This window comes from Barbus barbus, assembly GCF_936440315.1.
Source record: "Barbus barbus genome assembly, chromosome: 35".
In the NCBI taxonomy this organism is placed as follows: Eukaryota; Metazoa; Chordata; class Actinopteri; order Cypriniformes; family Cyprinidae; genus Barbus; species Barbus barbus.
Window position 1 is genome coordinate 12,995,648 of NC_136763.1, and position 71,056 is coordinate 13,066,703.

Consider the following 71,056-nt stretch of genomic DNA (forward strand, 5'->3'; position numbering starts at 1 on the left):
CCCCTTTTTGTAAACTAGGCTAATTCAGTGAGGTGTTTGTGGTTGAGTGTATTTGTGTCTGCGTGTGAGAAAAACTGATGCAGAGCCAATATGAATAGGTCAACATGTCTTTCATAAAAACCAACTGAGATATAAAGAGAACAAATGTGCCATTTTTGCCCAAAGGCTGTCATCAGCTGTTGGAAACTGGAGGGAGGATATTCATGACTTCCTGATCACTTTGGACCAGTGCTTCCATTGCGGTAAACCACCATTAGTGTCCATCAAGATGAGACAGAGCCTTTGTGAGGACATTGCCTGTTCCCATGGTGACAATATGTCTCAATCCAGAATGTGTGACATCTGTGTAGACACAGACATGAAGGATATTTCTTGGAAATAGAGTGATATTCATCTTAACAATTCCCTCTCTGTCAACACGCAGCGAAGCTGTGCTACACTTTTAACTTTCAGATGGTGATATATTAAAATATGACTCAGCTATGGCTGTTAAACAGAAATCCCTTGAATATCCATCCATGTATTTAGCGCATTTTGAACAGTTACATCTGGTGGCTCGATGCGCAAGATAAATGATAAAAAGCACCGTGCAGCAAAATTGTTTCCATTTTAAGGAGTGGTTGGTCTCCCTCTCAGGCCTCTGATGGTGGAACAGCCCAGGAAACCTCTTTCCACCCACACACACACACACACACACACACACGCATGAAACCTCTGACTCAACTTGAAACCATGAGCGCTGTAGAGGCATCCTGCTGACTGCCTGGTGCACCCTGCCTCAGGTTACAGGGTTTGTCGCTGCAAAGGTCATCTGTGAGATAAACATGCAGTGTAGGCTACTAAATATTCAGTAAACCAGCAATAATACAGACTGAAATTAAATAACACACAATGCAGCTGCAAAACTTAACTTGGTATTGGGTTAAGATTAGCTCACTGAACATGGCTTCCTAGAGGAAACTTACCTCAAGGAGGTTTAAATGAGTTTCATGTCATTTAACATCTCGACTAAACAGACCTAAAATGAGACAATTGTTGACCAACGGTAGACTAAGTGGTAAAATGTATATGAACACTCATAAATATGAGAATTTAATGAAAACTGTTTGAGTTGATACTGAAATGTCTGACTTTTGGTATCTCTGCAAACCTGAACAGTTTGAGGCATTGTTGAGACCTCTAGAAGAGACCTGAGAAAAGAGAAACATGTAAACTCCCTGTAATATTATTTCTGTTTAGGAGAAAGGACACATATTGTTTTTCTATGGGATCATATTTGTATTTTGCTCTATATTTGTCATCTACCTGCATGTTGCCCTGACAGACATTTGATGTGCAACACCAACACTGGTATTGAGTCATACACAGGGGTGGGGCATTAATCTTCACAACGGCAAAAAAAAAAAAAAAAAAAAAAAACATAAAGTGTTTTATATAGCAACACATATAGCACGGTTTTCGCTCGCTTTAATGTACTTTCACACGATCTGTTACATTACTTTGTTCATTTCCTGCGTTATTTCCCTCTCCGTTGAAATTCAATAGGAGGCTATTACAGCACATTGTGCACTGCATATTCGCTGCTTCTGAAAACCGTCAAGGTGTCGTGGTCATTTTAGCGTTGTTTACTGCGTAAAATTGGCTAAATATTACAATTAAACACCACGCTTTGTGTTTGCAATCCACCCCTTGCAAACTTCAATAGTAGTGCGTACAGACCCGAGGGGCGGAGCCTAGATGTCGCAATCTTACTAAGAACAGCATCATCGAGTCAGGCTGGTGTAACACACTGAGCATATTAGACGTGCCCAGCCAAAGTGAGACTTTACAGTCGGACGCTCAGGCTGAGGGGCCACGTCTGATTTGTGATCTCATTACTAAAAGGACTTTTATTTCGGCAGCAACAAAAGACCAACCAAAGGACTGCTTTTTCATTTCGTGCTGTCACCAATTCGGACGCGTCCTCTAGTTAAACTTTCTTCGGACAATTCCTTCTGTTATTGCAAAACTTACAGTTAAGTGCGTTTAACAGCATTTTATCAAGTTTTATTTGTCCGGTACTCGCCGTGAAAGATCTAAAACTACATCCGACCACCAAATGACGTTATACCAACAGTGAAAATCAAGATCCAAGGAAATATTGTCCATGCAGGACTCGTTCATTCAGCGGGAATAAGGAACAAAGACATTCGTGCCAACAGCTGAAGATCTCTTGGTGTTGCCGCCAGACTCACAAGTATCAATTTGCTCAATCTCCAGGACAAAGATAAGGGCAGAACACGCATGGAAAAGGTCTAATTGTGCACGAATATCTGCAAAACACCTTGAAGCCGGGGTTACTTTTCAAAGCACCTAACGTTACTGTACAAGGCACAAACTGACTCATATTTATTCTGCATTCATTGGAGACGACTTTCTTATGCCGAGACTTAACTGCAGCTGACGGTTTCCCCAGTGCTCATTTCATAATATTGTATGTTTTTCTCATTTCTGTGGAAATGTTCTCTGACAAGTAGACTCAACTAAGTGCGCCTGTAGCTTTCATTGTTGTTTTGGAGAGGAGCGGGTCCTTTGTCTAAGCAGCGAGGTAAGTCCTGTAAACATTTAAGCGTCACATTAACCTCTATAATCACTGTTTAGTACATCCAACCAAAGATTAGTTCAATTACTGATCAACTTTCCCATTTAAACGATTATTGAGAAACACTTTGTGGTTAAACTTTACAAGGAAAGTGATGCAGCGCATGTTGTTTGAACCTAGTCGACTTGGATATCACATCCCATCTATTGAGCAGATTACTTCATCGTTTATTCAACTTGGCGTAGTGGCTTATGTTTATGCTAAAACCGCTCGCTCTGGGGATTTAGGTTCGAGTCCGACGTGACCTAGGTCAACACGAAAATGTTTAAAACAGAACGAAAAATACTAATTTTTAATAGAAAAAGTTTAAAATGGTGATGTGGAAGAAACTAGGCTACGTCAATCTATGACGTACGCTTGAATGTGTAATAACTTAAACACTGAATGACTCACAACAGTCAAGTGTTATGGAGCAATCCTGTTCATCACATAGTCATTCAATAGTTTTCAATTACACAACATAAACGAACCTTCCATTCTTGTTGAGTTAGTCAGTTAGTGTGAGATATTATCCCGCTGTTACTGAGTGTTGAAGTGTGGCACCATAATCAAATGCACTTCATCCAATCAGCCTTTATGCTGCCACAAGGTCACAAACTTACCCAGTCTTGTTTTTGTCACAGATGAGTATGAACCTGTCAACTCCTACACCTCCACTGCGACTGAAGCAAGTAGACTTTGAGGACTCTCACAACACCGATACCTTCAAATGCAAGCGCCGCAGACTCAGCCAGCCTCCATCCCCGGGTCTCGCACCCCGTCTTCGCCCCCTGTCCCAGACCCTTGAGCAGCCAGGGTCAGAGAAGCACCACGTCTCGCGTATTGGGCCCTACATCCTGCTGGAGGCCACAGAAGAAGCTCAGACGTTCAGAGTTGTTCATCAGGTCACGGAACAGGAGTACACATGCAAGGTGAGCATAGATGCTTCATTATAGTTTCGGTTAATATAAGTTGATGTAAAGAGGGATCAGTAATCATCTTGTTTTGGTATGTTGCCACCAGGTGTTTTCCATTAAGAAGTATCACGAGTTCATCGCACCCTACACACGTCTGCTTCCACACAGCAACATCTGCAAGATCTCAGAGGTGGTGCTTGGGGAGGCCAACGTGTACATATTCTTTGAGCGTAACTATGGAGATATGCACTCGTACGTGCGCACCTGCAAGAGGCTGCAGGAGGATGAGGCAGTGCGGCTGTTTGGCCAGATGGCAGCCGCGGTCGCACACTGTCATGAGAACGGTGTCATTTTAAGAGACCTTAAACTGCGCAAGTTCGTGTTCACCGATCCACAGAGGTCAGTAACTCTATTTTATTATTTAATTTCTAGCTAACTAAGTCACATCTGCTCTTGGTAGTATGGATGCATAATATTAAATGCCAGCAAATATTACAAAACTTTTTTGCGCACAGTATTGAATTTAATTAATCGCGCATGCTCATTTCCCCTATTTTTACTTTTCAGTTACCTTAGTTGTTGTTTAATACTAACTAAATGCAATTTTAAAAAAAAGCATGAATATTTTGATAAGATTGTTAAAGGTAAACTTTAGCAAATCTTAAAATTAATATCCATTTTTTTTTATTGTTGTAATGCTAAATTTAGTTAGTATTTAAAATTACTTTGTGTTTTTATTTAAACAGTATAGAATTTTAATATTGGTTATATACATAAGAAAAATAATTATAGGTTTATTGGTATTGGACAATTTTAATATTTTTATTGTCAATATTTAGGTATAACATGATTACTCCGTAAAGGTGTTGTTCAATTTTAAATATATAGTAAAAACCATTTATATTAACTACTATATTAAATAATGTATAAATTAATTATAGGTTAATATAAAATAAATAGCTAAATAATAAAAAAAGTTAAAATAAAGCAATTTAAAAATGTATATAAAAAATTGAATTATGCAATTTTTAAATGTATAAATATTAGCTACACACTAATTACAACCTGCAGGATTTGAATAGGTGTTACCTTGTCTTGCTCCTCCAGCAAATATTTTCCAGTATTTTTAATGCAGGAGGTAGTTATCAGGTAGCTGATAGATGTCCTTTTGTTTCTTCAGAACAAAGCTAGTCTTGCACAACCTGGAGGACTCCTGTCTTCTTAATGGGAATGATGATTCACTGACGGACAAACATGGCTGCCCAGCCTACGTCGGCCCAGAGATCTTAAACTCACGGCACTCATACTCAGGGAAGGCTGCCGACGTATGGAGCCTTGGCGTTGTTCTCTACACCATGCTAGTAGGACGTTATCCATTTCAGGACGTGGAACCCACAGCACTGTTCAGCAAAATTCGCAGGGGTGCGTTCACCATCCCAGAGACTCTTTCACCCAGGGCTAAGTCACTGGTGTGTTGCATGCTGAGGAAGTCTCCCTCGGAGAGGCTCGAGGCTGGAGATATACTCTTCCACCCGTGGCTCCACTGTAACAACAACGTATCCCTCATCCAGCACTCCAGCACCAGACATTCGACAGATCAGGTGGTGCCTGATTTTGAACCAAATGAGAATGAAGATTGTTAATGAGCTGCTTCATTCTGTTTACCCACAATCAAAGGGATTGGACTCTATGGAGATAAGAGAGATTGCCTCATAAGGTATGCGGAGTTCAAGGGCATCAAATTGAAGAGATTCCAGTAACTATAACAGTCTGTTTTATACCTTGCAAGGAACTGCTGAGGTGTTTGGGATGGCCCAGAGACTGACCTTGTAGTCTTTACTGGCAGAAGTAACTGTGTTTTTGTTACCTCTGAAAATATAAGTTTGCGGTGATCTCTCCAAGAAAACGACACCAGAGGACAAAAAAAATGCTGCTTTCCTAGCAGACATTAGTTCACGGCACAGCTTCGTTCCTGAAAGAAAGTCATGAGGCTTGTGCACATGATTTTAACATCAGTATTGTCTTATCAGTGCATGGATTTCCCATTGTACACCCATGTTGCGTAAATTAAAGTACCTCTAACTTAATTCCTGGTATACTTGATGCACACTTTGTGCCTTTATGTACTGTTTACATATTTTTGCAGTGGAAAATAGATTTGATTATTTAAAGTGCCTTTTTTTCCCAGTAAAACAGCCAATGTTGTTGTTGGACTTGTTGAAGTACCAAAGATTTGAGTCTTTCCTCCCCCGGTCTGAGCATGTGTATCTGCAACGGGTCAGCACAAGTGCTCATGTTTCCTTTTCATGTGAAGAATTCAAAATGGTTTTGTTTTCTGTGAGTCTCTTTTGTAAATGTCTTTCCATCTGTTAAACTATGTATTTGTGCTGTAAAGCAGGTTTAACCCTGAAGGGATGTGGGGAAAATCATGTGCCACAGGAAGCATCCATATAATGGTTTAGAGGTGTGCCTGTCGAGCGAAACAAAGGCTTTACATTCATTAACGTTTGTGATGCCTGCATGCAATGCTTTCACCCTTTTTTCGTTAAAGTACCTGTAATTTTGTAGATATCTTTTTGTTACTAGCGAGAAGTGGACACTACATTTGTTGTTGTTTCAAGGGTTGACATACCTACAAACAAGTATTTTGTTGTTGCCAGTACAAATAAAATAAAAAAAATCAAGGCTGCATTGTTGCTTATTAACGATTCATTATGAGATCTGGCCTGATTAATGATATTAAAATCTTCACATTCAGTACAAATGCAGTACTTTTTTTTTTTATCCCAGCAAGGTTTTATAATAAGAACGTGTTTTCTGAAATAAAAATCGCAATCAGTGCACATTAAGTCAGTAAATATTTATTTGACACAGCATTTTGAAAGTAACAAAAATGCTCTTTAAAAGAATATTCATAAAAATGTGTTAAGCTGCCAAGAAGGAAATGTTAATGTATCATAAATGCATAAATCTGCATCCAATGGGGCTCATCCTTGTTTTTGTTTTTTTAGGATTATTACTCAAAACATTTGTAGAAATAATCTATGAAGTTAAGAGCAAAAGTGATCTTACATCTTTTTGATCGTATCCTGTTCTTATACTGGTGCAAAGCTGCGATACATCAAAGTGCTCAAAATTACAAACATAGATGGGCCACAGTCAAATCTAAAACAGAAAAGGAATTCAGTAAGATTGCAACTTCACCACATATGGCCAGATCTTCAAGAAGCCCTCCAACACATACTGTAACAGCGGACAATATGAGCTATAGCGCTCATGAGTAAGTGTTATTTATTCAAGCCACAGTAGAAAGACTAAGCAACAGCACTGAATCTGATCAGACAAATTCCTTCACTATCAATCTATATGTCAAACGGGATGTAAAGTTGAGAAACAGTCACTGACACCCACTCAGCGTTTATAGATAATCAATATCCACAGAACCAAGTTAGATCTACAGCTATAAACACATCAGCAAACAATATCAAGAGTCAAATATGTTGTCAGACAACAAAAAATAAGTCACCACAAACAGGTCTTCATGGAAGAATACAGAACTGCAATGTTTACTTCACGTTATACACCTCACAAATGTTACAAAATCCAAATAAAAACCAGTAACAACAAATAAAAGCTTTACAAAAACAACTTTACAGACCCATCATGGTTTTCCTTTCACATATTTGTTAGATTTGGGGACACAACTAAAAAAGGAAGTGGCTCCATAGGTCAAAACACCAATAAATTTACTGGGTGATGTTTACGCTGATATCTGTTTAAATATTATTTTTTCCTGAGGCAAGAAAGTTGCAGGAAAATATATTAAATCCTACAAAACAAAATGACACTCATCCATTCACTTCTATTGTTATTAATAGTGAAAAAAAATCAGGGGAATGTTGATAAAAATTAGTTATAAGCATGTATAGGACTCAAAAATTTGGAAACTCAAAATAACATTTAAATGTGAACTATGACTTACAATCTCTTCATCTAATGCTCAAAATGGTTAAAACTTAAAATAAGCGCCAAAACAATCTAAATAAATCATGCAGTAAAGGATAAATCGTGAAGTCATGGCCTAATGGTTAGAGTCGGACTCGTAATCCAAAGGTTGCGGGTTCGAGTCTCGGGCCGGCAGGGATTGTAGGTGGGGGGAGTGAATGTCCAGCGCTCTCTCCATCCTCAATACCACGACTGAGGTGCCCTTGAGCAAGGCACCGAACCCCCAACTGCTCCCCGGGCGCCGCAGCATAAATGGCTGCCCACTGCTCCGGATGTGTGTTCACGGTGTTCACTGCTGTGTGTGTGCACGTTGGATGGGTTAAATGCAGAGCACGAATTCTAAGTATGGGTCACCATACTTGGAAGTATGTCACTTCACTTCATAACCAGAGACAGAAGGATGCCACCTAGTGGAAATACTGTTGTAAAGTTCTTGGAGCCATAAAAAATTGTGTAAATCGTGAACGTGAATAAATGAATGAAGTTTGGGTAACAAAAAAGAATTATAATAAAAATAAATAAAGAGAGGGAGAATAAACCTTATATACTTGCACTCAGATGCAAATAAAACAACCTCTTTGGAAATGGGAAAAAAATAATAAAGTAAAAATAACAACACATATCACACGTTCCCTCCAGTGGAATTCAGAGGAACATTAAGAGAATGCAATGGAAAGTACACAGAAAAGTAAAGTAAAATGTTAAAGTGCAATGAATAGCACTCTCCGGATTACAACATTCCTAAGAAATGACCAACAATATATAAAATGGAATAAGAAACAGAAAAGAATAACAGGCAATTAAAACTCGGGCAAGAGATGCTGGCTTCAGATGACAAGAAGGAGGGTTTCATCAGGCGCACAGTGCACCATACCTGTGGAAAGACCCATCAATCCATCATTGACTTCAATAACACAAGCTGCTGCTTGTCAGTCTGGTAATATCAGAGTAATATTGTTTACAGTTACACTGTAATATTAGTTTTGGCTGTTGGCTCTCCACTAGAAAAAACACTGGAACCACATGATTTATTTGCAGTCATTTTTCTGTCAAATCTGAATGATGATAACGCAACACATGGGGGTTCATGATGCAGTACTTCTTAGAGAAGTGATACCAAATAATAACGGTGCAGTTTGCATAGTTCCTCACCTCTCTTCATCCATGTTGCCCTCTTCCTCTTCCTCATAGCTGCCTTCGTCTAACTCCAGATCCAGTTCAGTGCCGATGCCAGAGTCTTGTGGAGCCATAAAAAGACTTAAGGAAAAACACATAAATTCAGAACTCAATGGATTTTTTTTTTCTCCCCACATTGGACCAGCTGATCTTTAATAATAATAATAATAATAATGTAAAATAAATTGTATAAATAGACTAACATTCAAAAGGCCAGTAAGATTATTTGCATTTTTTTGAAAGAAGTCAGTTATGATCACTAAAGCAATATACATGAATAAAAAAGTAACATTGTAAAATAATCACAATGATATAAAATAACTATGTAAAAAAATAAATTTAAAAAATCCTGTGATGGAAAGCTGTGTGTTTTTTTTAATTGAATTTCATAATCATTCAGAAACTATTCTAATATCCCAATTTGGTGCTAAAGACACTTTTCTTATAATTAACTATGTTCAAAACAGTTGTGCTACATTTTTTTTTTACAATTCTTTGACAAAGTTCAAAAGAACAGCATTTATTTGAAATAAAAATCTTTTGCACATTATAAATGTATTTACTGCCACTTTTGATCAATTCAATGTATCCATGCAGAATAAAAGTGTTCTTCCACCCCCACATAACATAATACACAATCTGTAATAAAATCATTGCCTCTATCATTACAAAGATTACTGTTTTATTTGTTGTTGCTGAATGGCTTTCTCCCTGACAAAAAGATACTCACCTGACAGAACGGCATGTGAAGAACACAATCCTCTTCAGTCTTTTGTTATAAAAGAAGTAGTTGAAGGACCACAGGTTGCCTTCTTCCCCATAAGGGTCGGAATCCAGATCTGGATTGTAGCTGTCACAGAATGCAATCAGAGTTAATAATTTAGTGCTGTATCATTCAAACAAACGCTTCAAAAGCATTTATCAAATTTTAGGCAAGCCTGACTGAACATGGATTTTAAAAGCAGAATATCTACCTGTATATGTCACATTCAGCAAGACTGATCTCCTTGTCTAGAGCCTCCCATAACTGAGGCTGTAGTTGACTGTACGCCTCACCCGCAGCAGCAGACAAACTGCTGTTCACTGCATTAAACACCTGCGGAAATCATGAATTATGTCTTACAATAGTTTTATAATGCCCCATTCTATAAATATATATATATAAGAATGAGTGCATATGTTGTTTCAGAAATTGTAACCATTTTACATCAAAATTACCCAATTAACACTGGGCTCCTTGCTGAAATCATGGCCTTTGGTGCGACTGAAGTCGTAGTCCGGCCGGAAGGATTCATTGAGAGTGGCGATTAGGTAAAAGAGCGTCTTTCTGCTGCACTTGTCCGAGAGAGGACCCTCCCCGTCATCCAAACTCTGACTCAGTCTGGAAGTAAAACATATTTCAGTGAATGTGCAATGACTTTCTGGAAAACACGTTTGTATTGTGTGTAAGTGAGGGGGTCCTTCAAGAAAAGTCTGACTTACTTGTTGGGGCTGATTCCTGAGCTCTGCGGAGGAGACAGAGCCTCCAGCACATGCGGCTGCCCCTCCTGACAAAACTGCTTAAACATCTGCTTGTCATCACCTGCCATCTTACAGGAGTAGCTCTCAATACTACAGAAACATCACAGCAGTGTCATTAGAAAAAAAAATAACTTTAAATAACACTCTGACACCAGAACAGAGTGAATGACATGCGTTTTACTCAGTTCCTCTTTATGTGTTCTGATAGTGTTCAGATATTTAAATGTTTTAGTATTGAGCACTTACCATCCAATTATCTTACAGTCTCCCGTTTCAATTGTGAGCAAACTGTTTATGGCCTCAAAACTTGAGTTTTCCAGGAGCTTCATGGTTTATTCAACTTTATTATATATATACTGACAGAACTGCAATGACTCTTATCGTCACTAGATGTCGGTTTCTTTGATAAACAACCATCGGACAGTTATTCCGCCGTTACACCAAACCAAAACAATGTTTAGCACGTTAGTTTGGAGAATATACGGCTCAAAAACAAATATATCAATAATAAACAACTAGCCAATACTGGGTTATAACCAAATAACCACTAACCTCGATGTCTCCAACAAAAGCCCCTTTAAAAACAAACTGCTCTCTATTACATTCAAATATAAAAAAGAAAATAAAAATAAAAAAGCCTCCCTTGCAGATTCTTACGACCGCGTAAAAAATCTTCTTCGGTTGCTTAATGCACTTCTATGTCTAATAAATATATCTTCCTTTTTACTGTGAAATTTCCAATACCTGCCATTAAACAAGCTAAAATTTAGAGGGAAATTATGCATCCCAGCTACTGAATCAGAACTTGAGGAGAATTCCAAGGCTTATAAAAGCCTTAATCCTCGGTTTATGTTGTCTATTTGTGTGGAGGAATGACAACAGCAGAGGACGAGCGTTTGTGTTGCAGTTTTCGGTCGCAGTAATACGCAGTTGTCTTTTTCCTGTGTTTTTTTTCTGTCAGGATGGTGGTCACGTGGGGTCCGGAGCTCTATAGGATACAAGTGTTACATGTTTACCGCCACCTGCTGGCTTGGGGTTTAATGGCGCTGCGGGGACGTTGAATGCTTGAATCTGATTGGCTGACGAACGTTCTAAGGTGTGCAATTATTTTCAGGGAAACCGCGGCGAACGTAGTTCCAAGCATAGATATATATAGACTGACTAGTATATGAATTCTATATATATCTATGGTTCCAAGCACCGCATTACATGTCCACATCACTTCGCCAAATTATTTGCGTTATTTCAAAGGCCCTTACAGCCTAAAACAGCAAAAGAACCAAAACCTACAACGACACTGGCCAAACAAATAAATATAGTAAACATAAGGATACAAACGATAGATTATATTCATGTTTTTGCCACAAAATTACGTTTTTATTATGTACGGAAAGCTCTCTCTCTCTCCCTCACAGACAGTTTGTTAACAGACGCACTAATTTAGCGCTACTCTGACGATTTTATCAGTAACATAGTTTAACAACTTAAAAGTACATGACTTCTCACAAGCGAGGTAACAATAACGGCGCTGTTTAAGTTTCACTATAACTAACGTTAGAGACATTGCTGCCGAACAAGAGACGCACAGACTCAGAGGTAATCTCTCTCTCTCTCCTCTCATAATTTATCAATTGTTGTTACCTCGCTTGTGAGAAGTCATGTACTTTTTTTTTACTGTAATAACTAATTAGTTATTAACTGTATTAACTGCATTAGTCTGCTATCAATGGCTCAAGCCTCTGTTACGGTTTTGTAATTAGCAAGAGATGAGATGCGTAAGAAATAATCCTCCTCACAATAGCGATTTAAGTAGAAAAACCCGACGAATGCCTTGAAATATATCATCTGATCGATGTCTTGAGGTGTGGCAACCGTAGTATAAGCGGAATAATTGACTTCGGTCCGTTGAATTATTAGAAAAATAATGCACACCCGAGGTGTAACAGCCACTCCGCGAATCACCAGTTCGGGTGTGCATTATTGACCGAAGTCAATTACTCCTTACTTCTCTTTTTCCTCTGATGCATAACAAATAACTTTTCTGTGAGGCTTCCAGTGACGAGACATCAGTGATAACGCATCAAAATCATGGCAAAACAAAGCATTTCATTCATTTTTTTTTACAGCGTATTCGTATACTTTTGCACTTCTGAATTTAAATATTTTTAAACTGCTATTGTAGTGCATATTTTCTATTGCTGTGTGTATTTATTAAAGTCATCTAGAGATTTACATGCTGCACACATAAGGATTTTATTGGTTATTTTTTAACAATGTAAAACAAATAGCAAAACAAAAAAAACTTTTAGGTGGGATAAGGGCCACCCTCGGTCCTTTCACGATTGTGTTCTTGGGGGGTGTGGGTTGGTCCCCCTCGGACCTCCCAATACGAGCCCGGTGCATCCGCACCAATTGCACCTCCCTAAGGATAACCCTGGCTGGGATGGTAGTTTTTTAATAATAATTTGCCACAAACAAGGCAGCTAAAGCTAATGTTGCATCACAAACACCCAAAATATAATTGCAAAAAATATATTCCTAAAAAAATATAAATACTTGCGTTACCACAAGCATTTACATAATATAATGCTTGCTTGATAAACCCTGTTAAAAACTGAAACAATATTTTCTCATAAAGACATTTTATTTACAAGAGGTGCAACTCAACTGAAGACAGATACCGCAGTAAAGATAATATTTTCACATCCAAGTCCCTTAATGCATGATGTCACTCAATTAAGATGAATAAAAACAGAGAAGACATGGATGGTCAAGACATTCCAAAGAAAACACAAAACATACAGGGTAAGCAAAGTTCAGAAAAGCTGAAGTGTTTTCCCTGAGAACACTGCTTCATATTTACGTTTCATTCAGAAGTCTGAGAAGGAACTTCACTGCTAAAATAATTTGATATTAATTTCACAAAGTGAAAATGTATAGATGGTCCCCAAGGGAATTTCATGTAGCATGAAATTAGCAGAAATTAAGAAAGGTGACCCATGACCTTCAGCTATCTGTCAGATCATTAAACAATAGGAACATAGAATGTTTTGCCTAAACTAAACCAAAGGTGAGAAAAATGACCTGTTAAAACAATGTTGATAATGATGTCCAAAGAACATTTAATGGATCATAAATACATGTAACTCAAAAAGACTAAGAAAGGTGTGGCCTTGACGTGCCGCTCTAATAAAAAGCTTTTCAGCATACACAGTACACAACTGAAAACTTCCTGTCTTTGTAATACATGATGAGTGATAGTGCTATAACACAACTTCCAACACAATCATTATACCCGAGGCATTTACAATGGCTTGTTAATACCTGCAACAGCTAAATAAGATTTCTTCCTCTTTTCTGACAGCTTTAGGAAGTTAACTAAAAGAAAACGAGAGGACAAGACTTGTACACCACAACTGGTGTTTCTCAAGCACTATTTGATGAAGAAATCATATTTACATCAACAAAAAGTCTAAAAGAAACATTAAAACAGATCTATTAGAGTTTGAAAATAAAAGTCAATTTAAAATGCTGTGGATTAAATGGTGTCACAGTCTTTTAAAATTCATAGTGGCAGTGTTTTAGTAAGAAAACGGATGACATCGCTCATGTCTAACTGTCAATCATTTCTGAGAGTTCTAAAAAGAGGTCGTCCTCTCCCTTGCCCGAATCCAATTCCAAGTCACCCTCAAGCCGATCATCAGTAAATTCATCTAGCAGGTCTTCAAAATCATCCACTGATGAACTGGTAACAACAGGAGTACGGCCAGTAGTGGTGCTGGACCGACGAGAGCGCATGCTGGGTGTTTTGACCACAGGGCTACAAGGGGAAAAAAAAAAAGAAAAAATAAGTAATTGTGTATATATATATATATATATATATATATATATATATATATATATATATATATATATTATGGTGTAACAGTACACATTTGTACTGAAAATTTTCATGTCGGTCTTTCGGCCTTTTTTCAGGAAATTCAGACAATAAATGCCATTTTGGTGCTCTTTGACATGGCATAACAGATCGCTGTATAAACGCCTCAGTTCAGATGGCGGAGCGTGAACCCTTCCACTTTATTACTAGTTTTAACACGAAATATATATGAACGAACGAACATCTCACTCCTCACATAATCGCTCAAAAGTTTCAACCACAGATAGACGTCATTAAAACAGCTTGTAAAAAAAAAATTCACGTAGCATTTCATTTTACCTCAGGCAAGTCATCAGTGTCTACAGCTCGTTATTTGCTGAAGAAATGAAATGCAGAGAAGAGCATTTCACAAAATATTGGACTATATATTCATTATACATTACCTGTTAGTGATGTCTTTATTTAATGCATGTTTAAATAAATCCATTATGAAACAAGTTATGACAGCCACTCAGTAAATTATTATATTTCAACAACATATAGAAATTGTATAATTTAGAAGTTGATATGTTTGCATTCAATTTTTAATTTGAGTGTTGATTATTAAAGGTAAAAATAAATAGTAATTGAATTTATGTTTGGGCTCTGTTGTTAATCGTAACCTTATAGTGATGTAAAAGGGCTCCCTATAGTTTAGAACAGAAGCTGAGGTAGATTTTTATCCCTAAGAAAATTAACCATAAATTTAATTTATTTACCATCGTTTAATAAAAAAATAAATAAAATTAGTTTTTTTTTTCTTCAGCTGTAACCGAAACCATACTGAAGCATGACATCAAAACCGAGGTACGTACCGAATCATCATGTTTGTGTACTGTTACACCCCTATACACACACAATTAATTTTTTTTAAAGAAGCATTAAGTCTGAAACGCGAGAGAACAATTTCCATACCTTTGGGGGACTGCAACAATTTCAGGTGATGTAGTACTGGCAGGCTCAACGCAGTTCATAGGCACCATCTGAATATCCACGGTGTTGGAAGGCACCTGCTGAATGTTGGACTGAACATCTGGAGGGGTTGGTGACTCCACCTAAAAGATTTTATAAAAAAAAATTATAAAATCAAACTGTATTCTATATTTTTTTCTAATACAGTGATGCACCAGACTTGCCTAACACCTTTAACTAATAAATAAACTAACACTTACCCTAAGGCGCTTGTTGGGAATAACCAGCGAGGAAGGTGTTTGACGGGCAGAGTTAAGAGGTTTCACTTCAGCAATAGCAGAGTGAACTTTTGCAGATTTCCTCTTTTGGGTAGGCTGGGCTGCCGGCTTCATTACTGATGGCTTTACATTCACCTTGGGCTTCACTGAAATGCAGGCAATTGCAACGGATTGAGTAGGCAATTTAGAAAAGTTATTAATTTACATTTCTATACATAGACACACTTTTTATTACATAAACAGTACTATTGTAAGCATTACAGTCATGTAGAAAGCATTACTGTGTAGAAACAGAAGTTAAATAAACAGTTAAAGAGAGATTGAATATGACCAATTAATGTTAAATTCATACCCTTGGTCTCTGTTTGAATAGTTCCCTCAGCTAGCTGGACAGGTATCACAGGAGAGGTCGAGGGCTTTGGTGTGTCTGATTGAGTCGGTGTGTTCGTCGATGGCATCCTGTCTCCAGAGCGCTCAGGAGAGCTTTTCTGGGGTGCTTCTGGGGCAGCAGGGAGCGGAGAGCTCTTGTGTTTGAGGGCAATCCGCTGCCTCACGGTGGTTTGTGGTTGGGCAGAGGGTTCAGAGGCTGGCGGTGAGGCGGCAGGAGCAGACAGTGCTGCGTCTTTCTGGTTGGTGGAGGTGACTTGCTCCTCCTGCAGCTTGCGGAGTCTCTTCTCTTGCATGATCTCCTCAAACGTTTTTACTTTAACGGTCTCACTGGTGGTTTTTCCTTTTCCATTTGCCTGCGAGTTGAACGGAGCAAACAATAATTATTCGAGAAACAATATTATTTAGGTATGCCTGTTGTCTTGTGTTTCATTTGAATCTTACCTCTATTGCAAGTTCTGGTTTCTTGTCAGGTGCATCTGGTTTTGTCTGACCCACAGTGCATGCAGCTGCTGGAAAGAATTAACAGCTATGTGAACACTAGGGGTTGCACCGACTACTAATAGACTTCAGTGCTCTGCCATGACGCTTTTGGCTTGACGTCGACAAGTCGCTGGTCCTGTAGCGGGCCAACAGTATAAGAAATCCACATTTACGCTCCGTTTCCAAACAGTTAAAATTAAATTAGCAAGAGCTCCACAAGACGTGATTATATTGCTGGATGCTCGAAATTGGACAGGAGAATGCAAGTTTTAAACAGCTTACTGTACAGGTAAATTAATCGCCGTTCTAATCTAATGCACTGCTGCACTGTAACGCACACACATAGGCTACAGACAGTGGCTCGTACATCACGCGCACAGAATCATTCAGCGCGGAAATGTATTGTCAACACTGTTCTGTGCTTTCTCAATAAAATAGCTTAGAAACTGGAGAGTTCAAGCATATATTTCTTAACTAAACTATATTTCCCACAGCTTCACTACTAGTAGAGAGACGCTGCCAGGTAGAATTAATTCACACACGCAATCGCTCTCACTAATGCATTCATTCATGTAATCTATGTGCTACTTATCTGCGTCTGATTTAGAACGAGCAGAAATCTGTGAGAAATATAACGACCAAAGATGAAAGAACTGATAAAAATAAGCTGTTATAGGAGCAATAGTCACGAGGGCAGTCCTGTGTCATATGCCAGCTGTGCACAAGGTGTTTGTCACAGCTCCAGACTTATTTGTTCATTAATGACGTCATCAGCGACTAGTCGACGCCGATTCAACTTTCATCACAAAAAAGTCGACTAAAAAAAATCAGAAGTCGTTCAACCCCTAGTAAACACACTTCTTTGGGTATATGAGGCAACCATTTCAAACTAGGAAAACATGAATGTGTCTGACTTACATGAGCTTTTATTAATTCGTAGAATGCGCCTCTTTGGAGGTCCACTTGACTCTGCTTCAGTTGAGGTTGGGGTCTTATCATCTGTGGTCTCTTGAAGCTGTGCCTGCATCCGGGCTGCCTTTTCCCTGCGTATCTCCTCCAGTGTTTTTACTCGTATCTCCCCAGCAGCTGCCACAGGTGCCTTGACCGCAGCTCCATCTCCTGAAGGTCCTTCATTCCTCTCTGGGCTTTTGGCTGTTGTGCTCACCACCTGGGCTTTTTTTCCCTGCATTTTTCTCTTTTCGTGAAGGATTTCAGAGAAGGTCTTAACTTGAGGTCCGCCAGCAGGTTTGACACTTTTCTTGGATGGGCTCAGCTCCTTCGCTGGCACTTCTTTCACAACATGTACAACTTTACATGTGTTAAGGTTTCTGGCTGCCTTCTCTTGCCGAATCTCCTCGAGAGTTTTTATACGGATATCTCCAGATGACTTCGGCTCGCTGTCAGTGCTAGATGGGGCAGCAGTCAACCCAAGTCTTTCACGCACTGGTTTCTGAGCTATAACGAGATCATGAAAAAAGTTATGAAAAAGATACAAAAGACCCACACAACTACAGCTGCCACAATAAACAAATCTCTCACGTTTCTGTGGTACCACGTCTGTGGAGGATTCAACAATTACACCAAGACGTTCAGCAAGGCGTCGTTTTAAAGGTAGGTCTTCCTCCACAGGAGGATCTTAAATTAAAACGACAACATCTGTCAGATTTTGCAAAAAAGGCACTGCAGATACATAAATGTGAAGCAAACCGTTTTCATAAACTTACCTCTGGCCAAAATTCTTTTCCCAAGTCTGTCTGCAATTTTTCTTTTTCCAATTTCATTAAGAGATGAATCTGCAATAGATTTTGAAAGGGTTTTAAATTTATTTAATGGTTCGATACTGTAAAAAACTAAGTTTAAAACCTGATGGACCACTCACCAATGCTGGCATTGTTAACTTCCAGACGTGAAAGAGATTGAATGTTTTCCTTTTCAATAGCAGTTCCTTTGTTTGGGGCTGAGCCTTGCATGGTGGACTGCCCTGCAAGCAAACGAAAAGCAAATATTAAAATGATCCAACAGATACCTTAACAACAAAACTTACCCAAATAAAATAGTGCTTAGGGTTCATTTACCAGATTTCTTCAAACTTGCCATGAGTGCTTTCCTCAATCTGATCTCCTCTAGTGTCTGGACACCAAAGTTCAGCGAATCATCTGCATAACAAGGTAATGATTAAATAAAGCTCCTAATAAATAAAAGAAAATATCAACAGATCATGGAAACAGTCTTTACTTTTGCTTGTGATCATTTTTCGGGGTGAACCTCCAAGAGATTCATCTCCTTCCTCTGAGAATTGATCTGCAAATATTGAGGAAAAAGACTTTTTAGTATTACTTAGTATTTTTAGATGAGGGATGCGAAACTATTCTTAAAGGTCCATCTGTAGCCCATAGCTCCAACCCTAATTAAACACACCTGAACCAGCTAATCAAGGACTAATTAAGGGTTGGAATCAACCACGAACAGGATTGGACAGTCTGTTCTAGTTATAACGTCACAAAAATGTGAGCTTACCATCCTCATCGTCATCATCAACAGGGTTGATGACCACTGGTGGATGGGTAGGGCTGGGGACATTCTCTTGGGTCTCAGTTCTAATGACTCCTCTTAACTGCGGGTTAGTAGGGTTTGCAGTGGGCGCAGGGACTTGGTTGACTTGGTCATCGAGTGGGGCCTCTTCCTTCTCTTTTTGCACTACTTGTCCTATTTACAAAAAGGCCAATTTGTATTAGAAATGTATAAAGACCGGTATAGTTCAAATCACTGTAAAGACAGCACAATACCTTTGTCTGGGGCAAAATAACTCCCATCAATGATGCGCGGCTTCTCATGATGGAAAGCACAGTGAGGTTTCTGGCAGCCAGCCAGCTGGTTCTCCCAATAGCATGCGATTTCTTTGCGGTTTTTCTATAAAAGTAATAACAGGGTGGATCATTATTGAGGTCCCAATTAAGAAACAATGGAAGGATCTTAACAGAAAGAGGTTTTGGAATCGGACACAAACCTTTATTTCCATATGGCGAAACTTGCAGACGTTACGGAAGCACCTTTGCTCTTGCCACAGGTTGCAGACTGTCTCGCTACCCATGGCAGCCTCACAGTGTCGAAAAGGGCAGCTGTCACCCTTAAAAGGCAAATCGCAAACACCAAAAATTAACTTTTAGTTATGATCATCATCATCTTTATGTATGCATGTACGTATGTGTATCTGTACATAGAAAACTTTTTCATACTACTTTCCATATTACATTTTATCATTAAATCTATATTTAAAAATGTACTATTTAAAATAAATATCTAAATATATACTCTAAAATGTGTGTGTGAAAGTGGCGTGACAGAGCCAAGTATGGTGACCCATACTCGGAATTTGTGTATACAATGCACAGCATATGACTGTTTACGCTTTATTTTACCTTAGTACAGGTGGAATAGTAGAAGAAGTAGCAGTCATCTCCTTGCATGGTCATTCTGGCACAAGTTTGTTGTCTTCTAGGTCAGGAGCTCTTCTGTGATGCTGGGATCTCGTCCTGGACTCCTACGAAAGGGTCCACGTGAATCTCCCTATTTAAAGTGTTACAAGCCTATTCATGCCCCTGTTGATCCTTTCACATTTTTCATTTTCACTTTCACATTCTGTCCTGAATGATGCAATATGGTGGCCGATAATTAAATACTTGAGAGAAAATGCATTGCAAGAACTTCGTTCACCTGCAGTGGCTGAGACGTTCCCTGGTGATCTCAAGCCCTTGACGGGTCGCTCCACACTGTATGGATCCTGAAGGAACACTTGACTGATGAGTAAAGACTGAACAGGGAAAGATGGGCCAACTTTTGCCTCTCTTAGAAACTTGTTCCCATCAGACTGCTGTGTTAAAACTTGCATGTGGAGGAAAATGTCCATTTCATTTTTTTTTTTCCAATATTGTTGATAATTGAGTGGTGGGGGGGGGGATGGGGGAAGTTAAAAAAATATAGAAATAAGTTAAAAAAAAATCCTCAAGCTAGATGTCAAAAAAGGAAATCCGAGGGCAAAAAAGGGACTGGATATCTTGGGAGATGTTGGAAAGAAAAGAAAAAAAAAAAGGTTCTCTTCTACTTCTCCTGAAGGCAGGTGGAAAATTTAAATGGGGTAGACTGGAACTTTAAAAAAATGCTCTATAGAGGAAAACCAAAAATCAATGGTGAGATTTAAAAAAAGGCAGCAATCTTCAGGGAAGCCATTTCATTATCCAAATCCAGTTATCCTCGGAATGAAGGACAAGATCTTGCATAACCTACATTTCAAAAAAAGAGACAAAAACACTCCCCATGTGCTGAACAATTGGTTATCTGAATAAGGACAGGAACATAATACATTTCATTACATGGATAAAATTCTTAAGGGAGACTGAACATGTTTTTGGATTTATATCACATGTAATTGGACACAATAGTAAGTGATAATACATACAAACAACTTCAGATTGTGGAGACAATTTTGTATTTGAACTCATTTTGGTTCTGGGTATGGATTTTCGAGCGTGATAAACCATATTTATCAAGTTTTAAAATTGGTATTATCTGAATAAATATTTGGCAGACTTTGCATCCGCATCTGTAAATTTAGGATGCGGTTTACAAATTCCACGTCTGTAAATCTCAAATATTTAAACATTTTTTCAGATGAAAAAAAAATGTATAGTACATAATCTAAAGTTACACACTCATAAATAAACCAAAACGAAAGCACAGCGAAAACGACTTTGATTAAATTTTTTAAAGAAATCTTTTGTTTCCATTGAGTTTTTCAAAAGTTCGATTTCGATTTTGAATTAAATCCACTGTTAAAAAAATAGTTATCCCGTTTTGTCTTGTTAGGCCTTTAGTGTCGTATTTGGTCTGACTCGTTTAACTATAAAGGTTGTCCGATGAGAAACACTGAGACAAACAACGTGTAAAGAACAGATCATTATTTTATATGTTTAAGCCTAAAAGCTGTGTAACGTTAGGTGAAAATAAAACGGTGTTCTATGGCTTTCGAATAGCATGTTGCTAACTTCGAACAGCATGTTGCTAACTTTAGCACGACTACTGCACTTAACTAAAATAAATGAATGATTAAATAAAAAGTTAAATCACTTCAAATAAAGCGTTCACAATTACCAGTTTATACCGATTGGAATTAAGTATGTTCGGTTTGGTGTATGTTGACGCTCGTAGTCGACGCTCCTGGACTGGACTTATCTCTTCTTGGCTTCACAGGCGAACAAAATGGCGCTCGGCTGTCCAGGCAGTAATGTGCTGGCATAGACGTCAATGTGACGAACCGACTCGTTAAAGAGATAGTTCACCAGAAACGACTTTCTTTATTCTACAAAACTCAAAAGGTGAATTCTGGCAATTAAGTCAAGCTAGAAGAAAAATATGTTGGTTACAAGGAGTCTCCAAGCTCACTCTAGTTTGACCACAAGATGAAATTCCCGACAGTTAGTGCTACCAGTTAATATTCTGTATTATCATTAAAACCATTTGTTTACCAGGATTATAAAAACTCACCTAAATACTGTCCAAGATTAAGCAAAGTTAGTAACAATCTCACACAGTCGCAGAAAGCAGCGTAGGGTTGGTTTTGTTTGAAAGTTGTACATTTTAATTTTCTAAAAATCAGATCAAATAATGTGATCACCTATAATCATTCATCATTTTGACTCATCTCTTTTCTTATAAATGGTTTTAAGTATGGAACTTATAATTTTAAAACTTTTTTGTCAAAACTTTATTTTAATATGCCATACGTTAGTAACATGTTGTGTTGTAGACATCCATCCAACCAATATTTTTTGTTTATTTAAAAACCAGCCATCGTTGTTAATGTCATTATTATACCCTTTTATGTCTCTTCTGTTGTTGCATATATGTGTGTGTGTGTTTATTTATTTATTGGGGGGGTCGGTGAAAAATTTAATGTTAAAAAAAATAGTTGGGAACCACTGCTTTAGAGTGACAGCCGCCCCTGATATTCCCTGATTTTTATTTAATTTTTTTACATTTTAATGAATGTCTGACGAATTGGGGACACAACTTTGAAACCTTATGAAACATGCATGTGTCACTGAAAAACAACCTTGCTTTGATATGAGATATTATTAAGTGTTACTTTTGATAAAACATTTTTATCCATTTTATAGCATAATGATTGAACCCTTCTCTGTTTTAGATGTAGTGAGAAGACAATAAGTGTCATAGATTTCACATAATAATGATAAAATTAAATTGAAGGGGATAATTGTGTTAAATACATTCTATTATTTATCCCCATAACATTTACAATTGAAAATATTTTAATTGTTTAAACCCGATAGCAGTTACAATTGCTGGACATGTTTTGTCCCATGTCTTAAGAATGACTGAATTATTAAAAATTATGAAAAAAATACAAAGAAAAATAAAATAATCTTCATATATTCCAGTAAATGCATGCAAATGTATATCTTGTGTTTCACATTACATGTGCAGAGGCAATTTCTGAAAACAGTTTCATTTTAGATAGTTTTAATATCCAACAAAAGTTAGCTGCGTATTTACACTACATTAGTTGCTTGACTATTGACTAAAATGACTCAAAGGCTAATTTTAAAGCAGAGCAATAAGAAATGATTTCACATTAATAACCACAACTATTCACAAGTACTCCACATACATCCATATGTAGGCTACAACCTATGCTGCATTTTAGATTTAAAAATATTGTGCTCAGCTGTTTTCCAATCATGGAAATAAATCAATATGTTACCCCTAAAATAGGCTATGCCACTGAGTTAGAAAACTTGCACTCCCGAATGTAATAAAAATGATCATCTGGGATGGTCGTGCTGCCCCAGAATGATTTAAAATGGCAGGGGTGCACCAGGTGATATTTGTCATTCCTCCAGTACAGCTATAAAATGAGTTAAGGGAATCCAATCGTTGATAAAGTCCATCTGATCTGTTGGCACAGAACTGACTTTTCAGTGCAGGAAGTGAGTTGAGAATGTTCACACATGTTGGCAATGGTGAAAAGCCCTTTCCAACAGTTGTAAAGGCGTTTGTGGTCATGGAACCATCCGATTCATCTTCTGCTCCTGTAGCAAAGAAATAATTATATATCAGAATCTGAAGATAAATAACCATTTTAAAAATCAAAATAATTAATGCAAATCTTACCAAGGATTAACCATTTCTTCAGGTGGTTGATTAAAGGGTAATTGCCTTGTCCACAGAAATATCCAGAAAAATCATCCAGGTCTAAAGCCCATACAAATGCACCCCCAAAGCCATGTTCCTGTACGTATTTTATCTTAACAATAAAAAGCAGAGCTGTTATTTTTCATGTAACAATCTATCAATTTAAACATAAGAGTAGCCTATATAACAGAATGTACCTTAATTTCAAAGCTCCTGAGATTGTCAAAGCCCACCCAGTCACTGCCTTTAATAGAAAAAGGAACTTTCTGGTCTTCTATCCACTGTACTACACCGCCGTTGAGGAAAAGACATATCTTGAGAAAAGAAAATATTTCTTAAATTAATATAGACAAGCATTTGCAATTAATATTAAAAATATTGAACAAAGGGTTCTGTCTAGAAAATATATTTTCCTATGAGATTTACTTCAAAGTAAGCCCACAGGCCCATCTCTTGTGTATAAGGTCCAGGAGAAGCCAAGTTATTGGCTGGGGCTCCAACTCCACTCTGAGAGGAGGTGAGGATGAAGGAGCTCCCTGGAATCTCCAGTATTTTAGTGCAGAATCCTGTAAGAAAGATGAAAATATGCAAACTATCCAGCAGCAAATTGAAGCCTGTGCTCATAATAAAAGTCAGTCTGCTTACGGTGTTTGAGTTGATATCCTCCTCATCTTGGATGCCACTGTACAAAGGACTGTGATGTCTTGCAATGCCATCTTTAAATGTATGAAAATCAAATGCCTTGACACTAATAAGGTCCAAGTACCTAAAAAAAATTTAAACTATTTTTGTGTGTGTAATTTTTGTAATTAAGATAGCACTGCAGCTGAATGACATGTTGCTCTTACTTTGAGATCTCAGGAATATTGTAGCTCCTTTCAATGACGACTTTCTGTGCTGAAACAGTTGCTGTTAGAATCAGTCTTTCGTCTTTGTTTGATTGGCCTTCAGCTAGAAATGCCTCCAGAAGTTCCTTAAGTTTCACAAAAATTCATTTAGTTCTTTAGGTAATTGTTTTTACTCGTTTTAAGCATAAACCTCAATAATATTTACACTTAAACCAAGAAGAAGAAATTATATACAGTATATAATCTTAACAACCCTAAACATTTGATTGGTAGTGTAGCCTATATATTTATGTGCCATGTACCACTAAAATTTTACACAGATTCAGTGGAAAACACTTGCAAAACCTTCAAACCCATATATGAAAACATAATTGAAATTTTAACCTTGCACAGTAGAGTGAATTTCAGTTTTTCTTGTGGATGTGTCTCCGAAGTGCCTTTGCATTCCCAGTCCAAATCCAGCCCATCAAAGTTATACTTCCTCAGAAATTCTATAGAAGACTTGATGAATGCCTGACGGTTTGTCCAGCTGGACAGCATAATGGAGAATCTGGTGTGAACAAGTAAACTACTTACTACTTACTTCACTATAACTTGTAATGTGGCTTACAAATTTTTCTGATTAATTGCAAATTTGCAAAATCTCTCTCAATAAACCGTTTTTGTAAAAAAAAAAAAAAACTGTATAAAATATATAAAAATGGTACGTTACCAGTAGAGATCAACATTTATTCAGAAACAGAAAAAGAATGCTTACTGGTTTGAGTCCTGGTCTCTGATGGACAACAAGGTTATTAGGTGAGGATTTCTAAAAGAAACAAAAGAAACAAAGTCTTTGTCACACAGTTGACAAATCAAATATATCCAAGACTAGAAATGTATATCTCTGAGATACAAGCATCCTTACTGGTTCTTAAGTGCATTGAAGGTCGAGTAAAGAGCCACATCATTCCACTCACTACCTGCTATGTTATTGGCATAGTTTACAATGGCAAATGCATAGATCAAATGAGTGCACAAGTTTGGGTCCACATTCTCAGGAAGGTACTTAGCAGTTCCTGCTCTGTACTGAGACCAGTTTGTGAAGTAACACACCAGCCTTAAACAGGCTACTGAGGAAAAAGAGAATAAAAACGCATACTAACATATCAGCAGGAATTTGTTTGTGATGCAATTTAAATGAATAATTCTCAATCCCTCAATACTTTTTTTTTTTTTGAAACATTATACTTTTCACTTTCATGCAGTGAATTGAAAATCACCTTACCGAACTGAAAGAGCAAATTCAGGCCTGACAAAAATGGGAAAAGATCATTAATAGATGCTTTTATGTGAGATTAATATATTAACCTTCCTGTTGTGTTGAAAAACTGGGTAAAACTTCTGTTTTGGGGTTAAATTGACATACACCGGTTTCCATGCAATTTTCCAAAAATCAGCACTATGAAAAAAGACCTCTATTGTAGCTTGTTTTTATGTTTTTGTTCAGAAATCATAATGTTTTTGATGTTTTTGTCTTGACCACTTATAGTGACAATTTACAAACAGCGGTGCAAATAACTAATTATAAATAATATATAACATTATTTCTATTTATCTCTTGCTATTTGTACTTCCTCTGCCTTTTCGTTATGTCTGGTTCTCAAAACCTTGTGAGAGTAAAATGGGTTTCTCACGCTTTTTTAAGTGCTGTAACAGTTCAGTAATTTAGATCCAAAAAAATGCAAAAATGACCAGTACAAGTTAAACGTTTCAAGTTGTTCGACAAGTTACAATAAAGGTTTTCTCTTTGTTGATTTTTGGCAAATTTATGGAAAAACGTTGGGGTTAATGGGGGGTCAACATGACCCCATCCCAAAGGAACAATTTTTGTACAGCCTTTCTGAAACACATCTATGTCACACATTTGCATGGACATTCATGACTCTAAATGAGAAATATTCAAAAAATTTAAATGAGAAATAAATAGTTTAACTTTCAAATATTTTGAAAATTGAATGTGGTTCAAATTGACCCCAACACAACAGTGGGGTTAAAGAAACATATTTGAATAAAAATAGACAAAATACCTGTTAAATGTGTTATTCCCCTGTTCATTTTGTTGCTGCTACATGTCCCTTTAGTTTTGCGTGGGGAACTCCGCATAAAGTAAAATTAGGGGTGGAGAGAGAAATAGGGAGGGCTACACATGTATAACATGACACTAAATGTCAGCTCAGATTTTTCTTGCCTATAGAAAAATCAGAATTTCAGTCAGATTTGGCCAATCCAGATTTAGTAACAGACCAGTCAAGATTTATTTATTTAGCAACTTATTGTTTTGAATGAAGATTTGTCTTTCTTTGACAGACACAATGAAGATTTAGTGTATCTCTCATGGTGGAATCAGTGGTGTGGCTGTCCATTTCCTTGAGGATGTTCACAATAGAATGAAATGAAATGCTATTCAAAACAATTGAGAATACAATGGCAATTTTATTTTGAGACTGTAAGGAAAAATGCTCATGCAGTTAAATCTTTTTTTTTTTTTTAAATAAAAGCGTGCTATTAAATGTTAAGCTCTTCACATTTAAACACAAACATCATAAACAATATCTACACATTTTATGTTGATGAAAGGTCTTGTTGTCTTATCTAAAAAAAAAGAACAAAAAACAGATCTGATGTGACCTATTTTCAGTTTCACCTCAAGCTCTCTACCATTATTATTTTTACTGAAACTAGAAACTCTAGTAGTGTAACTAAACTGCAGTATCGTTGCTGAAGTCACAAAGTTTGTCATCACAAACATGATATGTTTCAGTGACTTCAGGCATGTAGAAATTTAGTATGTGGACATAGAAAGATTCATCACATTATCTTCAACAGCCCAGGATGAACCCTAAGACACTGCTTCTGTAGGATTATATAGAGATACTATAGATATATATCAGTAACTTCAAGCTAATATTTATGATAATATGTACCCAGTGTTACACAAGAAAGTTACATTAGGTCATTGTTCAATCAGATATGGGTACATTTGCTCTTTGTATTGAACCTTATCTTCGGTGGAAGATGTGTTTAATCCAGACAGAGACAAGGGTCCAGACAGAGACGAAGGACATACAGGTGTCAATCCAATGATAAAAATAACTACAACACAGCAATCAGTAACAACATCACCTGAGCTTGCACTCCAACACACTTACATTTATTCATTTAGCTGACGCTTTTATCCAAAGTGACTTACAATTGCTATATATATATGTCAGAGGTCGCACGCCTCTGGAGCAACTAGGGGTTAAGTAACTTGCTCAGGGACACATTGGTGTCTCACAGTGGATTCGAACCCGGGTCTCTCACACCCGGGTTCGGTGTCTTATCCACTGCGCCATCACCACCCCACCGTCACATCATCTTTGACCTGTCTAAACAACTCCAACATTATTAGTGGGACATTGTAAAAGTATTAAAAACTAATAAAAGTGTCTATCTATGTTTGATATTGATTTAGTTTAGTATTAATGTCTTAATTTAATCATACTCCCCTCTATATTTTAATTTGTGCACAACCAGTCAAGCCTTTGGAATAATAATATTTTTAAATGTTGTTGAAAGAAGTATATTATGCTCATGTATAATTTCCAGTAACCATTACACGTTCCTTCAGAAATCATACGAATATATTGATTTGCTGCTCAAGATACATTTCTTTTTGAAAGAAAGGAAAAATAAATTAATATTCTTATTCAGCAAGGATGCATTAAATAGATGAAAAGTTACAGTAAAAACATGTATAATGTTACAAAAGATAATTCAAATGCCGTTCTTTTGAATTTTATACTCAAAGAATCCTTTAAAAAAAAAAATCAAGTTTAAAATTAAATTAAAATAAAAAAACATTTAAATAATTTAAAAATTAAGTTGTTGGGCAGCAAAAACTTTTCCACGTTGATAATAAGAACCATTATTATTAATTGAGTACGAATAATAATTGAGTGCAAAATCAGCATATTAGAGTGATTTCTGAAGGATCATGTCACGCTGAAGACAGGAGTACTGGCTGATGGAAATTCAGCTTTGCCACGAGGAATAAATAATCATTTGAAATATATTGTCACGGCTTCGGAAGAGAGATGAAGCGAGGACTCAAGTGCAGGAGAATGGTTGGTTTTTTTAATAATAAAATGAAACAAAAACTGAACAAAAACCACCTCGAAGGGGAAAAACAGGCAGACAGAGAACTGCAGTACGCGCAGACATACCCACACACAACTTTAAACAACTGACATTAAACGACTAACCAGCAGAGGACTGCAAACCACAGAAGAATAAATAGGGTGACAAACGAGGAGGACACAGGTGAAGTCACTGAAACAATAACGAGATAACAAGGAGGACAATAGACAGGAGAGCACATGGCACAAACCACAAACAACAAGCCATGTGCTCAAACAAACACACAGGGACATCTGGTGGCCAACCAGGGCACACCAGCAGGACCGTGACATATATAACAATAAAAAAACAGTTATTTCAGATAGTATTAATATTTCACAATATTACTGTTTGTAATCAAATAAATGAAGCCTTGGTGAGCATGAAAGACTCTCAAAAACATAAAATCCTAGGTACTCCAAGCATTTGACCAGTATAGAAATCTGAAGCTTCATTCATGGTAACATTTTAATAAAGCATGTACTGCCTTTTCAAACCATGATTATTGGGCACATAGTCACATTTCGCAGATTAACAATAGCTCCTTACCTCCTGTCCCAGGGCTCATGAATTTTAACTGCTCTGTTAAGAGAAATGTATATGCAGGGTTTTTATTTATTTATTTTTATGTAGCATTATATTATTTACATGTTGTATTATTTAATACGGAGGACTAGAAGTGACAATGAACGAATAAGTTTAATTGCTCATTGAAAATTTCTCTTTGCCTTTTTATCAGTTTTGCCTTTTTTTCGCCATTTTGGTAAATCTTTTTCATTACAAGCCAATGCACCGATGCCACATCTAAGTTGAACATACATTATGTGAGACATTGCATTTGTATTGTTGTTATAAACCTTAGTACTCAAGGGAGCGAGAGAATAAGTTGTCAGAGTGATTAGCTAGTACAGAATTTGATCAAATTAGGATGATAAAAATATAGGAATACTGCGGTTGAGGTAGGGTAGACTGAGTTTCATCACTACACAAAATGAAGTGATGCTGAAATGAAGTGATTTTTCACGTGATATTTCTTTTGCTTGTGTCCTAAAATATCATAAATTAATAATAGCCATAAATAGTTCAAATTGTCCACAATTAGCACATAAACACGAGGTGCATTTTTGTCTCAACTGTACCCAATTGGTGTACATGGAAATAGTAGCATGGTACAGTTGAGACACCCATTCTTAATGCTATAAAGCTGGCTAACTATTTATAGCAAATGTAATAAATGACAAAATTACAGTTTTAAATAAATACAGTTTAAAAATACATTTATTTATTTGCTTTATTTAATTAGGATTCAGTTAAACAAAACAGGAACAAATATTTAACACTACAAAACAGTACAAATGTAAACATAACAGTAAAAATAAAAATATACAGTATATTCTATAACCCTACCCCGCATCACTCGAATCTTTCTGCATTTTTACATTTTCAATCATTCTGTATGATTTATAAGCTTGTTTCATCAAGGGGACCTAAAAATATTCCCCATAAGGTGAATTTACTGGTATTACTATACTTGTGGGGACATTTGGTCCCAATAATGTAGGTAATAACAGTACACAAACACACGATTGGACAGTTACTGTATACAGTACATAGCAACCTAAAGGGTGTCTCCACTATACCCACTTTACCACCTTGTATATTTCTTAAAATGCTATGTAATCCTCTTAACATTCATGTTAGAAAAAAATGTCCATTAATAGTAGACAGTTGAAATATCACAAATATATTTTTTAGCAGAATTTGCATAGCATATGTGTAAATGTGACTTTTATCCTATTATCATAACACTGTACAACTAAACAGCATGTGAAGCAATAGGACACCAATCGGGTACAGTTGATACACTGTCTCAACCGTACCCCACTGACATGCTCGCACATTTCTATAGATTATGAAAAGACCTTGCATGGCACAATGTCATAAAATATGTCTATTTTTAGAGCACAGAGTAATGTTTGCAATTAAGTTTAACAATCATAAAATAATAATAAGCTATTCATTGTGGAAGGGACATGGTGAAATGAAAATCTCACCTTGGAAAAAAAAAACTTTTGCCAATATCTTCGGAGTGGAAAGACGCATACATTTCAAATTTCCCATGATCAAAGAGAACACTAATACACATGTGTGGAGCAAAAATCAGGCTCGGGGTTCTTGTGTACGCAAGTTATTTAAGGTGTATCAACTGTACACATGTCTCAAATGTACTAAGTCTACCCTACTGATGGTGAAAGTGATTGTACCAGGAGGATAAGCAGTTTTTAATCATCAAAGGATCCATCCTTATCCATATCAAGTGAGCCACCAAACTTTTTATTAGACATCCTTTGCAACTTGGAACCAGTAAATTAGGCTCAATAAATCTTTCATAAGTCCCAAGTTATTTGTCATCACACTGATAAAGTCACATTGATAATTGCCTGGAGACACTTAATGTGTTTTGTTATTGCACAGTAACAGTAAGCATTATGTTGATGCGGTTGCTATGCCTTTTAAACATAAATTCTTCATACTGTAGCCCAGGGGTAGGCAACCTCAGTCCTGGACTGCCGTTGTCCTGTAGAGTTTAGCTCCAACCCTAATCAATCACACCTGAACAAGCTTATCAAGGTCTTCAGAATTACTAGGGCTAGAGGCAGGTGAGGTTTTTTTCAGGGTTGGAGCTAATTTCTGCAGGACATCAGCACTCCAGGACCGACGTTGCCTACACCTGCTGTAGCCTATTTAAATTCCTAGTTTGTTGGTTTCAAAAACTGCTTTCAGATAAAGCACAAATGTTTTGTTTTCTCACAAATTAACATTTCTATCGTTATTTACTCACCCTCATGTCTTTCCATGTATTTTGAATAATCATGCAGGTGTTTTTTACGGAGGCCGAGAGAGCTCAATGTGCCGCAAATTCAGAAAACACATGCAAATAGAAAAGGCACCAGCAAATCAAGAAAACATCTTCATCAGTTTAACAGCAGGTGCTGCAAATGCTCACAATGCAAACAAATACAGAAACGCGAAAGATAAATAAAGAATTTTGTTTGCAGCGCTTTTCTTTGTTTGGTTGTGTTGTGAGTATTTGCAGTGTGTTTCTTTATTTGGTTGTGTTGTGAGAATTTGCAGCACGTGTGTTGTCAAATTGATTAAGTTATTTTCTTAATTTGCAGGTGTTTTTCCTATTTGAAGTGCGTTTCTTTATTTGGTTGTGTGTTGTGAGCATTTGTAGCGCATCTGTTGTAAAATTGATTAAGTTGTTTTCTTAATTTGCTGGTGTTATTCTATTTGCAGCGCATTGAGCTCTCTAGGCCACCGTAGATTTTGCATCATTGAGAATGCATTATTCACTCCGTGAACCGGGTGTAAAGGTAAACAACTGAAAAGACTGAAAAGAACTGGCTTACAAGTACAATTTATTCACTGAAGATTCATTCAACTCAAGTTCATCTCAAGTGCGGCTCTGCTCCTGTGCGCTGATGATTGTGCTTCGAGGCACCAGTGCAACACATGCATAAGGGAGAGGACAACCTAGTACGAAAGGACAAATAAATTAAATAAACAAAAAAATTACATTTTTGTTGGTTTGACAACCAACCATTCCCTTGATGGTTTCTGTTTTGAACAAGCCATTTTTTGGGGGGGATAGGAAGTAATACGCAAGAGTAATGTATTTTAATTACATTTATTGTACAAAAGGCCTAATTTTAATGATGCTAGTGCCACCTATTGGACATTTTAATTTGTTGCCTTTATCCTTTGTGCCTTTATACATAATGTCTGAATCACGTGGCCATTATTTCCGTAATTTCATTGGTTTAAAGCATCAGAACTAAATGTCAATCAAAGACTTTTCATGTCCAGACACGTACCAAGCTGCTAACTTCTGCGACAGTTTTTGTGTAGCGATCTCCGTGCTGATCTGGTCCAATTTCTATCGGATATTTGTTCATACTGTGTGCGTACATTTTGAAAAACCTCACTCATACTGATGTATGACTCAAATGGGAACAGTAAAGAAGTTTATTGTGGACATGGACCGAGTGATTTATTGTTCTGCCTGGACAGTCTGTAGCGGTTGCCACATAGATTAAGAACTTCACCCTAAACTTCCATAAAAATTTGGTCCTTCGAGCCGGAACAGGCAGTTACTACAGCATCACCATGTCCAGAACAGAAGGACAGGCTACACCAGATTTACCAGTGGTTCGACCACGTCGACATGTCATCCCACCAAGATACCTTGATGACTTCTATGTTGATTATACAGTGCAACGCCAGCCACTTCATTTGGATGATATGCTGCCAACAAAAGGTGCCATTGGACCTGTATCAGTTGAAAAGTCTACATCTGAGTTCCCAAGGACTGAAAGCAGACCAGAACCACCAAAAGGTGCAAGCACTGGATCAAGTGAACATAGCTAATTCGGGGAGAGAATTGAGAGCTTTCACAGCCAAAGAACTGAGTCTCGCAAAGCACACTTACCCTGTTAAGTTACTGCAAAGGAAATAAATACATCTGCAAGGTTTGCCTATTCCTCCACTGCAGCAGGCTCAACCACTCCTACTTATTGGCTCAGATTACCCACATTTAATCACAGCCACAGAGCTGGTACGTCTCGGACCTCCTGGTGGTCCTGCCGCTGTGAAAACTAGACTTGGGTGGACTCTGCAGGGACCCTCAAAGTTCCTTGCCAGTCAGCTCTCACCACAGCAGTGTCTATTCACCTCTACTTTGTCTCCAGAAGCAGAACTGTTCAACAATGTACAGAAATTGTGGCAAATGGACACACTTCCATATAGAAGTGAAAAACTGATCACAAGATCAAAGCAAGATGCAGAGGCAATGCAAATTCTTGAGGAGAAAACAATCAGGATGGCAGTTGGAAACATTCAAAGGTATGCAATGCCTCTGCTCTGGAAAAGGAATCTTCCTCCTTTGCAATCAGATAAGGAAGCAGTAACATCTCACCTGAGACGCACAGAGAAACGACTTTTGCAGAACCCTGACCTTGCATCAGTGTAAGTTCATGAAGTACAAAAACTTGAAAATGCAGGTTATATCTCAAAGGTGACACCAGAGGAGGCAGTAGAAAGCCAGCGTGCATGATACATACCCCACCACATTGTTCAGCACAATGAAAAGCACAGAATCGTCTTCAACTGCTCATTCAAGCACAGAGGAACAAGCCTAAACGACCATCTTCTCCACGGCCCTAAACTTGGACCAACCCTCTTAGGAGTACTTCTGCGCTTCAGAGAACATCCGGTTTCCATTAGCAGCGCTATAAAAGGAATGTTCCACCAAGTGGGGCTGCTGCAGGAGGACAAACCCTTTCTTTGTTTCTTATGGAGAAACTTAGACCAAGGAAGAGTCCCTACTGTCTTTGAGTGGCAGGTACTGTTTGCAGCCCCTGCTGTGCAACATTTGCTTTGCAGAAACACGTGTATGATCACAGTAAGCCTGAAGAATGCTTTCCTGTAGCTCAAATAGTAGAGCATGGCGCTAGCAACGCCAAAGATCATGGGTTCGATTCCCAGGGAAAGCAAGAGCTGATTAAAAAAAATTGAAAAAACTGTATCTTGAATGCAATGTAAGTCGCTTTGGATAAAAGCGTCTGCTAAATGCATAAATGTAAAATGTTGACAACAAAGCTTTCCATCTGCTAATGAAGCACAGACCCTTGTCATCAAGATGCAGAAACTCCTGTCAGAAGGTGGCTAGTGGGCCACTAACACTCCATCAGTCATTGCTCATTTCCCTGATGAGCTGAAATCTGCCAACAGTCACCTACGGTTCACTCAAAATGCAGCAGACCCACAAGAGATGACTCTGGGCCTACGTTGGCAGTGCTCTTCAGATGTTCTCGGTTACAGATACAAACAACAGGAAAATTCTGTACCAATACTGAGGAACATTTATAAAACTCTTGCGAGCCAGTATGATCCGTTAGGCTTCTTGATTCCATACACCACAAGAGCCAAAATCATTATCCAACACTTATGGGACAAGAAGCGGGAATGGGACAACCCAGATCTTCCCAAAGATCTGATTCAGTCCTGTTTAACCTGGCGGAGAGAATTGTCACAATTACTCTACGTCATGTTCCTAAGATGTTACATCACCGCATCTGCTGACATATCAGATAGCCAACGCATCATGCATATATTCTGTGATGCATCGGAACGTGCTTATGGATCAGTCGCATATCTCAGAACAACTGACAAACATGGTAAGACCCAAATTTCATTCACTGCTGCAAGATCGAGAGTAGCCAAACGTCAACAATCTATACCCCAACTCGAACTTTGTGCTGCTTTCACTGGTGCTCAATTGGCTGCCACCTTGAGAAAAAAACTGACCATCAAGGTTGATCAAGAACTATACTGGACTTACTCCACAACTGTATTGATTTGGCTTCTATCTGACTCATGCTGAGATACAAGACCTTACAGACCCAAAAGCGTGGCGTTATGTCCATTCAGAGTTGAACCCAGCAGACAACATTACCAGGGGACTCACTCTCACTAAACTCTCAAAGCAAAGCCGATTGAATCAAGGCCCACAGTTCCTAATTCAGCAGGTTAGTACCTGGCCCAAACAGTCACCTTATGTTGTGATGACATCCGAGAACGCCGCAGTTCTACCTTCAGTGGAACAATATCCTCCAGTAACTCTGGTATCCCAGATATTACTCAGTACAACTCACTTCAAGATCTGATTAAGGATACTACTATTTCCCTTCATGGGGTGGCGGACAAAGGTGCACTCTCTGCTGATGAATATTCACAAGCTGAACAGGAACTTTTGAGACATGCTCAAATTGAAAGCTTCCCAGAAGAAACAGCCCAACTCCGGTTAGGTAAACCTGTATCTAACTCTAGTCGTCTTCTCACTTTATCGCCAGAGTATGACCACGAAGCCAAATTAATCAGGGTGGACGCCTCCGCAGATGTGAACAATTAGACTCAAGCACACGTCACCCTATTGTCTTAGAGTCTGGTCACCCTCTAACCAAGCTTCTGATTCAACATTACAACAGTCATCTGTTACACCAAGTACTTGAGCGTGTTTTCTCAGAACTGAGACGGAAATATTGGATCATAAGAGGCAGAGAAGCAGTAAAAAAACACCAACACAGCTGCTATGAGTGTAAAAAGTGGCAAGGTGAAACCAGAAATTCCCAAGATGGCTGACCTTCCACAGTCTAACCTTAGATTGTTCCGTCTTGCCTTTTATTCAACAGGTATTGACTGTTTCGGCCCCTTTCAGGTTAAGTTAGATGTAGATGTGAGAAACACTTCGGGATATTGTACAAATATTGTATCAAAACTGCTCCGGGTGTGTGTTCACGGTGTGTGTGTGTGTTCACTGCTGTGTGTGTGCACGTTGGATGGGTTAAATGCAGAGCACGAATTCCGAGTATGGGTCACCATACTTGGCAGTATGTCACTTCATAAAATTCATAAAAATGCCTTACTACCAAAGCTGTTCATATTGAACTCCTATCAAGCATTGACACAGACTCCTTTCTCATGTCCTTAAGAAGGTTCATAGCTCACAGAGGGAAACCATATGACCATACCTTCTTTCAGACCATGGCACAAATTTCAAGGGAGGTAACACAGAATTCAGAATGCCTTCAATGCACTTCACACACCCTTGAAAGAGCATCTGGCCTCCCAACAGATCCATTTCCGTCTGAACCCACCAAATGCACCACATTTTGGAGGATCATGGGAGAGAGAGGTTAAGTCAATCAAGACAGCATTGCGTACCTCTCTTGTTCCCAATCTGTGTCAGAGGAAGTGCTGAACTCTGTACTTGTGGAAATAGAGGGAATATTAAACCCCAGACCACTGGGATATGTTTCCTCAGATATAGCAGATATTGACCCACCTAACTCTCTCCTCATGGGACGTTCGACTTCTGCTTTACCACAAGTTGTTTACCCAGAATCGGAAATGCTCAGTCGCAAGAGATGGAGCCATACATATACCTAAACCTATACATCTCCACCCCCTGATCCCTAAACCCACCCCATCTCCACCCCTAAACATGTTGTGGACTGCAGCGAGCCCTACTTGATTATTTCCGTAATTTCATTGGTTTAAAGCAGCAGAACTAAATGTCAATCAAAGACTTTCATGTCCAGACACGTACCAAGCTGCTATCTTCAGCGATCTCCACGCTGATCTGGTCCAATTTCTATCGGATATTTGTTCATACTGTGTGCGTACATTTTGAAAAACCACACTCATACTGATGTATGACTCAAATGGGAACAGTAAAGAAGTTTATTGATTTATTGTTCTGCCTGGACAATCTATAGCGGTTGCCACATAGATTAAGAACTTCACCCTAAACTTCCATACATTTATTTCATACTAAGTATAGTTAAAATATATTAACACATTTACTGACAGACTCGAGACTTATACTGATATAAAAATTAAAATTAAACTTTATTTGGCGTACTACTTGTGCACAATGCACATTTCTTAATATTAAGTCTAAAATGTGTTTTAATGTCACTTTTGATAAGAATTGTATGATCTTTGAATAATATTAGTCTTTAAATGCAAAATATTAATACTAAGCATTTCTTTAATTGTACTTCTGCACTACTTCAGCACAATTAAAGTGCATTAAGTACAAAATTAGTTGTTCCAGTTTAGCAGACCTTAAGTTGACCAGTTTAGTACTAAAAGTACAAAGACAGGGCATTTTGTTAAGTAGACTACATAAATATGAAAATGTATTTGTAGTATATTTAGCATTTCAAATGCATTTAAATATATTTATTTTTCACTAGGGGAATCATGCATGTCTATGCCATTTCTCTGCAACAGCATATAAAAATCCGTGTCACGTTGGTAGAGTACCAGTTCGTATGCTTTGTCTCAAAAAAATAAAAAAATATTAGCCTATAGGTTGAGGTTAATCAAAGTGTATTTGGATAAAGAAATGTTTGGAAAATTGATTTGAAATTGATTTTTGAATATTTATTTATTTATTTGTACTCTCTCAAAGATAACATTTTGTCATTTGTTATCTGTGTAGCTTTGAAAGGGAAATTCCAAGGATACAGAACTTGAATATATCATGTATTTATAAAGTTGAATGATAACCATGGCTATTACCCTGCAATATTTTAAATACAGGCCTCATAAACACTTTAGTTAGACAACCAAATTCATACTATATAATTAAATTATCTTTGCAAAGATCTCTGCACATAATTCTAACCCCATGAAAGTTTGATACAACATGGACAATCTAACTATTTGCGAAAAACAATTAGATTAGATATCAAAGATGAAGTAGCATTTTTTTCTTTGGTTAATAATTGCCATTTCTGGAAATAAGAAATAAGTTTAGGAATACCTTCACACAGTGACTACCAAACCGAAACTTACATTTGTTTTTCAATCTGCATTTTTTTCTGTTCTTCAATGTGTTGATTGTCTTAGAATATTTATGGAATATGGATTTTGCATGTTCTCCCTGTGTCTGCGTAGGATTTCTCTGGGTGCTCCAGGTTTCCCCCACAATCCGAAGACATGCAGAATAGGTGAATTAGACACAATAAATTGGCCATAGGTGTGAGTGTGTGTGCCACTGTGTGAACCCTGCTATGGTCTGGCCAACTGTTCAGGGTGTACCCCGCATGTGGCTTGAAACGCTGGCTAGAGCCCCCCACAACTCTGCAGAGGACAAGCAGTATGAAAAATGAATGATATTGTAAATTCTACATCTGGCTTGAGCTGAACATTTTACCATATTAAAATGTTTAAACTCAATTAAAACCATATTAAAATAACAGACATGTTGGCATTCATCCACATTTTACTACATGAGGCTCAATTTTTCATCTTATCTATGAATTAAGCTTTACACAAATTGTGCAGAACAGTACAAAGGTATTTTATTTCAACATGTTATTGTCATTGCCAGTCCATAGTTTACTGGAGATATCATATCTTAGACCATCCTAATAAATCCTCCCATATTAGGATGGCATAGATAAAACCCAACTCCTATAAAAACCCTGGTGTTTTGATGTTCATCCTCTTTTTCTTGACGAACTCCAGGTAAATAACCATCATGGAATTTCTATATTGAGAATTCAGCTTAAAACATTTATCTCAGCTTTGAGTTCATTGTAATTAAGGAAACTATACTTTATTTCTTATAGAAAATTGGCGGAAAAAAATGGGGAGACTTACACTTATAGCAGGTAAGAAATAATAAAGTGCAATCTAAAATACGCTTGTGAATTATTTTATATTTGTCATTTACATGATATCATTGCAAATTGTAGGATTGGGCTTGGTGCTCTGCCATGTTGGTGAGTCACTGAGTATCAGATCACATTATTACATCAAACCTCTCTTTTAAATGAAATATCTATATATTTTTGCAATTTTGAGATGAGTTTAAGGGGTGCATTTTAGTTTGAAAGTGTCTTGTCTAAGAGCTTCTTTGTGTATCCATATCCAGCCTTCTCCATGGAAATGGGCTGCTACTTCACCAACTGGTCCCAGTACAGACCTGGAATTGGAAAGTATACTCCTGCAAATGTTGACCCTTTCCTTTGTACACACCTAATCTATGCTTTTTCAATCATAAACCAAAAAAACGAGCTTATCACCTATGAGTGGAACGACGATGTTCTCTACAAGGCATTCAATGACCTCAAGAACACGTATGTACTAGTTAAAATATTGTAAAAATGCATTAAAATACCAAAAAAGTAAGAAAGTAACACTGCAGTTAGACATGGTAACATGAAATCATATATAATAAATATTATAAAGACATCCTAAAATATCTATATTAACCTCACAGAAATCCCACTCTTAAGACTCTTCTGGCTGTTGGTGGATGGAATTTTGGTTCAACACAGTACGTTTTATTTCCTTTTTTTCTTCATTATCACATTGGCTTGATGGTCAGCTGAAATGCAGAAACATCTACTGTAGATATCAAGATTTTTCCAAAATTCATTTCAGGTTCTCCATCATGGTTTCCACTGCTGCAAACCGTCAAATATTCATCCAGTCCACCATCAAGTTCCTGAGAACGCATGGATTTGATGGTCTGGACCTGGACTGGGAATACCCTGGAGCAAGAGGAAGTCCACCTGAAGACAAACAAAGATTCACACTGCTGTGCAAGGTGGGTCTGAATGTAATGTCTTTTAGGCAGATATTGTAGAGAACTTTTGGTCTTTTCATTTTTATTTATCCATGTTTCTCTTTGCAGGAACTTGTTGCGGCCTATGCAGCTGAGGCCAAAGATACTGGCAGACCTCAACTGATGCTAACTGCTGCTGTATCAGCTGGCAAAGGGACAATTGATGAAGGATACGAGATTGCAGAGATTGCCAAGTAATCCATTCATCCATTTTCCAAATCTCTTGGCCTATGTAGGGTCATAGAATAATGAATCAGCATAGATGTTTTAGACCCCTCTTGATTTGTGTAACTTTTTTTTTTTTTCAGATACCTGGACTTCATCAATGTGATGACTTATGATTTCCATGGAACTTGGGAAAGATTCACAGGACACAACAGCCCCCTGTACCAAGGCTCAAAGGATGAGGGAGACCTGATCTACTTTAATACAGTGAGAATTTATATACTGTAACTATAATTTATCATGAGGTTTTCAAACTTACCGAAGTAATCCTTTTTAAAATGAGAGCTCTCCTCCCCATTCAGGACTACGCTATGCGCTATTGGAGGGACAACGGCACCCCTGTGGAGAAACTCAGAATGGGTTTCGCAGCATATGGTCGTACTTTCCGTCTGACATCTGCAGATACTAGTGTTGGAGCCCCAGCTAGTGGACCTGCTTCAGCTGGAACCTACACTCGCGAGGCTGGATTCTGGTCTTACTATGAGGTGGGAGCTTTGGAATAATTTTTTCCAAAATAATGTAATATATTCTAATATAAGTAATATAAGTATCTTTTGAATATTCCCAATATCCTTATACTGTCAAACAATACTGTCAATATCTGTATAGATCTGTGGATTCCTGGAGGGAACAACACTCCAGTGGATTGAGGATCAGAAGGTGCCCTATGCCACAAAGAACAGCGAATGGGTTGGATTTGACACCAAGGAGAGCTTCGAAACTAAGGTACTTTTGAGACTTTACTGGAGTTGGGTTTCATTGTCAACACTTGTCAGAAACTGACTAGCAACTCTTCTTTCAATTTATAGGTCCATTATCTGAAAGATAAGAACTTTGGTGGAGCCTTTGTCTGGGCGCTTGATCTGGATGACTTTGCTGGACAGTTCTGTAATCAGGGGAACCATCCTCTCATGGGCCATCTGCACAATCTTCTGAATATCGGTACAAATTTCACAAGCTGTCCTTGCAACACTGGTTGTATGTGAATAAAAAACCAAACAAAACTAATGCTTATTAAAATGCTTTTTCCAGAAGTACCTCCAAGGCCTTCAACCACCACCCCCAAACCTGGCCAAACCACAACGCCCACCACAACTACCACCACCACCACCACTCATGCTCCAGGACCAGGATTCTGTAATGGAAAGCCAGATGGACTCTATCCTCATCCTGAAGACCCCAACAAATATTATAACTGTGCAGGAGGCAATACCTTCTTGGAGCATTGTGCCAAAGGCACCGTGTTTGATAACACCTGTAAGTGCTGTGTTTGGCCCTAACGGATCACCTTCTAAAAACATCTGCAAATAGTGAAAGCGCACAAATGACACTAAACATCAATTGTTTCATGTTCATAAACTGAAAATATTATGTCTAAACATAACACAGTTATGTCTTCATTCCATCTGGGTGCAATTTGTTCAATGACTCACTGTTTCTTGGTCATTTTTCTGAAGAAATTAATTAAATTAAACTGACTTGTCATCTAGGGAGACTTCTGATGCAAGTACACTGCTTCACAATCATAACTCAAAATCTCATTCATAAAACAGCAAAGCAACAAATAAAAAAATAGGCTACATAAATTTGTTTCTACCAAATTTAGAAGGACGATACATATGCAGCATGTGCAAAAAAAATTAAATGAAAGGTCCTCTGGATGCATAATGGAAAAAAACAGCATCATTCAGTTTGTGTGATGTGCAGTTTTCTCATCAATAAATGGCTTTCAATGGCTTTACATCTTTATTCTTACCAGACGTAATCTACCGTACATATAATAATGGTCTGTCTGTTTTATCAGTAGTCAGACAAGATTATTCTATAGAATACTATCCATCCATCCATTTTCCAAACTGCTATCTGTAATATCTAATATCTGTATATTATATTATATTATATTATATTATTACTTATTTTATATTATGGCATCTTAAAAATGAAACATTATAATAAAATTAACATACAAATGATTACATATACACTGATCGGGCATAACATTACGGCTGGTGGAATAATCTTCCCACCCCTATCCGGAATGCTGGATCCCTGTCAGTCTTCAAGCAACAACTGAAAACTCATCTCTTTCGGCAGTACTTGACTTCATCCTAAACTAAAAAAAAAACAAAAAATCCTTATCTTTCCCTCTATCTTTCTCTCCCTCCCTTACTAGCTTGTACTTATTTGAACAATGACTGACACTTGGTGTTACGAGCACTTCCTCTGTCTGATTGTCTCTTCAAGATTAATCGCTTTTTGTATTCCCCAATTGTAAGTCGCTTTGGATAAAAGTGTCTGCCAAATGACTAAATCTAAACATTATGACCACTTTCCTAATATTGTGTTGGTCCCTCTTTTGCTGCCAAAACAGCATCCAAGGTTTCCTAGCAGAACAGTGCCCAAAGCATCACATTGCCTTCCCATATTGCATCCTGGTGCCATGTGTTCCCCAGGTACACACGTGATGTAAAAGAAAACGTAATTCATCAGACCAGGCCACCTTCTTCCATTGCTCTGTGGTCTGGTTCTGATGCTCACATGCCCACTGTTGGTGCTTTCGGCAGTGGACAGGGGTCAGCATGGGTACCCTGACTGGTCTGGGGCTATGCAGCCCCTTATGGAACAATTTGTGATGCACTGTGTATTATGACACCTTTCCATCAGAACCAGCATTAACTTCTTGAGCAATTTGAGCTACAGCTCATCTGTTGGATCGGACCACAAGGGCCAGCCTTCGCTCCCCACATGCATCAATGAGCCTTGGCTGCCCATGACAAGGTCGCCGGTTCACCGCTGTACCTTACTTGGACCACTTTTGATAGATACACCCCACAACAGCTGCAGTTTTGGAGATGTTCTGACCCAGTCATCTAGCCATCACAAATTGGCCCTTGTCAGACTCACTCAAGTCCTTATGCTTGGCCATTTTTCCTGCTTCTAACACATCAACTTTGAGGACAAAATGTTGCCTAATATATCTAACCCACTAACAGCTATACATATATTATATATATAATATATGTAGGGAAGATGTAATGGGTTCTCCAATCCTTTGGGGAGAGCTGTGCGTTGTTTCCTATTAGGGGAGTGAGCCCTTCTTTTCACTCACAGTTCTATTTTCATTGTGAAAGGTAAGGAGGGTTATCATGTTGCTCCACTGTATCCATTAAAATGTATCTAATTATAGTAGCCATCCATGTTATTAGGATAAATATATTTTTGATGAGAGGTTGGTTTATGCGTATCAGACATTATTTTTGATAGGTTGTTGTGTATTTCTTATATTATTGCACATTTCCTATGTTCCATGTAGTGGTGGGCAGAGCGAGGCTTCGTGAAACACTGCAGCAGTTGAAGCAAATGCGGAAGCCGAATATAGTTGAGCTTAACTTCCCTTAACTTTTCCCATTCATTCTCTATGGTAGTGCTTAACACTACGGATGTAATATATTTTTGGCCACGCGTATACTTCCTGGCGCTGTTTCGTCTTTTCCGTGGCGGGTAATTTAAAAAGCCGAGTATCATCTGTCAATCATTCGCGTTCGCAGTGGAGGAGGGGAGACCCGTTGTACAACAAATATTTACTGTCTGAACTACCTTAAAACAGATTTTACCTATGGTGACTGCTGTTTAATCTGACAAACCGAGAAGGTAAATTGAATGCTAACTTACTGTATTGCATATACATTATGAATAATATATTTTATCATTTAAATTGCATGTATATTATCATGTAATCGGATTGCCAGTTGTGTTGAATGGTTTGACGTTAGGAAACAGTAAACCAAACTATTATAAAAAATAAAAACTCTTATAAAATACAGCTGTTATTTTATAAGAGTATCTTTGTTTGTAAAGGTGAATGTTTCATCATTAATCTCTCACTATGTACTTAAATAAAATATTTAATATATATATATATGTCAACAGTGCAGTATGATGTAGTACTTGTAATTAATATATATTACACACACACATTTAAATTACAAACAAATTGATTACAAAAATGTGTGTTTATTATGAAAAAATAGATAATCAAACACAATAGTCTGTGAAAGAGGATATTGTGAAATATATTAATAAATGTTGTGTTTTCATGGACTTCTAGAAAATAAATAGATGCATTTATTTATTGATATATTTATTTAATAAATTATGAATTACATTTAATCATTATTTAATTATTTCAGAATAATCTGTTTCATTTAATTGTTGTTTTATTTATTAAGTAATAAAATCATATAAATCAGAATAGAAGTGTGTTAATTAATTGTGTATTATTTTTTAAGTAATAAAAAATATTGTGAAATATTTTTACAATTTAAAATAACTGTTTTCTATTTGAATATATTTTAAAATGCATTCATGCAATTAATTTCTTTGTTTACTTTGGAATGATATGTTGACTCCATGCAGGATTGTAAAATGTAACTTTTACTGTGTTATATATGCATCATTTTCTATTTATCAGTGGAATTTTTTTACCATTCTTTCAAAACATTTTCAAAACTCTATGATTATTTAGATGTTGGAAAGCATATAATATTTCTTAAGCATGTTGTTCTGTTGTTCTTACATTTTATTAGTTTATTACTTATGGCACAATCATATTCATAACTGTACTATATACATGCACATGGACAGTATCATCTGTTTAACTGAAAAAAGTACTGTGTAGCCTCTTTCTAAAAAAGCATGTTCTTTTTTTCTTGCTTTTTTCCTGTTCTCCACAACTATTGATTTTATTACTATTATTATTATTAATATTGTTTTTGTTGTTGTTTAATCTATAAATGTAAATTTGTTCTTTAAAATATCAAGTATTGGCCTTGTTTGCATTGCATTTTAGTGTGTTTTTTAAATTAAATTTATTCACCTGCATTATTTTATTTTGATTTGTAAACACTAAATATTAATAACTCTTACTATTAAACATACATAATTGTACATACTTATTTAATTTAAAATTCTTGTTTTTTTCTGTGTTCTTCACAACTTTAGATTTTATTATTATTATTATTGTTGTTTAATCTATAATTATTTAATGTATATTTATTCAGTTATTATATGTTTTGGTTAGTACTGTACTGTAGCAATTACCTTTTTTCAGTTTTATATAATATGTATATTATTGTACTATAAATAAAACGAGAGACTTTCTATTTTTTATTGTTTATTGGTTGTATTTCATATTTCATATTACATTTTCTGTACATAGTTATACAAATATAAAGCAAACGTCTCTTTAAAAATAAATGTCTAAAACAAAATAAAAAAATGAATGTCAAAATGTTCTTTTCAATTAATCACATTCACATTTTCTATATTAGCGATAACTATACCCTATTATAATGTAAATGTTTATTAAGATCGTTGCACATTTTGTACATCCTACACAAGAACAGTTATTGCAAGATTTATTTTATCTTTGTGCACAAAGTTCGTTTATTATATGTTAATTGTACTTAAAGTGTATCTAGATGAAAAACGAATAAAAATTAATATTATATTATTTGTGGCCGAGGCGGGATTCGAACCTCTAATTGTGTGTATTTTACTCGTCCCGCCTCCCTGGAATTTCCTTCGCTCCTATTGGCTAGTCAGCGCTCTACACCTATCCACGGCTGGCCAAATGTGTCGAGGCTTCGAAACCTGTCTCTACAGTGACACCTAGTGGGCATTTTCAAGTATTGCTCTGAAACAGTGTCGACAAAGAAACAATTGAGTTATGGGGGAGTGGTTAGTTCGCTCGATTGCAGTGAAGTCTCCTTGGGTTCGAATCCTGGGGGAAGTCATCACTTTTACAAAATTATAATAATAAAATTAAAATGTGTGTTTTTATTGTTCTCTTCTTGTAAAGTTTTGAAACATTGGTCTGACATCTAAATGAACACTTTGTGAATAAGTGTTACTTTGGTAATCAGAATCAGAATCAGAAAGAGCTTTATTGCCAAGTGTGTTTGCACACACAAGGAATTTGTCTTGGTGTTATGAGCTACCAGTACAGAAAGTACAAACATAGTGCAGACAACATATAATTAAGGTGATAAAGAACACTAATGAAGAGAATATACAATAATTAAGAATAACAATAGTAATAAAAATAAAAATATACAGAAAAGAGACTTGGCCATAGACAGAACTGTGAATGTGCATGTGTCCTATGTACAGATGAAGGTTTGATGAGTTATTTACAGATGTACAGTACCGGGGTGTGTTATGTATTGTTCAGGTGGGATACGGCCTGGGGGAAAAAACTGTTCTTGTGTCTGGCTGTTCTGGTGCTCAGTGATCTGTAGCGCCGGCCAGAGGGCAACAGTACAAAGAGAGAGTGAGCTGGGTGTGAGGGGTCCAGAGTGACTTTCTTAGCCCTTTTCCTCACTCTGGAGGTGTAAAGTTCTTGGAGGCTGGGCAGAGGGGCACCGATAATCCTCTCAGCAGTCCTAACTGTCCGTTGTAGTCTTCTGATGTCTGTTTTGGTAGCTGAACCAAACCAAACAGTTATAGAAGAACATAGGACAAATAATGACAAATAGACAATAAAATACATCAAGCCACAATGTCTTCCTTTTTTTAAATATAGAGATTTTTATTTAAAAATATTAATCGTTCTGCTGTTGATGAACTTAGCTTACTTCTTTTTTTACATAGAATTTCTCCAGCCTTTGAAAAATCCTCTCACAAGGGACACTCTGCACCCCCCCAAAAGGGCAGGATGAGTGCTCCTCAAATGGCGCATCATGGATGACGTATTATTACAGTAGGCTATCACAATACATACATCTCACTTTATTTTGTGTTTCCAAATGGAAATGCTCCCACACCACAGAGGGCCGGCATCTCTTGTGTGGAGCTTCCATTATTATGTAATTTCATTATGAAATAATCTATCTATCAACTAACCTATGATATCCTATCTGTAACATGATGTGTTTGTCACTATCTAACTTATATGAATGTATATGTATGCCTATATGAATGTATCAGTATATCTATCCTAATTATCTGTCAATGTCTATAGCCTATCTATAATAACTTTTATCTTAATAATAACTTTTAATGTAGCCTAAATATAATTAACCAAATTACATTATAAATATCACTATATCGCAAAATCTCTCTCCTCTCACAAAAACCCACGAAGTGAAGATGCGTTAACTCTACTTTTATACTTTGTGGGAGTTAGGTTGAGACAGATGTGCAATTGTGTGATTTGTTCCCGACCCTGTCAATCAAACGCCAAATCGACAGGTATGACACATCTCGAAACACTTGTGACACGCCCCGATGCTTCGAATCGCAAAGATGACGAATAGTCACGTGACATGGGTGTTTCGAATCATGCTTCGGAGCAGTGTTTCGAAACATCTGCGCTTCGGGATCTCGACTCGACACCGTGTCGAAACGTCAGTTTCACGTCGGCCATCCCTAGTTCCATGTGGCTGGGCATATTTTCATGTGCATTATATTATGTTTAAGGCCTACTTGTGTATTTTAAGGTCTAATTCTCCCTATTTTGATTACATCCAGCATTTATCTTTGTCTGTCATATGCTGTAGTCTATCTTTCCTGTGTTTTAGTGAGTTTGTGAACGATGCGCTTACTATTAAGTTAGTTGCAGTCTCAACTTCATTATTTCCTGTTATAATTCATTATGTATTGTAATTTTGAGGTTATTTGAAATGAATACAGTTCTATGTTCATTGTGAAAGGCTGTCGCCATTCTGTTATGCTGTGAGAGAGACTGTGTGGAGAAAGGAGCCTAATAAAAGGAAGCTGCTCTGTTTGACTCAACGATTTTGGTGTCCTCCTCATTTACTCCTCACCTCAACACAACGCAGAGACATTTGGGGGAGCACATTGACGAAGAGGGTTACACACACATATATACATATACATATATATATATATATATATATATATATATATATATATATATATATACATACAGTATCTCACAGAAGTGAGTACACCCCTCACATCTTTGTAAATATTTTATTATATCTTTTCATGTGACAACACTGAAGAAATGACACTTTGCTACAATGTAAAGTAGTGAGTGTACAGCTTGTATAACAGTGTAAATTTGCTGTCCCCTCAAAATAACTCAACACACAGCCATTAATGTCTAAGTTGGTGGAAGTAGTACGTTTTTATTAATGGTGGCCACACAAAATATTGACACTTTGGGCCCAATTTGGACATTTTCACTTAGGGGTGTACTCACTTTTGTGGCCAGCGGTTTAGACATTAATGGCTGTGTTGAGTTATTTTGAGGGGACAGCAAATTTACACTGTTATACAAGCTGTACACTCACTACTTTACATTGTAGCAAAGTGTCATTTCTTCAGTGTTGTCACATGAAAAGATATAATAAAATATTTACAAAAATGGGTGTACTCACTTCTGTGAGATACTGTATGTATATATATATATATATATATATGTGTGTGTGTGTGTGTGTGTGTGTGTGTATATATATATACACACACACACACACTCACACAGTTTATTTATTTTTATTGCTGAAGAGTGTTGAACCCTCTTCTCCTGCGTTGTACTTTACAGACGTGAATTTACTTTTCCTTCAGCCTGAGGTTTATTCATTACACTTTTTGGTGTGAAAGGGCTTTTACATTTGCTATGATTAGAACTTTGTGTATTAAAAACAATCAAGCCCTGGTCATATTTAAAAAGTAATGCAAAAGCAACGCAAAAAAAGTTCCATAAAAACTAGCTAAGTAACGTAATTAGTTACTTTTATAGGATTGGCTGATACAAGGAAGGCAGGACAGAATGTATGGACAATAAAAGTAACACATTATCTAGGTATGTAATCAAAGGTCTTAAAGATACCAGATAAATAGCATGTTTCTACATAAACAGGACAGAAACTGAAGATGTAAAAGGCAATAAATTAATCTCACTAGGGTGCTTATTACTTCGAATTTGTAAGGGTAAGCTATACCACTTGACCCATTTAGCAAATTAGGTTTATGACTTAAAGTCTTTATGACAGTTAGCATATCAGCAGTCTATATGAGGTTGTTGGATTTTCCTTTTCATGTTGTTTCTTTTAAGCTGAAGTTCTGTTTTTCTCTATTCTAATAGTGCTGTATAGCAAATTATTATTATTTTTTCAGCTTCATGCTGACTGTGACTGTTTGTAATGGACCCATATCACATTTCCGGGATTTAAATTTTCATCTTTTTGGTAAACTTCTATCAACCTGGTCTCATCAATCTGCGTATAAATAACATGAGTTTACACTTTCCAACTGCATGTAATGCATACGCCAAAGTTCAATTTTGCGTGCATATGACACGCCAATCCTTCCCATTAACTTCTGTGGAGAGCAGATGGGTCTGAATACCACGCAGCATCTTCAGCGGCAGTGACGTCACCAGCGACGTTCACCTGATGCGTGTACACCTTCAAACAGATAGCAAGAACTTTTGGGCCAAATGGCATGATATGGCATGGCTGAGCACATATGGGCCAAACTTTCCCCATATATGTTTTGCCATAGCCTTAGAATTGGGGGGAATTTTCTTTTGGATGACAATATGTTTTGAGGTATGGTCCAGATTACAGCACACAAATGAGAGCCATATATGGCTTGGCTATGGCACACCAATGTGTTAACTTATGGTTAACATATGGCTTTTATTTGGAAAAACACATATAAACTGCTATACCCAGATAGCAAGGTGACATTGATAAAATGTTGAAATTCCATCAGAATCATCATTTTGGTTGAGGTTGAAAATTCAATGCTAAATACTATTGGATCAATAATGATAATTCAATGCTTTTCAGTGTTGAAAAGACAAATATTGAATCAATGTTGATTTTTGGTCAGCATTTCACTGGTGAAACTTTAGACTCTCAATCCCTCATTCAACACTTAAATATGGTAAATTTTCCTGAAATGTAGTGAACACATGCTCAAACAATAAATTATGTAAATTTTGTTAACTCGTCACCACTAGCAGCACCGTTAAATAAACAAGTAAAACTGTCTGCTGAGTATGTGGATTAACAAAGAACTGTGACCATTAGATAGAACTCAGATAAACCAGCAGGATATTATTATTATTATTAGCAGCAGTAGTAGAAATAGTTATGTTTTTACATTAATAATTAATGTGTTCATTACCCGTTTGTGGCTAGCTAGAGGAGTACATTCAGCCAGAGACTGATAATGACTAAATGCTCCAATGAATGTCCTTATAATTATTGTGGTCATCCAGTTCATTAACTTAAATTAAACATTTTTATTTTTAAATCAAAATACTTTTAAATTATAATTAAACATTTAAATTATAATTATCATTTATATTATTTATAATTTATATATTCATTATAATGATTAGATTTAAATCATGTGGAATTTACATTTAATGAATTACCTGAGAATACAGGTTAATAGAGAGAATAGAGAGAATTCAGAGTTTTTTGTCATGCGCCACAATCCAGTCCATTAGGTCGCAGTAATGCATCTTAAAGCTGGCTGCATGCCAACCGCCAATCAAATCAAAGCGCGGCATAACAGATTTCAAATTCGAAACGGACAGAGACGAGGCTAAAGGGCAAGGGCATAGTGTTTTTTTTTAGAGACAAGTAATAAAAGATTACTAAAAAAAAAAACGTGACAAAACATAACGCCTAGAAATAAGTATATATATATATATAAAAAATCCTTGTAACTTAACTAACTTACTTTACAGAGAGTTACACACGCAGGCTGATGACAGGTGTTGCATACTCTTCATTTTTACTTTTTTTACTTTTTAAATCTAGGTCAGAGGTTGGAATCTCCTGGATCAAGGTTAATAATAATAGGCAAGTCATTATTAAATGTACAAAATACATGTCTTAAAGCATCTTAATGTTAATACAATCTTTTATTTTGTAAATGGAAGTAATGTGCCTTTTTAAGCTATTTATTTAAACTGCAGCAGTAAATAGTAAAAGAGGCAGTCTCATCTCCAGTCCTCAGGCCCCCCTTCCAGAATGTTTTAGATGTCTCACTAATAACTCTACACTAAGCCTTAATTTTTCATAACCCTGTGTCTCACAGAAGTTGTTGATATACTGTGTTTTTTTTTTCCCATTGCTTATTCTGAAATGACTGGAATACTGGCTGAACTAGTGTCACTTCGCTTTAACAGGGCTGTGCGCACGCGAGCAGGACGGATACTATAGGCCAGAGATCCTCAAATCTGGCCCACTCTTGCAGAGTTTAGCTGTAACCCTAATCAAACACACCTGAGCATGCTAATCAGAGTCTTCAAGATCATTAGAAAATCACAGATAGGTGAGTTTGATCAGGGTTGGAGCTAAACTCTGCAGCAGATTGGCTCTCCAGGGAAAGATTTGAGGAACCCTGCTATAGCCTGAAACTGCTGTCCAGGTTTCATTAATTTGTTCCCTAGAAAACCAATGAATTTAAATGCAGGAGCAATTTAAGTCATAGTAACGAATGCTTAATTCATGGCCACGAAATCTTTCATTTCCCCCCACATGTTTACCACAATAAGAGATGCAAAAACAGTGATTAAAACAACAATAAAATAAACTTGCGAATACCACAAATACCACAGTAAAACTACGGTTAATGTGGTAAACCCGTAGTATGTGTTGTGGTTATTGTGCTTTGACTACAAATACCACAGTAAAACTACGGTTAATGTGGTAAACCCATAATATGTGTTGTGGTTATTGTGGTTTAACTACAAATATCACAGTAAAACTACGGTTAATGTGGTAAACCCGTATTATGTGTTGTGGTTATTGTGCTTTGACTACAAATACCACAGTAAAACTACGGTTAATGTGGTAAACCCATAGTATGTGTTGCAGTTATTGTGCTTTAACTACAAATACCACAGTAAAACTACGGTTAATGTGGTAAACCCGTATTATGTGTTGTGGTTATTGTGGTTTAACTACAAATACCACAGTAAAACTACGGTTAATGTGGTAAACCCATAGTATGTGTTGCAGTTATTGTGCTTTAACTACAAATACCACAGTAAAACAACGTTTACTGTGGTAAACCCATAGTATGTGTTGCGGTTATTGTGCTTTAACTACAAATACCACAGTAAAACAACGTTTACTGTGGTAAACCCATAGTATGTGTTGCGGTTATTGTGCTTTAACTACAAATACCACAGTAAAACAGCGTTTACTGTGGGAAACTCATAGTAAGTGTTGTGTGGTTATTGTGCTTTATCTACAAATACCACAGTAAAGTTATCCACCCATGTTTTTAAGCAGCAAACACATAGTGTTGTAAATGAGAGAGAAGTTAATGTGCCTTCTAAAAATCTAAACAATTAAGACAGTAATATTTATTTGTTTTAAATTAATATAATAATTTATATGTGTTCCTGTTTCTGTGTTCCTGTGTTCCTGTTTATGGCTCCAACACCATAATTAAATTTGCAGATGACACCACGGTGGTAGGTCTGATCAAGGATGACGATGAATCAGCCTACAGGGATGAGGTGCAGCACCTGGCTGCGTGGTGTGCCACCAACAATCTAGAACTAAACACCCAGAAGACAAAGGAGATCATTGTGGACTTCAGGCGGACTAGGAGTCATGCACACACACCCATCTACATCAACGGAGCTGTAGTGGAGTGTGTGTCGAGTTTCAAGTTCCTTGGCATCCACATCTCTGATGACCTCACCTGGTCCCATAACACCTCCACTCTGGTCAAAAAGGCACAGCAGCGCCTTTACTTCTTAAGGAGCCTTAAGAAAGTTCACCTGAATCCCAGGATCCTTGTGGAATTCTACCGCTGTACCATTGAGAGCATACTCACGAACTGCATCTCAGTATGGTACAGCAATTGCTCCGCATCTGACCGCAAAGCACTCCAGCGGGTGGTGAAAACTGCTCAACGAAATGTGAAATCTTTTCAAGTAATATTAGACAGAATTTCATGTACTCATGAGTCAAAAATGAGAAAAATAAAATAAAAAAACATACAGAAAATTCTTGAGGAAACCCAAGGCTGGACAGTACTAATTCCATTCCTGTTTTTTTTTGACAAACTAAACTGTTCTTCTCCCCTCCTAAAATTTTTCTTTAATTTAGCATATCAAGTAATGTATGTGTGTATGTATGTATATATTACTTGATAATTTGTGTGTGAATGAAAATTCTGTCATTAATTACTCACCCTCATGTCATTCTTTCGTTCATCTTCAGAGCACAAATTTATATATTTTGATGAAATCCGAGAGCTTTCTGACCTTGCATAGACAACAACACAACTGACACCTTCAAGGCCCAGGAAGGTAGTAAGGACATCCTTAAAAAATTCCATGTGACATCAGTGGTTCAACCTTAATTTTATGAAACTACAAGAATACTTTTTGTGTGCAAAGAAAACAAATATAATGACTTTATTCAACGTTTTCTTCTCTTCTGTGCCAGTCTTTGATGCAAGCTTAACGAGCCACGATGCATGCACTGATGTCACATGGACTATTTTAACAATGTCCTTACTACCTTTCTAGGCCTTGAAAGTCGTAGTGGCTCTCAGATTTCATCAAAAGTTTCTTAATTTGTGTTTCCGGAAATGAACAACAGTCTTGGAATGACATCAGGATGAATAATTGATGACAGAATTTTCATTTTTGGGGGAACTAACCCTTTAACCTGAAAGATCACACATTTACAAAACTGTTAGCAGCACTAGAAACATGCAGCATGTAGCTGGATCAGAGGAAAGAGTTAGTAGGCCTACTGTTTATGCAGTACAACTCAAGTTCACTTCCCATGGCTTGAATCAATGAACAGTGTTGGGCTAGTTACTCAGTGTAATATATTACTCATTACTAGTTACTCCTTTCAAATGTAATATTGTTACTTTACTTATTACTTTCTGGCAACAGTAATTAGTTACACTACTAGTTACATTGCTTTTTCTTCACGCCCCACAGAAGTTGTAACCGTGTATCTTGTTACTAACAACATATTTCTGCCTCATCATTTGACCAAAATCCACATTGGATCGCAGTCAGAAGTTATTACAAACACTCAATAGTGATTGATAGTGACATTCAAGTAGAAGTGTTGTATTAATCTCATTAATTGTCATCTGTAGCTTGAAGCTAATTGTAATTTCTCCATTACCCATATACGATTATATTTCATAATGTATTTGATCAAATCACATAAGTTTGTAAGAAACTGTTTAATTTTCATTTTTCAATTTTTATAGTAATATAATGTACCACATGCTGATCAGAGGGATGTGGGTGGGATCTAATGCCAGAGTAAAGTACAGCCACAACTTACACAACGGTGTTCAGATCAATACAAAATCAAGATACAAAAAGATACAAAATCAATATAATGCAATATTTCTATCTGCTGAATGTAAGCTTTTCCATATTCCAAGCTTGCCTACTGCACTGGGGACAGCACATGTATCTACGAGTCGTGAAAATTATGAAAATAAATCTAGGAATTATTTGATTGTTGGATTTTAAATCAGCGGGGTTGAGGCATCAAAAGTAACTAAGCTGTTTTATGGATGGTAACTGTAATATTATTAGTGAAATCTTATAAGTAATTAGTTACACTACTATTTACTCCAAAAAGTAATATTATTACAGTAACTAAATTACTCGTAACTAGTTACTGCCCAACATTGACAATGAATGAGCGATATTTCATGTGGTTCTATTTTTAGTTTGTTATTCGCTTGATTATCTTGACTTCAAACATGAACTTACTTCTGTGGCAGCTTCACGTAATCTAATCGTGCATTATTAATGTAACCAAAATGTTACCAAAAATACCTGACAATATGTTATAAATACAACTATTCAACAGAACGGTAAACTTAGAGATCAGAGCAGTCATAAATTAACCAAGATTTGTCATTTTAGTTCTCTAATATGAAAATATGTAATGAGTCGGTTACGTTTTATTGCAGTTAAACTGCTTGAAATGTTTTGGTCTGGTTTGATTATTGATAAACTATTTATGTTTGTCATTACGTAATGAATATGATGATAAAACATCTAGCATATCACAGAACACTAATCGACTGATATGCTTTTTATTGATCCCACCATGCATTCTGTTTCAAATGCAACCAGAATCATTTTAATGAGTTAAAAATCTTTTTGAGTTGTGTATAAATTTTTAATTTTTATAAATGATGCATTGTACAGCAGTTGTACTAACAGCAATCACATGAATAGATTTACAGGGGAGTTTAAAAAAACACATGCATTATACACTTTTAAAATACATTCAAATGGAAAAACAAAGCACATTAATTATGTTCAGTCCACACTAATTTCCTTTATATGAAATAGTTGTAGTCAAAGATGTTTAGTTCTGATTCTTCTTGTGTGCTTATGCAAATCTGCAGTGTCCTGTTTCACTGTTTTCACAGAAGTGATCCCTTAGTGTTTGGGCCAAGCACAGCATTTACAGCTGTCATCAAACACAGTGCCTGGACCGCAGTAATCTATGTAAGTGTGGCCTCCTGCACAGTTATAATATTTGTTGGGGTCTTCAGGATGAGGATAGAGTCCATCTGGCTTTCCATTACAGAATCCTGGTCCTGGAGCATGGGTGGTGGTGGTGGTAGTAGTGGTGGTTTTTGTGGTTGTTTGTCCAGGTTTGAGGGTGGTGGTTGGAGGCAGAGGAGGCAATTCTGATAAAAAAATAAATGCATGTTAGCTTTAGCTAGGGAGCTTTTTAGCTTATAATATTTAACGCTAGTATCGAAACCCAATTTGATGGGTGTTAGTTTGTCTGTGAAATTTGGTGGCACTGTCACTTACTGGTTCTAAAAATAATAAAAAAAATGCTTATAACTTTCCAAATATTCAGCCTGGTCTATAAAGATTTATTGACTCACAGTACAGTGTTGCCAGTTTTACCAAAGTCAGCCATAACAGGCCTACTTGTCTGCCATTTTTAATTTTACCACAAACTACCTGAGCAGATTAAAGTGAACAACGCCACCTAGTAATTAGCAAAGATTTACCGATATCCAGAAGATTGCGCAGATGGCCCATGAGAGGATGGTTCCCCTGATTACAGAACTGTCCAGCAAAGTCATCCAGATCAAGCGCCCAGACGAAGGCTCCACCAAAATTCTTGTCTTTCAGATAACGGACCTATAAATCGAAATCAAAATAGTTAGTTGCTAGTCAGTTGCTGGCAAATACTGACATTCCAACCAAATTCCAGTAAATCAATAGTCAAATCTCAAAAGTACCTTAGTTTCGAAGCTCTCCTTGGTGTCAAATCCAACCCATTCATTGTTCTTTGTGGCATAGGGCACCTTCTGATCCTCAATCCACTGGATTGTTGTTCCCTCCAGGAATCCACAGACCTATACAGATATTGACAGTATTGTTTTATATATTCCATTCATTTCACTTTACATTTTGGACAAAATGACTCCAAAGCTCCCACCTCATAGTAAGACCAGAATCCAGCCTCGCGAGTGTAGGTTCCAGCTGAAGCAGGTCCACTAGCTGGGGCTCCAACACTAGTATCTGCAGATGTCAGACGGAAAGTACGACCATATGTTGCAAAACCCAATCTGAGTTTCTCCACAGGGGTGCCGTTGTCCCTCCAATAGCGCATAGCGTAGTCCTGAATGGGGAGGAGAGCTCTCATTTTAAAAAGGATTCCTTCGGTAAGTTTGAAAACCTCATGATAAATTATAGTTACAGTATATAAATTCTCACTGTATTAAAGTAGATCAGGTCTCCCTCATCCTTTGAACCTTGGTACAGGGGGCTGTTGTGTCCTGTGAATCTTTCCCAAGTTCCATGGAAATCATAAGTCATCACATTGATGAAGTCCAGGTATCTGAAAAAAAAAATGGTTACTCAAATCAAATGGGGTTTTGGTGGCTTATTTTCACCTCATTGCTCTGCCAGTTTGTAACTGTCATGATTCAGTGTTGTCATACTTACTTGGCAACCTCTGCAATCTCGTATCCATCATCAATTGTCCCTTTGCCAGCTGATACAGCAGCAGTCAGCATCAATCTGGCTCTGCCAGTAGTTTTGCCCTCAGCCTCATAGGCCTCAATAATTTCCTACAAAGAAAAACATTGATAAATAAATGAATAAACATTGAACTGATGAATAACGACACTACTGTTTTCAGTTGAGCTACCTATCGCTGAACTGAATCAACACCTAACTGACTGGAGCTGAATAATGTGTAAATTATTGTTTAAAGCACTATATAAATCAAGAATACTTGACTCAACATGCAAAGAGATTAAGTAAGAAAAGTTCTCCACTTGCTTAAGAAGACACTGTATTACAATCAGACCCACCTTGCACAGCAGTGTGAATCTTTGTTTGTCTTCAGGTGGACTTCCTCTTGATCCCGGATATTCCCAGTCCAGGTCCATACCATCAAATCCATAAGTTCTCAGGAATTTGATGGAGGACTGAATGAATTTCTGACGGTTTGCAGCAGTGGAAACCATGATGGAGAACCTGGGATGGATTTTATGAACAGTCTTGGATGTTTTTGCATTTCATTTGACAACATAAAACTAAACTTCATCTTCTTTTTTTTTCGGAATACGTACTGTGTTGAACCAAAGTTCCATCCACCGACAGCCAGGAGAGTTTTAAGATGGGGATTTCTGTGAGGATAATGGAGATATTTTAGGATTTTGTGATAGTATTCATTTTGTAAATTACCTCACACTCTCACAAAAAAAAAATCATACATGATTTGAGAAACTGAGCATCTGAAGTGTTAAACGTTATAGTAACTATACATACCTGTTCTTGAGTTCATTGAAGGCCTTGTATAGAGTCTCATCATTCCATTCATAGGTGATAAGCTCGTTGGCATGGTTGATCATTGCAAAAGCATAGAAAAGGTGTGTACAAAGGAATGGGTCAACATTTGCAGGAGTATACTTTCCAATTCCAGGTCTGTACTGGGACCAGTTGGTGAAGTAGCAGCCCATTTCCATGGAGAAGGCTGGATATGGACACACAAAGAAGCTCTTAGACAAGACATTTCAAGATCTTTTGAGCATATCAGTTAATGATAATTAATTACAATGAATTTGATATGATGTTGCAGTAGATACTCAATGACTCACCAACATGGCAGAGCACCAAGCCCAAACCTAGAATATGCAATGATATCATGTAAATAGCAAAAATAAAAGAATGAATAAAACACACTATTATTTCACTTATTATTTCAACACATTACCTGCAATGAGCGTAAGCTTCCCCATATTTATTTCTAATTTCTCTGTAAGAATAAAAGAGGAGTTTTACTAATTACATATAAACTAATAGCAGGAATAAATGTTTTAAGATGTATTACGGTCGGACATACCTAGGGTACCTCAAGCAAGAAAAATGTACAGAGGAACTTCAGGACCGCTTGGTTTTTATAGCAACTGGGTGTTGCCATATGGGATTATTTATTAGGCTGGTGTTAGATATGGTATCTCTCATAAACTATGGACTAAATTGACAATAGCGTGCAAGTAAAAATACCTTTGGCCTTTTCAATACAATTTGCATGAAGCTAAAATCATAGATAAGATGAAAAATTAGGCCTGCTGCAATAAAATCTGTGCAACGTGCCAATATGTTTGTTATACTGATATGAAATTAGCAGGGGATGTATTAACTTCTACTCATTAAAAAATATTCAGCTGACATCAGTTATGCATTTACATTTGAAAAAAGTAATTATAAAAGAATTATCATGCGATGTGTGCCAGAGGAAATGACAATGTGCTATAAATATAAATGAAAATAACTGCTCCTCCGAGACTTTTAGTAAAAGTATAAAGAGATCTGTATTTGTATGTTAGTCCTACTGTGAAGGTATCACTAAACATAATTATTTCTCTTAATAGTAATCCTAGTCCTATCTCTATTAATAGTTATCCTAAATGATCAAAAATGTTACTTAAGCTGTGATATCTAATAGCTGAATTTGGTATCTGAATAAAAGGTTTACATGCATTTTTCAGCAAACCAAACTTTTATAGGGTCAATATTATTTAAAGAGGCTTATGTAAGTAATTTATCTTCATAAAGATCATTTTCTTATATAACGTTCTTGTGCTATCAGAACCACATAATAAATTGCTATGTAGACTTTAAACTTATCACTTCAGAATCAGCATAATATTCCCCATTGTTTTGGAAACCAAAACCAAACAGATGGCTAAATTGCACTTATCAATAAACTTTTGCAGTGTCCCATTTGTCCTCATTTTGCCCTCATTCAGGAATGTATTAAACTGTGTACATCTTATCTTATCATTAAGTAAAAAAAAAAAAACTGAACATCTAATCTAAACTGTGTACATCTACTCTTATCATTAAATAAAAACATATATAAATAAAGAGAATAAGAACTAAAGCTGTGAAGATGTTGAAAGAGAATATCGATGCTGTATTGCTCATATCTTTTTTTTTTTGCAAGTATAAACAATTAACTTCAACAGTTGAATATTACGTTGGATGACATCATGAATACAGAAATAATATAGGAAGACAATCAATACAAAATAAATAAAAATAATAAATATATAAAACAAAGTAGTACAGAGGTAGTAAATCAAAAATTACTTAACATTCAGCAAATCATTATACAGTTTCACAAATTTTGGTGTTAATATTTTTTAGTGTTATAATTAGATAGTTAAAGTCATAATATTTTTCCCAACAAAATAAATACATTTCCTATATATTCTATGTTAATGTTTACAATAAGAAAAATAACTAAATATATCACACATAGTTAAATCAATGTCTAAATTGGATTTTGAAAAAAGGTGATCATTAGGCTCAATACTGACATTACAGAAATTACAATTCAGATGAGGATTACCAAATTTGGATGTAATCTCATCATTAGTGGGGCATATATTATGCAAAATCTTTAAATGTATTTCTTTAACTTTATTGGGGACAAGAGCCATGCTTTTTTCCAATTAATCTTATCTATTAAAGAATTCCAAAAATAAATAAAATAAAATTCCCCATGGAGTAGTTCCTTTCGTTGACTAAAACTGTCACGTTCCCTCTCGGGACACAAGGAGCGAGTAGACGTAGGAGTACCAATAAGCCGTTTATTGCACACACAAGGAAACGAGGAGCATGGGGAGAGACGAACATCACTGACGATTAGACTGGACACAGGGGCTAGGAAACACAGGGCTTATAAACACAGGGAAATAAGGAACAGGTGTGGACTAATCAAAACACAGGGCTAGGGACTAATTAAACTAATGAAGACAAACGAGGACAGGAACAGGAAGGCCAAATATGGGCACAGGAGGAGGGGAAACACAAGACAAGGACTGACATTACGCCCCCCTCCGGAAGGCGTGTCCTCACGCCTAACACCATCCAATGGGGAGGGGGGGTGGGCGCTCTGGAGGCCTCCAGGGCGGTGCCCGTTCCAGGGGCCATGGCGGGTCAGGGGACTCGGGAGGCCAGGGCGGGTCAGAGGACTCGGGAGGCCAGGGCGGGTCAGGGGACTCGGGAGGCCAGGGCGGGTCAGGGGACTCGGGAGGCCAGGGCGGGTCAGGGGACTCGGGAGGCCAGGGCGGGTCAGGGGACTCGGGAGGCCAGGGCGGGTCAGGGGACTCGGGAGGCCAGGGCGGGTCAGGGGACTCGGGAAGCCACGGCCTATTTTTTTCGGGTCGTGTGGCCTTGGCCCTTGGCCCGGCCACACAGGCTGTGACCCTCTTACCCCCCCCCAAAATTTTCTTGGGGAAGCTCCCCCCTGGGAGCCACAGAGGAGCGGACTCTGTCGGGCGCTCTTGCAGCGCGGACTCTGTCGGGCGCTCTTGCAGCGCGGACTCTGTCGGGCGCTCTTGCAGCGCGGACTCTGTCGGGCGCTCTTGCAGCGCGGACTCTGTCGGGCGCTCTTGCAGCGCGGACTCTGTCGGGCGCTCTTGCAGCGCGGACTCTGTCGGGCGCTCTTGCAGCGCGGACTCTGTCGGGCGCTCTTGCAGCGCGGACTCTGTCGGGCGCTCTTGCAGCGCGGACTCTGTCGGGCGCTCTTGCAGCGCGGACTCTGTCGGGCGCTCTTGCAGCGCGGACTCTGTCGGGCGCTCTTGCAGCGCGGACTCTGTCGGGCGCTCTTGCAGCGCGGACTCTGTCGGGCGCTCTTGCAGCGCGGACTCTGTCGGGCGCTCTTGCAGCGCGGACTCTGTCGGGCGCTCTTGCAGCGCGGACTCTGTCGGGCGCTCTTGCAGCGCGGACTCTGTCGGGCGCTCTTGCAGCGCGGACTCTGTCGGGCGCTCTTGCAGCGCGGACTCTGTCGGGCGCTCTTGCAGCGCGGACTCTGTCGGGCGCTCTTGCAGCGCGGACTCTGTCGGGCGCTCTTGCAGCGCGGACTCTGTCGGGCGCTCTTGCAGCGCGGACTCTGTCGGGCGCTCTTGCAGCGCGGACTCTGTCGGGCGCTCTTGCAGCGCGGACTCTGTCGGGCGCTCTTGCAGCGCGGACTCTGTCGGGCGCTCTTGCAGCGCGGGGCTGGACAGAACCAGCGGGAACGTGCGAGGAGCCGGCACGGGAGGGCACGTGCGAGGAGCCGGCACGGGAGGGCACGTGCGAGGAGCCGGCACTGGAGGGCGCTCGGGAAGCGCGGACACCTGGGGGCGCTCTTGCAGCGCGGAAACTTGGGGACGCTCTTGACGAGCTGGGCTGGACGGAACCAGCGGGAACTCAGGAGGGCACGGGCGTGGAGCCGGCACTGGAGGGCACGTGCGTGGAGCCGGCACTGGAGGGCACGTGCGTGGAGCCGGCACTGGAGGGCACGTGCGTGGAGCCGGCACTGGGGGGCGCTCGGGAAGCGCGGACACTTGGGGGCGCTCGGGAGGCGCGGACACTTGGGGGCGCTCGGGAGGCGCGGACACTTGGGGGCGCTCGGGAGGCGCGGACACTTGGGGGCGCTCGGGAGGCGCGGACACTTGGGGGCGCTCGGGAGGCGCGGACACTTGGGGGCGCTCGGGAGGCGCGGACACTTGGGGGCGCTCGGGAGGCGCGGACACTTGGGGGCGCTCGGGAGGCGCGGACACTTGGGGGCGCTCGGGAGGCGCGGACACTTGGGGGCGCTCGGGAGGCGCGGACACTTGGGGGCGCTCGGGAGGCGCGGACACTTGGGGGCGCTCGGGAGGCGCGGACACTTGGGGGCGCTCGGGAGGCGCGGACACTTGGGGGCGCTCGGGAGGCGCGGACACTTGGGGGCGCTCGGGAGGCGCGGACACTTGGGGGCGGTCGGGAGGCGCGGGGCTGGATGGAACCAGCGGAGACGAAGGAGAGCCGGACGGGACCAGCGGGAACTCAGGAGGGCTGGACGGAACCAGCGGGAACTCAGGAGGGCTGGACGGAACCAGCGGGAACTCAGGAGGGCTGGACGGAACCAGCGGGAACTCAGGAGGGCTGGACAGAACCAGCGGGAACTCAGGAGGGCTGGACGGAACCAGCGGGAACTCAGGAGGGCTGGACGGAACCAGCGGGAACTCAGGAGGGCTGGACGGAACCAGCGGGAACTCAGGAGGGCTGGACGGAACCAGCGGGAACTCAGGAGGGCTGGACGGAACCAGCGGGAACTCAGGAGGGCTGGACGGAACCAGCGGGAACTCAGGAGGGCGCTCTTGAAGCGCGGGGTTGCGGGGGTGCTCTGGGCTGAGGACAGCAGCAGTGCTGGGAAGAGTTGGGTGGCCGGAACATTTGGCAGGGTATGTGGAGGGTCCTGGCGAGCGGTGAGCTGGTGAGGCCGGGTTGTTCTCGGGTTGGGTTGGACGAAGATCGGTTTGACATTCTTCGACTTCGAAATCAATGCCATGTACATTGAGGACATAATTTATCAGCCCGATAAGGGAAAAACTGGACGTGGGGATATCGCAGCTGATGACATCTTTGTCCAACCCAAACTGAAAACACACACCGAGCGAGGCGTCAATCCAGCTCACCTCGTTGGAAACCTCAAGAAACTCCTCTACATACTCTACCAACTCCCGACCATCCTGCCGCAGACACCAAAGCCTGTCTTCAGCCATAGTGTTGTTGTAGGTCCGGTCTTCTGTCACGTTCCCTCTCAGGACACAAGGAGCGAGTAGACGTAGGAGTACCAATAAGCCGTTTATTGCACACACAAGGAAACGAGGAGCATGGGGAGAGACGAACATCACTGACGATTAGACCGGACACAGGGGCTAGGAAACACAGGGCTTATAAACACAGGGAAATAAGGAACAGGTGTGGACTAATCAAAACACAGGGCTAGGGACTAATTAAACTAATGAAGACAAACGAGGACAGGAACAGGAAGGCCAAATATGGGCACAGGAGGAGGGGAAACACAAGACAAGGACTGACAAAAACACATTTCTTATAATTTTATTAATACATTTTGGGTCATAAATGCACTTGTCATCAACCAAAAACCTTCAGCTCCCTTTTTACAATTACTTCTAACAATAGATGACATTTCATTAAGTGAACAAGACCGTTTGGTATAGCTTTAACAACTGTAGGAAATTCCTTATGAACAACAGGAAATTTGTATTTAAACATGAAATCACAATAAGAATAAACATTCCCTCGTGGATCTAGTATATCGCAAAGATAAATAATACCTTTTTCATGCCAATTCTTGAGAAAAATCGACTTGTTCTTTACTAAAATGCTCTCGTTATTCTATATCTTCACTTTACGCAGGGAGAAATTGAGAACAAAACAAAGTTTCCATGCCAAAAGTGCCTGTTCATGGAATTTAGAAAGTTTAATGGGGAGTTTAGAAAGAGAAAAGTTACAAGTTAACAAAAATTTAACACCTCCCACGTTTTTATAGATATTGTGTGGGATAAAGTACCAAATAGAATCTGGTGAATTGACACAATTCTTAACCCAATTTACTTTGAAAGTATAATTAATGTAAAAAAATAAAGCATGTCAAAACCTCCATCAGCTTTCTTACCACAGAGAACTTGTTTCTTCAAATGTTGATGTTTGTTTTTCCAAAAAACACTTAAACAATAAATTATAATTGTCATGAGCAAATAATGAAAAAGATGGGTATATAAAATGTGACAGGCCTTCTGCTTTTATTAAAAGAACTCTACCAAGGAAGCATAAAACTCTTTGAAGCCAATTGTAAAATATTAGCGAGAGATTTTCTTGCAAATATGGATGCCGAGATATTTCACATTATCTTTAATAGGTATATTATTCACAGAGGTTTCAAGGTTATCAAATAAACAAAGAATTTCACATTTATATATTATTTAATTGTGTAATTACTCGAATATTTCATTTTAAACCAGAAGCCTCCGAAAAGGTGTTAATGATTTCCAGGACATTTGCAACCTGATTTGTGTTTTCTAAAAACAGGGTTGTATCGTCCACAAGTTGTGAAATTCTAATCTCACGATCAAAAATGGTCACCCCTTTGATATCAGCATTATTTCAAATATTTAAAGAGAGCAATTCCACAACTAATAAGAACAGAAAGGGGGAGATACCACAGCCTTGCCTAACTCCTCTGTTAATAGGAAATCTATTAGAAGTATCAAATTGTAAGAGAACTGAACTATTAATATCCTTATATATCATTTTTATTAATTTCTCTCCAAAATCAAACAACTCTAGAGTAGAAAATAGAAATTTATGTTCAATGCTATCGAACGCTTTGTAAAAATCTAGAAACAAGATGATTGCATCAGAGTTAATATAATTTGCATAATCTATGAGATTCAAAATTAGCCTGATATTACAATTTATATGTCGTTTAGGCATAACACCAGTTTGAGTTTCATTAATTATATCAGATAAGCCTGTTTTTAATCTTTTTGCAAGAACTAGTGATATCATTTTATAATCTTGTATTGCTCATATCTTATCACTGGTACATTGCCATTCATCAAGTGTGAAAAAGAAGAAAGAACATAACAGAAGACTGAAAATATGCTGCAAAACAACAGTTTGTGACTGTATAAAAGAACTCTTTAACATTAATACTTAATAAATTTCAATATTTTAAATTCCACACAAACATAGGGTCATTAAGTTTTTGTTTAAAGAAATTAATACTTTTATTCAGCAAAAACACATCAAACGGATCAAAAGTGACAATAAGGACATTTATAGTGTTATTAAAAAAGTCAAATAAATACTGTTCTTTTTAACTTTCTATTCATGAAAGAACCCACTAATGACTGGAATAATTGCATCTGAAAATTCAGCTTTTCCATCACAGGAATAAATTATATTTTAAAATATATTAAAACAGAAAACAGTAATTTTGAAATATATAACAGTTTTACTGTATTTTTGATTAAATAAATAGCTGAGAAGAGATGATGCCAACCCCTCATTAGAACTCAGACAACATACAAAACTACCAAATTTTGCAATAAGTTTGATCGCAACATATAATCATTGCTGTTAATAATGTTCACCGTCTGTTTGATTACATGAAATTAACTAACTGCTTGATTTTTACCGTAAATTTCTGCCATATGGAGATCAACTTGAGATAGTCACCACTGATAAGCTATTACTAAATATAATGTAGAAACTTTAATTTTCTGTAAAGCTGCTTTGCAACGGTTTGCATCGTGAAAAGCGCTATACAAATAAACTTGAATTTTATTGAATTGAAATGCAGCCCTGGTGAGCATATAAGCAAGGCTGGAAATGGGGGGGGGCGGAGTCCGGGGAGTGAATTTCGAGGGGGACGGCGTTTCATTTCCAACTGGTTAGATTTATTTGAAAATTAAAATGATTTCTATATTATATCCATTCAAAAGACTACAAAAGCGATCCCAGTTCCGCATAATCCGTAGTGCAGTGCAGACTAAACAAAATGTAGCGGGATATTTGTGTCTATTGTTTGCTGGGCAATGCCGTCTTTGATTGGCCATCAAGAGCAGACTGCAGCCAATGGAAATGCTTCTCTATTGCTGCACATGCTGCTCCTCACAGCACAGATCCTGAAAGCAGACTGCAGTTTGTCATTCATTGTAACAAACAAAGTGTAGAAATAATAGATTCAGTTTGCAGTGTAGAGAGCTTCATTCACTAAAATAGAAGTTTGTGAGATCGCGATGAACTTAATGATTATAAAGAGTTTGCAAATGTGAAATTTAATTAATACAACAGATTTACACATTATTGATTTTATTCAAAAGTTAATATAAAGCGACTTACATTTTAGGAACACTTGTCTGATCTGTTGAGAACTATTTTGTTGATGAAATAAAGTCACAGCTGAGCCACTGCGCATCTCCAAGCAAACAGCGCTGTTTCAATTATGAATGAATCTTTGTTTTTGAACAAATCTAGTGAGTCAATGATTCTATGATCCATTCATAAAGAGAGTCACTTGCTTCATTCCGTAATGAATCAGCAGTTTGAACGAATCGATTAGATGAATGATTCAGTGACAGACAGTGACTTGCTGCCACCTACTGGGAGTTTCATTTTTAAAGTATAAATTTTAATCGTTTAATGTTTCTGTATTCAATCTCATAACATTGTTTTTATTAAATGTATTAATGCCACCTCTGAGTCTTGTTAAAAAGTCTGTAAATATTCCACATTTGTGCTCTTCTTTTCCGTGCAAAGATTAATTAAAAGTTAATAAAACAAAAAGTTAATAAATCTAATTTTGGCACAACATATGACATACATTTAATAAAGATAAAAATGGCATTACAAAGGTAAAAAATATACTTTAAGGAGTCAAACATCATCTTATAATAGTAAGTTTAATTTCTGTCAATTTCTGTCAAAATGTCATTCTGTCATTATTTTTTTAAGTAGAAGCACTAGTGCTCCTGAAAAGAAACGCAAGTGTAGAGTCCTTAAGAATGTAATGTTACCTTTTTAAAACTAACTGAAAAGGTTTTTGCAAAGTGTAAACTATTAAATATAATCTACAAATCATGCAATACTGTACCGCTAAATAAGACGTGTTTTGAGGGCTTAGCTAATCAGGCCAATGAGAGACAATCATTCTAATATTTTATGAAATCATTAGTTCATTTCACTAATCAATGTTTTTTTGTTTGTTTTTTATTAAACACAAGAGGTCATTAATAATAATTATATTATAAGATGCACAAATTCAAACACAACGCATCTTTAATTTGGGCAGAATTGCAGGTGCCTGTCTTAATGTACTAGAAGGTTTAGAGAAAATATTACAAGTTCTTAATAAATATTTTCATAGATTATAAATGTTTTTATGATAAAATACATCCGAAAGGTAATCTAAAATTATCATTTTTAACCCCCCCCCCCCCCCCCCCCCACCTCCAAGTTAGAGTCCCCCCAGTAAATATCTGACATTTCCACCACTGCATATAAGACACTTTCAAAATGGAAGTGTGAGTTTATTGATTATGTTTATTTCAATAAACGGTAATATTACATTTAACCTTACACATATAACTAACTATAATTGTGTATCTTCAATAATAAACTGCATATTCTTTATTAAACTATTTGTGTACACCACACATAAATTTACAATGAAAAAAAATCAATCTAATCTTGTGCCAAATCAGGTGTCCCAGATATCTGCCGGTAGTTAATCATCTCAGATGTAATATAAGAATAAAAATGCTTGCGTAACATTATCAGAACAGTCAATCTTTATGATGTGGCAGGCTAATTTGTAATTTTATAACTGTACTCTTGTTTTTACAGTTTAATAAAGCTAGCCATACATAAGGTGTGTCACTATCTGTATTTTATTTGATCCATTTAAGGAAGAAGTATTAAGTTGGAGTGCTATAAATATTTTTATTAAAAATTAAATGAAAAGTGAGGATACTGTTTTGCTGCACAACAAAAAGAGAACACTAGACTGTACTGAACAGGACGTTATGATTTTTGATTCACAAAATGTGAGGAAAAATATGACTAGCAATTTACCAAGACACAACTCCATTTTGTTATGCATAAAATGCAAATGTCTGTGACTTCTTTTTTTTTTTTAAATGATGACCTTAGATAATTTGGAAGCAGAGGTAATAAATCACAACAACAGGAGACTGGACAGCTGTATTTAACAGGAGGAGTAGATCTGAATTTGCACTCAAGGCCAATCACAACATTTGCAAGCATCACTATAGACCAGACCAGGCTGGCATTTATGCAGGTATGTGTTTCCACGGAAGCACTGGAAGTAACTGGATTCATCAGCAGAGTTGGGGTACAGCCCATCTGGTTTGCCAACACAGAAAGAGCCAATGGGGTCAGCGGTTGTGGTTGGACGTGGTGTAGTGGTGGGCTTGGGTGGGAAACCTATAAATAGAGATACAGCATCACAATCCATATAATAGACAGAATACATTTTATGGTATTTTTCTGCATTAGAATTGCAAAGTGTTTACCTAGTGCATTGCGCAAATGGTTGACAAGAGGATAAGATCCACTGTAACAAAAACGGCCAGCAAAATCGTCGAAATCTAAGGTCCACACTGATGCTCCTCCCAAGTTTAAGGAGTTAAGCCACTGCACCTGTTAAAGCAAATATAAGGAAAGGTTTGTCGGAAGCTCATCAAACATCTTGTTGCGTTCTGGAAACCAGCAGTTGATTTACCTTAGCAGCAAAACTTTCACGGTTGTCAAATCCGACCCAAGCCCTTCCTTGAACTGCATAGGGCACCATCTGCTCATTGATCCATTCAATAGTGACACTTGATTCCATGGGGCAAATCTGAGAACCAAAAACAATAATCAGATTTCACCACCCAAAGTTTACATAGATTATTCCTGAATGAATCGGTTGTGCGAATGATCCAGTGACTCACTTGTTTTGTGCCAGAATGAATCAGTGTTTTTTAAACTAATCATTTGAATGAATGTTTCAATGATTCACTCATAAAGATGGTTACTTGTCGCCACCTAGTGGCTGAGTCATTAAAGAGTCACTAACTGTTGTATAATAAACATTGAACCTTGTTAGTAGTCATTTACTTAACGCAGTTTGAATTCAGTTTGAAACCCCTTGCATTTTGAAATGTACTATTACATGTAGTAAATTATAATTTATACATAAACGTAAAATATTATATATCAAATATTACACACTTTAGTATAAATTCCATGCCTTGAGGTCTAATGTGTGACCTAGTTTTTAAGGCAAAAACCAGTTGAGAACACTTGTTTTAGAACATATGTAAAAATAGTGTTAAAACCTCATAATAGGACCAGAAGCCTGCTTCGCGTGTGTAGGGGCCGGCGTCAGCAGGGCCATTGGCTGGGGCCCCGAGACCTGTTTGTGAAGTGGAGAGCAAGAATGTGCGTCCGTATGTGGGGAAGCCAAGAAGCAGCTTGTCAGCGTGGGCTCCATTGCCCAACCAGATATCCACAGATGAGTTCTGGAGAAGAGAGCCAAGGACGTGCTAAGAGATCTTACAAATGACACTCCGAATTAATGCATTTTCAATTTAAAGGTTTGGATCTTACGATATTGTGGTGAAAGATGTTTCCAGTGTCAAAGGAGCTGCGGAAAAGGGGGCTGTTGTGCCCTGTCACGGGGTCCCAGTGTCCATGGTAGTCAAAAGACAAAAGGTTCAAGAAATCCAACAGACTATAATGACAGAAAGAAGGAGAAAGTGAAAAACTTTCATAGGCACACATGTAACTGCAGCTTGATTAAAACACAGCAAACTTACCCTGAAATTTCAGCAACCTCATAAGCACGCTCAATAGTGGACTTGATGCCGGAAACTTTGCAGGAGACAATCAGAGGAGTTTTCTTTGTGTCTATGGCCTCCTGTTCAACAGCTTCTCTCAGTTCCTAAGAGAGAATTTTCATACCATAGAAACATAATCAGACCCAAAGTCATGTTTTAATGGAAATAAACATGCTTGATTTTAACCCTCTAGTCTGCTCACCTTCAGGAATGTAGTAAACCTCTTCTTGTCCTCTGGTGGGCTTCCATTGTGACCTGGGTACAGCCAGTCAATGTCCATACCATCAAATCCATGGAGACGCAGGTACTGCAATGCAGAACGGATGAAAGTCTTGCGGTTTTCTGGAGTTGACACCACATTGATGTATCTGCAAAGTTGCAAATTAAGACAAACAGTACATAAGATAGATGATTCAGTAAATCATGTTTAATGTGTTTGCAGCTAGGGTCTAATTTAACTGAGTTTATTTAAAAAATGTATTAGTATTAAAATTATTTTGTGTATGTTTTTCATATTATAGTGTAAAGTCATATGTCATATATTTATGACTTTTACAGATACTGTGTTTCACTTACGGACTGACGCCATTGAGCATTCCTCCAACAGACAGCAAGGTCTTCAATGCAGGATTTCTATTAAAAAATAAATAAATAAAATAAATGAAGTAATAAAAAAAAGTTATTTCAAATTTCAATCAATGGAAAAAAAAGTGCATTACCAAAAAGGTCTGACTTAAATTGTGTAATTAATCATGTTTATCACACTGTGATGATTGTATTGCTATAGATATAGCTTTTGCTTACACTTTTTTCAGGTCATTCAGAGACTTGTACAGCACATGATCATTCCATTCAACAGTAGTGATTTGATTATCATAGCTGATGGTTGCCAGAGCATAAACCACATGTGTGCAGAGGAACGGATCAATGTCTTCTGGCAGGAACTTGCCATTGCCAGGTCTGTACTGGGACCAGTTGGTCATGTAGCACACCAGCTTTGTAGAAGCCACTATATCGGAAATCCAGATATATTGCACTTATTCTTTACTCATTATCTAGGAACATTTATTATGAATGTTGATGCATATATTATATAGACTATATATTTGACATATTATTTAGGGTAATGCAAAGTTATTGAAGGTACTTACCCATCTGCACTGTAAGCAAGATGCCCAGTGCTACGGAAAAGACAACATGGTTATGCATAAATATCAAAATATCATTTATAGTAGATAAATATATTCAAAAATTAAATATATATGAAAAATACCTGCTAAAAGTGTTAATTTATTCATTTTGGTTTTGGTCTAAACCAGTATTCTTCAGAAACAGAGCTGGAAAACAAAGCAAATAATGCATTAGCAATTTCACCAGCACGTCTTTGCAAGTTTTGCCATAGTCAAATCCTTTCTATAAT

At 37.8% G+C, this 71,056-nt stretch overlaps 7 protein-coding genes across 13 annotated transcripts in view; 2 read left to right on the forward strand and 5 right to left on the reverse strand.

Moving 5' to 3' along the window:
* The first annotated feature begins 1,551 nt into the window (after positions 1-1,551).
* Positions 1,552-6,221, forward strand: LOC306854643 (tribbles homolog 2-like). The gene is made up of 4 exons (XM_079392822.1): positions 1,552-2,587; positions 3,265-3,552; positions 3,644-3,936; positions 4,718-6,221. Exons 2-4 carry the CDS (start codon positions 3,265-3,267, stop codon positions 5,178-5,180), a joined length of 1,044 nt encoding a protein of 347 aa, XP_079248948.1. The 5' UTR covers positions 1,552-2,587; the 3' UTR covers positions 5,181-6,221.
* A 156-nt stretch (positions 6,222-6,377) lies between these two features.
* LOC306854644 (repressor of RNA polymerase III transcription MAF1 homolog) lies at positions 6,378-11,214 on the reverse strand. 2 transcript variants are annotated; one of them, XM_079392823.1, is made up of 7 exons: positions 10,486-11,214; positions 10,201-10,329; positions 9,937-10,099; positions 9,693-9,814; positions 9,449-9,568; positions 8,695-8,799; positions 6,378-8,416 (listed from the first exon to the last, which is right to left on the reverse strand). In XM_079392823.1, exons 1-7 carry the CDS (start codon positions 10,566-10,568, stop codon positions 8,395-8,397), a joined length of 744 nt encoding a protein of 247 aa, XP_079248949.1. In that variant the 5' UTR covers positions 10,569-11,214; the 3' UTR covers positions 6,378-8,394. The 2 variants fall into 2 exon arrangements, with proteins under 2 accessions (XP_079248949.1, XP_079248950.1); XM_079392824.1 differs by having other exon boundaries at positions 10,792-11,183.
* A 1,263-nt stretch (positions 11,215-12,477) lies between these two features.
* Positions 12,478-21,539, reverse strand: LOC306855045 (zinc finger CCCH domain-containing protein 11A-like). 6 transcript variants are annotated; one of them, XM_079393452.1, is made up of 17 exons: positions 21,377-21,487; positions 19,933-19,999; positions 19,638-19,785; positions 19,226-19,345; positions 19,005-19,128; positions 18,736-18,924; positions 18,454-18,519; positions 18,294-18,374; positions 18,098-18,199; positions 17,943-18,011; positions 17,758-17,853; positions 17,137-17,673; positions 16,180-16,247; positions 15,701-16,091; positions 15,331-15,494; positions 15,074-15,213; positions 12,478-14,059 (listed from the first exon to the last, which is right to left on the reverse strand). In XM_079393452.1, exons 3-17 carry the CDS (start codon positions 19,689-19,691, stop codon positions 13,852-13,854), a joined length of 2,409 nt encoding a protein of 802 aa, XP_079249578.1. In that variant the 5' UTR covers positions 19,692-19,785; positions 19,933-19,999; positions 21,377-21,487; the 3' UTR covers positions 12,478-13,851. The 6 variants fall into 6 exon arrangements, with proteins under 6 accessions (XP_079249578.1, XP_079249579.1, XP_079249576.1 ...); XM_079393453.1 differs by having other exon boundaries at positions 19,638-19,759; positions 21,367-21,483; XM_079393450.1 differs by having other exon boundaries at positions 21,367-21,483.
* A 1,584-nt stretch (positions 21,540-23,123) lies between these two features.
* On the reverse strand, positions 23,124-29,043 carry LOC306854783 (chitinase-3-like protein 1; the record flags this gene model as incomplete). The annotated part of the gene is made up of 11 exons (XM_079393014.1): positions 23,124-23,140; positions 23,208-23,324; positions 23,407-23,539; positions 23,625-23,741; positions 23,854-24,193; positions 24,276-24,400; positions 24,660-24,825; positions 25,033-25,083; positions 25,183-25,387; positions 25,543-25,566; positions 29,025-29,043. 11 exons carry the CDS (start codon positions 29,041-29,043, stop codon positions 23,124-23,126), a joined length of 1,314 nt encoding a protein of 437 aa, XP_079249140.1.
* Positions 29,044-38,697: 9,654 nt separating this feature from the next.
* On the forward strand, positions 38,698-41,186 carry LOC306854913 (acidic mammalian chitinase-like; the record flags this gene model as incomplete). The annotated part of the gene is made up of 11 exons (XM_079393227.1): positions 38,698-38,722; positions 38,807-38,833; positions 38,986-39,190; positions 39,334-39,390; positions 39,498-39,663; positions 39,751-39,875; positions 39,990-40,113; positions 40,209-40,391; positions 40,516-40,632; positions 40,716-40,848; positions 40,939-41,186. The coding sequence occupies 11 exons, from the start codon at positions 38,698-38,700 to the stop codon at positions 41,184-41,186; spliced, it is 1,410 nt and encodes a 469-aa protein (XP_079249353.1).
* Positions 41,187-55,351: 14,165 nt separating this feature from the next.
* LOC306854668 (acidic mammalian chitinase-like) lies at positions 55,352-58,185 on the reverse strand (the record flags this gene model as incomplete). The annotated part of the gene is made up of 11 exons (XM_079392864.1): positions 55,352-55,605; positions 55,942-56,074; positions 56,176-56,292; positions 56,376-56,558; positions 56,654-56,777; positions 56,885-57,009; positions 57,256-57,421; positions 57,517-57,573; positions 57,716-57,920; positions 58,045-58,071; positions 58,161-58,185. 11 exons carry the CDS (start codon positions 58,183-58,185, stop codon positions 55,352-55,354), a joined length of 1,416 nt encoding a protein of 471 aa, XP_079248990.1.
* A 9,532-nt stretch (positions 58,186-67,717) lies between these two features.
* The window catches only part of LOC306855000 (acidic mammalian chitinase-like), a 7,468-nt gene continuing 4,129 nt past the window's right edge, over positions 67,718-71,056 (reverse strand). The window contains exons 2-12 of the mRNA XM_079393371.1: positions 70,910-70,973; positions 70,788-70,817; positions 70,441-70,645; positions 70,213-70,269; positions 69,839-70,004; positions 69,616-69,740; positions 69,407-69,530; positions 69,136-69,318; positions 68,538-68,654; positions 68,329-68,455; positions 67,718-68,239 (exon numbers count right to left, since the gene is read on the reverse strand). Of these exons, the coding sequence (XP_079249497.1) occupies positions 68,031-68,239; positions 68,329-68,455; positions 68,538-68,654; positions 69,136-69,318; positions 69,407-69,530; positions 69,616-69,740; positions 69,839-70,004; positions 70,213-70,269; positions 70,441-70,645; positions 70,788-70,817; positions 70,910-70,934 (1,368 nt within the window). The 5' untranslated portion in view covers positions 70,935-70,973 and the 3' untranslated portion in view covers positions 67,718-68,030. The remainder of the gene's footprint in view (positions 68,240-68,328; positions 68,456-68,537; positions 68,655-69,135; positions 69,319-69,406; positions 69,531-69,615; positions 69,741-69,838; positions 70,005-70,212; positions 70,270-70,440; positions 70,646-70,787; positions 70,818-70,909; positions 70,974-71,056) is intronic.

What these genes read in the sequence shown, in the direction of transcription:
- LOC306855045 (XM_079393451.1), bottom strand. Translation starts at nt 19,691, where the DNA reads ATGACCATGCAAGGAGATGACTGCTACTTCTTCTACTATTCCACCTGT. An exon ending in AAAAATGATCACAAGCAAAA is followed by an intron (nt 18,375 to 18,453) that starts GTAAAGACTGTT and finishes CTTGTTATGCAG; the next exon opens with ATGATTCGCTGAACTTTGGT. An exon ending in ATTGTTGCAGTCCCCCAAAG is followed by an intron (nt 14,060 to 15,073) that starts GTATGGAAATTG and finishes TTCCCCTTGTAG; the next exon opens with CCCTGTGGTCAAAACACCCA.
- LOC306854643 (XM_079392822.1), top strand. Translation starts at nt 3,265, where the DNA reads ATGAGTATGAACCTGTCAACTCCTACACCTCCACTGCGACTGAAGCAA. An exon ending in AACAGGAGTACACATGCAAG is followed by an intron (nt 3,553 to 3,643) that starts GTGAGCATAGAT and finishes TGTTGCCACCAG; the next exon opens with GTGTTTTCCATTAAGAAGTA. An exon ending in GTGTTCACCGATCCACAGAG is followed by an intron (nt 3,937 to 4,717) that starts GTCAGTAACTCT and finishes TTGTTTCTTCAG; the next exon opens with AACAAAGCTAGTCTTGCACA.
- LOC306854644 (XM_079392823.1), bottom strand. Translation starts at nt 10,568, where the DNA reads ATGAAGCTCCTGGAAAACTCAAGTTTTGAGGCCATAAACAGTTTGCTC. An exon ending in AGGAGCCCAGTGTTAATTGG is followed by an intron (nt 9,815 to 9,936) that starts GTAATTTTGATG and finishes TGATTTCCGCAG; the next exon opens with GTGTTTAATGCAGTGAACAG. An exon ending in GCTGAATGTGACATATACAG is followed by an intron (nt 9,569 to 9,692) that starts GTAGATATTCTG and finishes ATTCTGTGACAG; the next exon opens with CTACAATCCAGATCTGGATT.